The 72,089-nt window shown below is 34.4% G+C and overlaps 2 protein-coding genes across 6 annotated transcripts; both read left to right on the top strand.

Moving 5' to 3' along the window:
* Positions 1 to 25,651: 25,651 nt before the first annotated feature.
* LOC100794305 (uncharacterized) lies at positions 25,652 to 36,839 on the top strand. 4 transcript variants are annotated; one of them, XR_005891381.1, is made up of 14 exons: positions 25,652 to 26,083; positions 26,279 to 26,380; positions 26,462 to 26,542; positions 29,738 to 29,847; positions 29,994 to 30,129; positions 30,766 to 30,864; positions 32,492 to 32,579; positions 32,861 to 33,309; positions 33,379 to 33,555; positions 33,686 to 33,883; positions 34,640 to 34,966; positions 36,086 to 36,331; positions 36,521 to 36,632; positions 36,723 to 36,760. XR_005891381.1 is itself a non-coding variant. In XM_041015332.1 (13 exons), exons 1-12 carry the CDS (start codon positions 25,826 to 25,828, stop codon positions 36,611 to 36,613), a joined length of 2,118 nt encoding a protein of 705 aa, XP_040871266.1. In that variant the 5' UTR covers positions 25,652 to 25,825; the 3' UTR covers positions 36,614 to 36,632; positions 36,723 to 36,839. The 4 variants fall into 4 exon arrangements, 2 of the variants coding, with proteins under 2 accessions (XP_040871266.1, XP_003525773.1); XR_001388335.3 differs by lacking the exon at positions 36,723 to 36,760 and having other exon boundaries at positions 36,521 to 36,687; XM_041015332.1 differs by lacking the exon at positions 36,086 to 36,331 and having other exon boundaries at positions 36,723 to 36,839.
* Positions 36,840 to 60,826: 23,987 nt separating this feature from the next.
* On the top strand, positions 60,827 to 64,994 carry LOC100795357 (uncharacterized). 2 transcript variants are annotated; one of them, XM_006579817.4, is made up of 6 exons: positions 60,827 to 61,083; positions 61,224 to 61,474; positions 61,556 to 61,814; positions 63,709 to 63,888; positions 64,040 to 64,132; positions 64,592 to 64,994. In XM_006579817.4, the coding sequence occupies exons 1-6, from the start codon at positions 60,832 to 60,834 to the stop codon at positions 64,763 to 64,765; spliced, it is 1,209 nt and encodes a 402-aa protein (XP_006579880.1). In that variant the 5' UTR covers positions 60,827 to 60,831; the 3' UTR covers positions 64,766 to 64,994. The 2 variants fall into 2 exon arrangements, with proteins under 2 accessions (XP_006579880.1, XP_006579879.1); XM_006579816.4 differs by having other exon boundaries at positions 60,830 to 61,083; positions 63,977 to 64,132.
* The last annotated feature ends 7,095 nt before the right edge of the window (positions 64,995 to 72,089 follow it).

Genomic DNA, 72,089 nt, shown 5'->3' with positions numbered 1-72,089 from the left:
TGCTCCATCATCTGGCTGATTCCTCCCAGTAGAAGAAAATTGATCGTTTGTATCCGAATTTCGGTAAAGAAGCAAGAAATCTTAGGCTTGGACTTGCCACTGATCGAATGAACCCATTTGGCAATTTAAACACTCAACACAGCTCGTGGCCAAATTTGCTAGTTATTTACAACTTGCCTCCATGGTTGTGCATGAAGCAAAAGTACATGATGTTGCCTATGATGATATCGGGCTCAAGATAGCCATTGAATGACATCGATGTTTATCTCAGTCCCTTGATTGATGACTTGAGAAAGTTGTGGGACGAGGGGGTTTCAGTGTTTAATGGGTTTCGAAATGAGACTTTTAATTTGCATGCAATGCGATTTTGTACCATTAATGACTTCCCAACATACGAGAATTTGAGTGGATACAGTGTTAAGGGCCATTGTGCATGCCCCATCTGTGAAGAAGACACAAGTTACATACAACTGAAACATGGTAGAAAAGCAGTATACACTAGGCATCAACATTTTCTGACATTTTATCACCCTTACCAGCGATTAAAAAAAGCTTTCAATGGAAGTCAAGAGCATGAAAGTACGCCGATACTGTTAACTAGTCGGCAGGTTTTTTAGCAGGTTGAACACTTGAATACTATTTTTGGAAAGACTCAAAAGAAGGATAAAAGTAAGAGTTGCATATGGAAGAAAAGGTTTATTTTATTTTATCTTCCTTACTGGTTCGATCTAGATGTTAGACATTGTATTGATGTTATGCATGTAGAGAAAAATGTATGTGATAGTGTCATTGGGACGCTCCTTAACATTCAAGGCAAGACAAAAGATGGTTTGAATACTCGTCAAGATCTAGCTAAGATGGGTGTACAAGCCTAGTTACATCCAAGGTCTGATGGTAAGAAAATATATTAGCCTCCAGCTTGTCATACTTTGTCTAGAAAGGAGAATATGAGTTTTTGTTAGTGTTTACGTCGTGTCAAAGTCCCACAAGGATACTCTTCAAATATTAAGAGCCTTGTTCAATTGAAAGATCTAAAGTTAGTAGACTTAAAGTCTCACGATTGCCACGTCTTGATGCAACAATTGTTATTCGTGACCATACGAGACATTTTACCTAACAAAGTCAAGCTTGCCATAACTCGGTTGTGCCTTATTCTTCAATGCCATATGTAGCAAAGTCCTTGATCTTGTCAAGTTAGATGAGCTAGAAAATGAGGCTGCCATTATATTGTGTCAGTTGGAGATGTATTTTCCTTCTGCTTTCTTCGACATCATAGTTCACTTAATTGTTCATCTGGTCAGAGAAATCAAATGTTATGGTCTTGTTTATTTGTGGTGGATGTACCCAGTTGAGCGATACATAAATATCTTAAAAGGGTATACAAAAAATCTACATCATTCGGAAGTATCTATTGTCGAAAGGTACATTGCAGAATAAGCTATTGAGTTATGTTCATAGTACATTGAAAAGGCAAAACCTGTTGGGCTTCCTGAGTCTTAGCATGACAAAAGAGTAGGAGGTAAGGGTTCAAGAGGATTGCATGTTATCACTCCAACTGTAGAAGATTTGCAACAAGCTCATTTGTATGTATTGAATAACAATAATGAAGTTTTGTCATACATACTTCTCCATGAAGGTTTAGTAAAGGAAAGTAATCCAAAAATGTCGAAGAATAGGGTGTTGAAAGAGCATAACAAGACTTTCCTAAATTGGTTTAAAGATACAATCTTCGGTGATGATAATACATATGAAACATTAAGAAAGCTAGCAAATGGACCTAAAAGAAATGTTACAACTTGGCAAGGATATGATATAAACAAGTATTCCTTCTACACAAAAGCACAAGACGAGAAAAGTACAATGCAAAACAGTGGGTTTAGTCTAAGGGCTGAATCTTAACACTTTGCAAGTGTACATGATGACAATCCCCAGGTAGCTTCCATCCCTTACTTTGATCTCGTTGATGAAATCTGGGAGCTTATTTATGTAAAATTCATTGTCTGTGTTTTCAAATGTAAGTGGGTTAACAACAATATTGTAACACCCTGAAATGTTATTAATTATAAATCAATGTTTGATTGTGTTTAGCTTGTTGTTTGAATAAATGTTTCACTTGAATGATTTGAAATATGACTTGAATTAGTCATGTGTGAATTTCTTGATGTGGATGTTGAGTTATGTGGAGTTTTGTTGAGCAAAGTTGAAATTATGAGATTTTAGATTTTTGCTTAAACCTAGTTCAGTAAAATCGCGATCCCAGATTCATTAACCGTTGGATCTTCTTCAAATATTTTCTGGATCTTCCTAAGACATTTTTGCACAGTCTGACCGTTGGGATTTTGAAAATAACAACTTTTGATATTTTCGCTAAGCGTGAATGGCGCGCTAAGCGCAATTCCAACCGAGAGGAAGTTGCGCTGAGCGCCCAGAGGTGCGCTAAGCCTAATTCCAACCAAGAGGAAGTTGCGATGAGCACCTAGATGTGTACTAAGCCCAATTCCAACCGAGAGGAAGTTGCACTAAGCACCCAAGGGTGAGCTAAGCCCACCCTAGTGCAAAGGGGGCTGCGCTACGCCTAAATTCTTGCGCTAAGCGTAAGAAGTGGACTTCGGCTTAGCGTGACAGTCTCGCTAAGCAAAATTTGCAGGTTATAAATACGTCATCAGCATGAAAAACATGATTTTTCACTCTCCTCTTCTCCAAAAACGCCACCCAAACCCTAAAACCTCATTTTTCACCACCCAAGACCACCGGTGGCCACCGTTGCTTGCCGTTAGACCCCCACACCAAGAGGAACACTTTAATTAGAGCGAAATCCTCAGAATCCTCCTCAAACATTCGGTGGAGAAAATCCCTCAATCCTCCATTTCAAAGTTTCTCTGAGGTAATCTTGACTTCTAAACCTTCTCCTAGCTAGTTTGAGTTCCTCTTAATGTCTCTTATGTGTTGGGTACTGTAATAGGGTGTTTTTACACTTCCTTTAAAAGCCTAGAGAATGAGACATTGAAAAAGTTATCTTTTTATAACATTGAGGTTATCTTTGCAGCATTCACTGAACCCCGATCACACTGGTGTGATCGGAATGTCAAAATGATGTTTCCATTTGTAGAATCCAAAACACCCCTCAGCCCTTTATGTTTTGATAGGGGTATTTGACCCCAAATGTTGCCTTTGACCTTGTTTTTGAAATCCATACTAAATTCCTTTCGTTTTGGTGTAATAGAGACTTGCGTTGGACTGACAAGCGTGAACGAGAGAGAGACCTCTAAGTGACGCAAAGAGGAACCAACGGGGAGCTCACGATAGGTGAAGGGAGTTTATTATAAATTTACCGTTTCTACACCATGGTTAGGGTCAGGGAACCTAGCTATGAGAATATATGTTTGTCCCTGTTGCATGCTAAATTTTTTTTCTAGAAAACCATGTTTTCGATGAATTGGATGCGATATATATATATATATAGTTGATGAATAAAATTATTGTCCTTATTTGACTTGTGTTGTTTGAAGACCTGGGGAGTGTGAATCTCAAGCATGAAAGATATATGTACATGCAGAATGTGACTTACTGTTGATGTTGTTATTGATGACTTTAAATTGATATGTGATGATGTTGATATGGAATGAGGTTGTTGTTGTTGATAACGTCAGTGAGACGAGATGATGTTTATGTTGAGAATGATATTGAAATGAAATGTTGATGATGTTAGAAATGCATTGAGATGATGCATGTTGTGTATGTTCGTGGGGGGTGCATTGACCTTGTCGGATGTCCCTGGTGGGGGAAAATAGAGTGGTTAAAGAGTTTAAACATCTCTGAGGGGATGTTTAGGATCTTTAATTCATTCATGGTCTTTGTACTTGATGGTGCTCACATTCATACGTTGTATGTTGTGTATGTTCATGGGGGGTGCATTGACCTTGTTGGATGTCCCTGGTGGGAGAAAATAGAGTGGTTAAAGAGTTTAAGTATCTCTGAGGGGATGACTTAGGATCTTTAACTCATCCATGGTCATTGTACTAGATGATGCCCATGTTTCATGCCTCATATGACACAGGAAATGGTATAAACTATGGCAGTATGTACTTTGCACTAGGGAGTTACGGTGCACGGCTGGGTGGCCTCGACAATTACTGCATAGTTTCCCTAAGTGAGGTGTCGTGTGGACACGCTTAGGCTATTTCCTTGGTTGATGGTACGTACCACATTGCATCTGAGAGTTGAGGTTAGGTGCATGCATCATTCTGAGCAGTATTGATTGGATCTATGGATGGATGATGAATAATTGTTGAATGTGAGTGTTGAATAATGAATGTTGTGTAAGCTCATGATGTTTGCCTATGTTTTCTTGCTAATTGTGATTATTTGGATTTAGCATTGGTTCTTTTTATAATGAACTCACCCTTGCAATTTTGTATCATGTGGTTGATACCTGTGATGATCGCGAACCTTGTTCGTGGGAGCAAAATGACAGCAGTAAGGTGCAGGAAGTGAGATTCTATTGAGGAGTCGCCGAGCCAACTTGATGACGTTGGGATTATTTTGGGAGAGAGTTGTGCTTTGTTAATCAACTCCTCCATAGTTGGTTCCATGTTCTTTTGTTGAATTAAAGATGTAAATCACAGATTTGAATTATATGTATGAACAAGTTTAATTTCCATTATGTGAATGATGTGTACTGAGTTACTATACTAATATATATGTATCCACTTAAGTAATGTGTGTTTGTTTGGTGAATGTATGTCGAGACAAAAATTACTTTCATTTTTTTATACAAGCAAATTAACGGAGTTTTCATTTAAAATTTGAAATAATCGCGATTTAGAATGGTGATATTATAGCGACGAGGTGGGTTGTTAAAAATATCGGTGTATGGACCAATGATTTAGGATTTACTTTGGTTGATCTTAAGAAAATCGCTTACCAGAATGACCCTTTCATCATGGCAGAACAAGCTAAACAAGTATTTTATGTTCAAGACCCTTTTGATGAAAGGTGGTCAGTGGTTCTACATGGGAAAACAAATGTTGTTAATGTTGAAGATGATGATTTACTCATTGATACTTATGTTAGTCCTTTGTCCACACAAATCTCGCCTAATGTCGTCAAAGAAGAAGTTGATGACGTTCTTGCAAATCGTAATGATCATGATGAAGGAGAATTAATTCACATCGTCTAATGTAATTTTTTTTATTATGTACTTCATTTCAGTCCATTTAGTTACATAACATAATATAGTCTTGTGATCATCTTTATAATTAATGTTTTTCTCTTTATAGGCAAATGGCTACACCACCTAGCTCTCCTCCTCCTCCTCCTCATCCTCCTCTTCCTACTGATGCAGCATCACATTCCCCTTCTATCTTGAAGCGAAAAATAAAATCCAAACGCATGAGATCATTGTTTATTGGACCAATTGGGGCAGAGAGACCCCTGGTCCATGTGGATCCTGCAACCGGGAAAGCCGACAGTCCCAACAGAAAAAAGTTAAGGACATATTTGGGGATTGTCGCTCGAGATAAGGTGGATGTGACATACGAGAATGGGAAACAAGTCCTTGCTACCCAAAAGGATTTGATATGGGAGGATATTCAAGTATTTTAGTTAAATGCTACATGTTGTTGACTAACAATAAAATCGTAATTTACTAACAATAAATTGTAATTTTTGTTTGTCAGGCTGAATTTGATATCCCTGAAGCATCTAATTTGAGGACCAAAAAGAAAATACTTCAGACCGTGGGCGAGCGGTGGAGATAGTTTAAGCCTAATTTGATGTTGAAATGGGAACTTACAACCAACAAGGACGGTGTTGATGACATTGTATGTGAAAAGAACGACATCAGCAAAGAGAAGTGGACTCAATTTTGTCAGAGTTGTAGAGACCCTTCTTGGGAGGTGAGTTTGTGATTTTGATTTAAACTTTAAATTGACCTATTACTGTCAAACATAATAATTTTGGATAATGTATAATTTTTAAAGGATGCGTGAAAGAAGGCACAGGTCATTCAGAAACAAAACACTACCCCTCATGTGTTGTCTCGTGGGGGTTATGAATATCTAGAAAACAAATTGATGGAGGAGAAGAAAAAGAAACAACTAGAGGAAGCAGCTCAATCCAGAAGTACTGACACCATCATTGATCTTCCATCTCCTATCAGACGACACGTGAAGTGGAAGAAGGCCTGCACCAAGAAATTTGGTCAAATGACGTCTGAGGCAGCAAAGAAAATTGATGAAAAGATTGTAAGTCACTTACACTTGTCATTGTCGTTATTTATATTTATTTTTTGATTGAGTAAATAAATAAATGTGTTTGGTACAAAATTCCTTGGAGGAGCATGCCTCACAAGGAAGCTTTATTGCCCACAGACGTCAAGATGTACTGACTGTGGCCATTGGGCAACCAGAACACCCTGGTCATGTCTGTGCTGCTAGAGTCGGTGTCACGATTAAACAATACTTTGGACCGGCTCCAAGGATCTCCCACACATCTTCGTCCATGGCTCCCGAAGACTTGGAGCAGCTGACGCAAAAACTCAAGGACCAGGTGGAGTAGTTGATTATAGAAAAAGCAACTCAACAGCTAATGTTGTCCTTCAGTCAGATGTAGTCCCAGTTTCAATCGCAGATGCAATCATAGGGACTCGCAATGCCTCCTAAGCCTAAGGTTGGTCCTTCAGCTACTCATGTCAGCACAAAGGAGAGTTGTGTTGATCCCTCAGGGAACGACTTAGACACGGGTGAGTCAGAGAAATATGGATTATACATCGAAGAAAATCCTCCTCGTTTGGTTGCCATTGGAAGACTTTATGAGGGGTCGACCACCGTTCACAACATCCCTTTGGCCAACGATCAAGTCAAGGTTGGTGTTGAGGAAGTTCGAGATGCAGATGCTCACATTCCTGTACCCACTTAACAGGATCAGTTAGTGGGGCAAACACTTAACACCTTCGTTGCTTGGCTAACACATCTTGTCAAGCGTTTCTCAGAATAGGTATTTCACATTAAATGATTTTTTTCCAATTAAAGTGTTCACTGTCATTAAATTATGTTAATTAACTATGTTGGATAAACAGGGAGCTGTGGGACCAGGGAAACCTACAGATAGGTCAGATCATGATGTCGATGATCCCTTATATCTGATGACATTGATCATCCCACAACTTTTTCTAAAGCCGATGCAGGTTATGTGGGATGCTACCATGTTTGGGGTGTATAATGACAACTTTCCCTTGTACATAAAGCATGAAGGTTTGTTTGAAATAGCACACGGTGGTCAATGTGTTGCGTCCCCAAAATAATGACTGGTTTAATAGTAATGATTTAATTAACAAAAACCATGGTAAAAATTTTTTTTTTTTTCTTTTCCTTTTCATTTCTTTCTCTTTTCACTAAAACAAGTTTTCGAAGGAAAATCCTCACTACAGAGTCCTGAATGGCCAGTTCACAACTCTGTTCGGAGTCATTTCTTTCTCACTGCTCATAATCTCTAAACTATTTTGCTTTTTCAAAAGAAAGAACGTACCAGCCATTACTTTAGGTCGTCACGTGAAAATAAAAGAATAAAATACGGTCGATAAACTCTTTTACAAATAAAGTTACTAACGCTTTCTTTTCAAAGAACAAGATCGATCATAAATGCATTCATCATTTAAAGCTGTCCAAAATATGGGAGTTTTACAAAATATATAGTGTCATCCAGAGCAAAGGTGTCCATAGTGGTGGCTTCAGCCACATGTATACAATCATCAAATGCCTATACATCAGGTCTACCCATACAAAAACAAAAGAGTAAACCTAACAGTTAGTCCTAGATACACCCACCCTCAAAAAGTATACAAAACTAATCCAAAAAGCTGTCCACTAGGATGAAGAGCCTCCGCTGATCGCCATCTCCCTCGGGCCGCTATCCTCCGTAGAGTCTGCCTCAGATGCCGACATGACTTCCTCGGGAGAATCCACCTCAAGAAGTGGATCCTCATCACCCTCTAGAAAGTCAAGGGCATCCACAGCAGGCTCAGGAGGTAGCTCCTCCAGGTCCTCCTCAGGGTCTTCCTCGGATGACGTTACCTCGATCACTTGAACGGGCTCCACTAGACGATATGGTGTAGGCGTGGGTAGTATCCACTCCACAGTGCGCTGAAGCGTCCGTGCAGGTTCATCTGGATGCACCAAAGAAGTAGCCGTGAATCGAATGGTGCCCCGAAATCGGCACCTCGTGTTGCCTTCGAGGGTCTCCCAAGCTCCCTCTAGGCACTCCATCTCTACTCGATCACGGATTAGCTGCGCCGCCATCACGATCTACAAGAAAGAAGAGAAAGGGGTAGACTCTTTCACAAGGATCTAACTGTGCTGCACACGATGCGTCTCATAAACACTACATGCAATAAAAGGGGTATTTTAAGGCTTTCCATCTCTGGTAATCGATTACACAGCCTTGGTAATCGATTACCAGAGGCTAAACTTGAATTACACAGCCTCAGGACATGAAATATGCAATAATACACTGTGTAATCGATTACACATGCCTGGTAATCGATTACCAGTGATCCATTCCTCTGTGTAATCGATTACACAGGATGGTAATCGATTACCAGAGGCTTCCATCAACTCCCAGTTCCCTTTTTAAGCCTGGTAATCGATTACACCCCTTGGTAATCGATTACCAGAGGCTTCCTTAGCTTCCTGACCTCGTTTTCAAGCCTGGTAATCGATTACCAGAGACCATCTTAGCCCCCTGTCTTCATTTTTAAGCCTTGTAATCGATTACCCCCCCTTGGTAATCGATTACCAGAGGCCACAATCCACATATTACACAAAATTCACAGCTGGCCAGCCACCACAAGCCTCCTTGCTTTGTGGTCTTGTTTTCCTTTTATCTGTTGACTGCCAGGAGCTCGCCTGCTTAGGTACATCACAGGTTCTCACTGACCGACTATGCCCGGGTTGGGTCGGGATTGGTCAAGCTTGGTTTTGGGCAATAGCACCCCACCTGACGTCCCCAAGGTCTCCTGACCCCCGCGACATATCTCCAGGTACCACTCTGTGGTCAACAATAAAAGCAGGAAGTTTCACCCTTCAACACTTCCTCATCTCAAGCTTGTAGGATTATGGGGTACCCATCACATGTGGTACTAGGTGGCGGTCGGGCGATGGTGCACAACAAGTTTTTCCACATCCACAATGCGCGCATAAACCCACCATCCCCTGTTGCCCACCTCCAACTGAGCTCACGTACTCCCACGTAGCCCATATCCTCGTTTCTCTCAACACCGGGTCCCCATCAATCCTCCCAAGCTTCCACAATATCCAAGCAAAACAACATTCACACAGCACAAGCTATCACAGCCAAGCAAAACAGAGCAAAGGCAGAAAACTCTGCCAAAACACCAACCAAAAATCACAGCTTTTCCCACTCAAAGACCCCAGTAACAATTCCTTCGATCCAATTCGTAAACCGTTGGATCGACTCCAAAATTTTACTGGAAGTCTATAGTGCATAAGCCTACATTTTGACCGTTGGGATCTACTAGCAAACATCCATAACTCATTCTACATTACTCTTTCCACAACCAGCAAATACATGGATTTTTCTGCACTTGTGCAGAATTCTGCTGCACAATTTTACAGCAAAATCTGCACAAAGAGCATATTTCGAAAACCACACTTCCCCTCATCCAATTTTGCCCAAATCAATTCCTACAAGTCCCAATTCATGTATCAATCATGTCTAACCCAAAATCAAGCTTCAAAACACAGCAACACAGAATCTAGGTGTCCAAAACCCCTCAATTCAATGGGTTTTCTAGGTTTGAAAAGTGAAATTTAGAATGAGGTAAATTTGAGGCAAACTCTCACCTCACACCAGTCCATAACATCCATTTAGACTTGTTCAAACTGGATTTACACCTAAAATCTCACCGAATCAAAATTTGACTCTTCAACACCCAAATTTGCCCTAGCAATGGCTCTTTGTTCACTTTGGTCATTTGTTTTTCTCTCTAGCTCAGCCTAACCTTTCTCACATGTTCTAAATGACATTTCAAGCTAGTATTAACTCACTCTAACCTCCATTTACCACAAAATTCAGACTTAGCCTTCCAACTCTCAAAGTCTCACTCTTTTTCCACTCATAACATCACATTCTCACTTTCTAACCCTAGGTTAGTTCTACCCTTCATCTCTAACAGTTTTCCATCAGCAATTTCAGCATATAAACATCACAAACATCATCTCAAAAACCCTAAAACAGAATGGGTATGTTTAACTCATCCAAACATGGCAATTTCAACAAGTTTTCAGCAAATGCCTTCACAAATAATCATCACACAGCAGAAAACTAACATAACCACCCATCATATCTCCCAAAACCCCATACCCACGAAATTTAAGAGAGAAAGAAGTCCACCCAAACCTGGATTTTCGAAGTCCCACTCGTAGCCACGCACTTCACGACCCCGAAAATGCCCTCCTTTCGCGATTTGGAGCAGAAATGATGGCCAAAGGTTGAAGCTTTGTGTGGAGCTTCAATGGAGAATGAGGGAGGAAGAAAAGCAACGTGAGGGAGAGAGAAAGCTGTCTGAAAATAATGAGGGCTGAGTGAAGAGAGAGAAAAGCTTTTTGGTTTTAAATAAAAGGTTTTCCTCTTTTTCTATTATTTTATTCAAGCTCTGCCACATGTCCCTATTTGATTGGAGCAAAAAGGGCCCACTTTCTCTTTTTGACTGTGACCCATACTCAGTCACAAAAGTGAGAAAAATCTGACCTTTGAAACGCTAAAATCCTGCCTCGGTTTGCGTGCCGTTTCTCTGATTCCAGTTTCTCGCGTTTCTCTGCGTCCGCCGGGGCCAGTTTTCGAAAGCAAGCAATATATATATCAAAACGCACAGAATAAAACCCCGAGCGTGGTTTAGAGGTTGGTTTCGTTAACTTTTAAGTCGCACGCAAAACGATGATTTTTAAACTAATTAATTAGGAATTAACCCATAACCTCCCAGTTATGGATTTCTCTTCCTTAATTAGTCTAACCCGCGTATCTTGCCCCTACTATTCCTACCCTTACCAAGAACATATAGGCATAGACACTGAATAATACTTATATATATAATCATTCAAAATACATCGTTTCCAAAAATTCCGGGTAGAAATTTCCAGGGTGTTACACAATGTCTCTGCATCTCTGTTATACAATTGTGGATTTTGTAAGTCACTTTAGATTATTGTTTATTAGCTAAGTTATTATTTTAAATTCATACATAATTTATGTAATTTTAACAATAAGCATATGACTGAGACAAGTATGCGAGCGGGAAATGCCGATGTCTATGGATTCCTTGAGCCACAGTCCATACAGAGATTTGGGCAATCACAATTTGAATCAGAAAGTTATATTAAGAACTGGATGCAAAATTCAAATAGGGATGTGTACCTAGGAGCTTACTTGAATGAGTAAGTTAAACTAAACTAATGAATTTAAATAATCTATGTAGTATAATAACTTATTGTTCTCCACTGCAGTTCACATTGACAAATGGTCGTCATTTTGCCTAAGAAAAATGTTATCATATGATTTTGTTCCTTGCACAATAGGCCAGACAACTACCTGAAAGGAAATATTGACAGGTCAGTTATATTTTCCAATACATTTACATTACCATTAGTCGGAAACATCAATATTTTAATTGTACAATACGCATGCATGTTTGTATTGAATAGTGCTTTGAAAGGATTTGACGATAGTCCACAAACTAAATCCAAGGATGCTGCTAGGTGGATTGTTGTTATATTTAAATAATGTTTCTAATTATATTTTATTACTGTGTACACGAATTTGTACTTAACATTGAATATCTAAATTTCATAATGTATTTAGTGTAATAGACAAAAAGGAAGCACTGAGTGCGGGTACTACGTCATGCACTGGATGTCAACTATAATCTTAGGAAGTTTCAAGAATAATTGGGAAACAATAATTGTTTAATTCAAACGTAATTCATTTGTTATTGCATATTATTAACTTATGTTTTATTATATCATGCAGTATTTCAATGATGCTAAACCATTGGAACAAGAGAAAATGAAGGCGCTTCATATCCAATGGGCAACATACTATTTGAAAGTTAAAAATGAAACAATTAGCTAGTGTTTTAAGTCATTTTAGAATTGTAGTTTAGTTAATTTAAATTTTTTACAATTCATTTCATATGTATGGACATTAAATGTTATTTTAATTCATAGTAAATATTAATTTTTTATGAAATTTTTGCTAAAAATTGTTTAAAAACAGACTGAAAACTATATGTTGTGAGTTTCAAATTTGCAAGTTAAACTGGGGTAATTAAAAAAAAAACAAATAAAATATTAAAAAAATTCAATAAACAACATCGATTATTCCAAAAATTGATGTTAAGTTGTACTCATAACATCAGTTTTTATGAAAATCGATGTTGATACATTGGTTTTCACTAAAAATCGATGTTGGTTAGCATGAAACAACATCGGATTTTAGTGTTGATTACCATAACATAAAATCGATGTTGATTACCATAACATAAAATTGGTTTTTAGCAACAATCGATGTTGGGTAGTACAAATCAACATCGATTCTTACTGAAAACTGATGTTGTATATATATATATATATATATTTGTAAAAATCGATGTTGATTTGTACAAATTTCACTCATTTTTTGTTATTTCTTTCTATAAAACATTAATTTTTTAAAAATTGATGTTGTCATTTTTATGTTAACATTGGTTTTGTAAAACTGATATTAACATTATTACTTTCAACGTTAATACTTTTAACATCGATTAATAATTGATGTTGAAAGTACTTAATAATCGATGTTAAAACTCTATTTTCTAGTAGTGTTTTTTTAAATATTTTCCTTTTATATTTAATTCTTCTCCATTATGTTGATGTATATATAACATTTGTATTGAGTTGAAAAAAATATCATATTTGTTTTGTAGAAAAATGTTCATATTTATTTTTAGTTGATTCTTGAATTTGTAGTTGGTTTTTAATGTCTATCGTTGAAGATTTTAAATATCTAGCAAAAAAAATATTAAAAGTTTTAGATTTTACACTTTTATTGTTACTTCTCTTTGTAGTTTGTATCCATAATAATCTATTATATATAATATATCTATAATCTATAATATATAAAAGATGTTACTTTTGCAATCTACATCTTTTTGCTAAAATTCTCGCCATTCCTGCTATTATTAATATACCACATCAGCAAAATTGTTTTTTTATGAAATTTAATACTTTAATTAAATTAGTCATAATTAATCATTATTTACTAACATTTTTTAGCCATAATTTAATTGAACATTTCAAAAACTTAACTAAACATTTCTACCAACAATTTTCATGGAATTACATTATTTTAATTAAATTAGTCATAACTAGTCATGATTTACTAACGTTTTTTTAGCCATAATTTAATCAAATATTTCTGCTTATTCTTTTTCCTCTTTTCATTTTAATTAAACTTTTCTTATTTGTCATTTATTTTGGCAATCTAATTAGGCCTTATTTAATGATATTTGATTTGTACAATTTTTGTTTAATTAATATGCAAATATTAAAATAGGAGTAAATGTCTTTTCGATTTTTATGCAATTTAAAAGTGTAATATTGTCTTCTTATTTTCTAAGTCATTTCTAATGTCAAATCAACAAAAACTCAATTTATGTTAGTTTCAAAATTTACCTCAAAATTCCTTAACTAATATAATAAACTACATCACTACATATAAAAAAATTATTCCACCAACTATAAATAAAGTTCAATTTCAAAATAATTATACACTCTCATTCATCATCAATTGTTATTTTATTTTATTTTTAAAAAAATATAGAAAGAGTGAATGCCTCTTTTACCCTGTTTACAAAGAGACAATAATTAAACATAGACTTTCATAGCCATGTAAAATCTTAGCAAACAATTGTACACATACATATACTTTATCTTTTATCTCATGTTTATGAAATTTTTTTGCCAAACTGTTTTTGGATAGATTATTTTATTCAAATTAATGCTAAGTATGTCTAAGTTCACTCCTCCAAAATAACATGTTTAATATCCTCCCAACTTTTTCTTTATTTGATCGCGAGTCATGCTAATTCATTCAGGGAAAGGAAGTTGAACATATAGAAATGATCAACGAATGCTTTCCTTAACTACCTAATTGTCCCTTAAAAAAACTATCAAATTGTACATATTAACATAATTGTGAAAATAACGATACAAATATAGATGGGAAAATAATTAATAGAATACAAGGTTATTCTATTTAAATCATAAAATGTTTAGATTGATTAAAACTTATTTATGATACTTTTTAGGTCTTTTTGATATCTCCTCTAAAAAATGTATTTTGAAATTTTACATAATAATCTCATGTAAAAGTTGTATCTAATAAGAAAGATTTTATCAAAATTTATATATTTGTAATCTATAATATATAATTTTTAATTATTATAATAACGGTACCCATTTTTCATCTCCATATTTTTAAAACTATTTTATTCCTTAACTAATATAATAAACTACATCACTACATATAAAAAATTATTCGGCCAACTATAAATAAAGTTCAATTTCAAAATAATTATACTCTCATTCATCATCAATTGTTATTTTATTTTATTTTATTTTTATAAAAATATAGAGAGAGTGAATGCCTCTTTTACCCTGTAATTAAACATAAACTTTTATAATATAGCCATGTAAAATCTTAGCAAACAATTGTATACATACATATAATTTATCTTTTATTTCATGTTTTTTTCCTTTTTTTATCACAATATTTATGACTTTCTCTTTTCATCTTTCCTTTCTAGTTGCAATCCATCTTTCTGTGCTCCCATTATATTTTTTCCAATCCAAGCAAGGGTAATTTACAGTAAAACAACAAGTCGTTTAGATTGAAAAGGAAACGAATGAATGCAATAAGGTCCATTCATATGTGACGTAAGAGAGAGAAAAAAATAAACAGTAAAATAAAATAAATTTTATACTTTTATACTTTATTTTCATTTTCATTTTAATTTTAATTTTTTTAAATTTTATTTCTTTCTATTCTATCGACAAACTCTTAAGTAAAGAAGAACAATCAACCATGGTAAGATGAGTTTAATCCAATGGTTATCACAATGGTATTAAACCATACTAAATTTGGTAAATTTTCCCATTTGGGGTAGTTTTAAAAACTTTTTTCCCAGATGGGGTGCTTTTAAAACAATTTACCCAAGGGGGCTCTTTTGGACGTAAAATGCATGCATGGTGCAAGCAAACCGCCAGTGAGACTGGCGGGTTTGCTACTGGTGAAGGACTCGCCACTCACAGTGGTGATATGCACATGGCAAGGTGAGCACTGGTGAAGGACTCGCCACTCACAGTGGCAATATGCACATGCAGTGGGAACCGCCAGTCAAACTGGCGAGTTCCTGGTTGGTTCGTAGGGTTGCTTTTTCAGGTGGCAAGTGGTGTTTTAGCTTTTTCAGGCCAAAAGGCAAGTTGCAACTGCCATTGGCGAGTTAAGGGCAAGTTGCAACTGCCATTGGCGATTTAGGGCCAAAGAAATAGCCATTGGAGATAGCGATTCAGTGCCTTTATAAACTCGAAAAAAAACCTCTGTCATGCTGTGTGTTGAAAACTGCATTTTAGTTGTGTTCAAAACTGCAAGTTCTCAGTGTTGGTGCTATGTGTTCAAAACTGCAAGTTCTTAGTGTTGGTGCTGTGCGTTCAAAGTTACATTTCAATTTTCAAAAATTGTAAGCGTTTCTTGAGATTTAAATTTGTGCGCATAAGGTTTGAAATTTATTTGTTGAGGCATAAATTTCTGAATCAGGTTAGTAATTTTGAGTCAAATAATTTGTATTATAAAATATTTTTTAAGTAATTTTTTAGAGCAGTTTGAATGTATAGTTTTTAATAAATTTTTAATTGAATTAGTCTTATATTTGATATGCTTGTTTGTGTGTATAAAATAGAAAAAAATTGTGATGATATTTATCTAAAGAAAATATTTGAGTCCCGAAAAAATTTGGTAAATATGAAATTTTTAGTATATTTTTAATTAGATTAGGTTGGTGTTAATACTTTGTTAGTGTTAAAAATTGACCAAGCGTGTATTGTCAAAAGTGTCTGAAAGTAAAAAAATTTGTAACATCATAATTATTCGAAATAAGTATTTTTAGTGTGGAAATTTATTTTAATATAAAGTTATAGTAAATTTATTTTATGAGCATTTAACTTGAACGGTATTTAAAATTAATTTTTTTTCCATTATATTTATTTGAAGTACATAAGTTGAAGTTATTATTGTGAAAATGAATTATTTATAAATAATACTAACTTTATTTATGGTTTATTTGGGCTTTAAAATTACTACCTAGGAATCGTTTATTTTTTTAAGTTTTTACCATGAAAAATATTTAAAGTTAATAATTTTTTTATAGAATAAAGTTTTAATGTAAAATTGTGTTAAAGTGACTTTTTGTGATTACATTTTACTATTTTGAATTTATTATGATTAATTAATTAAAATATTTGTTTTGTAGGTACACGATGAATTCGGTTATAACAGTGTTGTATTTCAATGGAAGGGTATATGAAGATAATGATGGTGTAATATTTGAAGGCAGTAAAAAAGCGATTCAGATTAAACGTGAAATTAGTTTCAGTGCTTTGAAGAAAAAAATTGGAGACAAGGTATAGTTACAAAATAATGAAATTATTTCTACTATCAGTTGTAGATTTTTAGTGTCAGAAAAATATATTGCCTTGCAAATTTGCGATGACGAAGACATTGAAACGATGCTGGAAAGTTTTAAACAACAACAAGAAATGTCAGTTCTAGAATTGTACATAGAAAAGGATGTGGCTGGTGGTTCAATGTTTCATTCTGCAAATTCGCTTACATCATGTGGAAATTATTTATCTAATGATGAGACACAACCGCCAACAAATATGAGCAATTTACATCTTCACGAAGATGATGATGATGATTATGTTGTGTCTAACTCATACGTTGAAAAGTCTTTAGACGAAGATGACAGTGTTGACGGTATATCTGATACAGACAATGAAGTCACCGAGATGATTCCACCAGTAAGAATTGTTCACCCAGCAGAAGGTATAATTTCCTCTTAAAAAATACGTCAATACATTTATTATTTCACGACAATTGTATTTAATGTCAAATAAGTATGATTTGAATTTATTTTGGACTATAAGGTGTACAAGGAATTCAGAATCCATTTTGGAATGATGCTTTGCATTATAATAATATCAACTGGAGTCATCCTGATGAGGAGGACATTTACGGTTTGGAGATGCCATCCAGTTTTAATGTTGGCCAAGAATTATATGTTGGCATGGATTTTGATAGTAAAGATGCGGTGAAGAATGCAGTCAAACAATATGTTATGAAGGTGCATCAAAGTTTCAAAGTGGTTGAAAGCAAATGGGACAAGTATGTCGTTTGTTGCTTGAATAAAAATGCAGATTGTCCTTGCCCTTTCTATATGAGGGCAATTCTATCTAAAAAAACTGATTCATGGAAAGTCACTCAATGGGGTGGACCACACACATGTCTCAATATGACCATGACCCAAGATCACGAAAAACTTGATTCAAATTTAATTGCCACTTGTGTAGTAGGTACGTATTTTATGTTCATATTATGTTATTGTTTAGCCTTAATTGTGATTTAAATTTTCTTATTCTATTGACAGGCATGATCAGAGAAGATCCATCTATAAAAATTTCATTGATTCAAGAGAGGATTAACAGTCAATTTGCGTACAAGGTGTTGTACAAAAAAGCTTGGTTGGCGAAACAAAAAGCCATTGCTATTGAATATGGAAATTGGGATGAGTCATATGCGAAACTTTCGTCGTGGCTAACACACATGCAAAATCATTCTCCTGGATCGTGTTTTCAAATACTACATGACGATTTTATCGTTGGGAATACGGTTAGTCGCGAACACCGCCAATTTCATAGAGTTTTTTGGACTTTTGGCCATTGTAAAGAGGCTTTCAAGTACTGTAAGCCATCATACAAGTTGACGGCACACATTTGTACGGCAAATACCGTGGGACCCTCTTAATGGCCACATCACAAGATGGAAATGGTGGTGTCCTTCCTCTAACATTCGCGGTGGTCGAAGGTGAGACGTTGACAGCGTGGTCATGGTTTTTGGCACACTTGCGTGAACACGTCACAGATAAAAATGGTATTTGTCTGATATCTGATCGACACGCAAGTATAAAGTACGCTGTCGCTAACGAAGCACTTGGTTGGCAACCTCCCCACGGTTATCATGTGTACTGCGTGCGACACATAGCAAACAACTTCAATCGAAAATTCAATAATGCCAAACAAAAAGAAATGTTGAAGAAATTGGGTAAGATTTCATATTTGATGGTCACGTTTATTTAACTTTCATATATACTTAAAATTGTTATTCATAACTACTTTTATGCAGCCTACACTCCTTGCAAGCACATTTTTTATCAAAATTTAGAAAAATTTCGTCAACTGAGTCCAGCCATAGCAACATGGATTGATCGCATTTCAAAGGAAAAATGGACGATGGCTTATGATAGAGAAGGACGTCGATATGACCACATGACAACCAACCTCTCATAATGTATCAATAAGGTTTTAAAGGATTGTCGCAACATTCCCATAACAGCATTGGTGAAATCAACGTACAGTAGGTGTCAAAAGTACTTTGTTGAGCGTGGTCGCCAAGCCCAAAGACAATTAAATGAAGGACAAGTATATTGTTCAAAGCTTGTTAAAGAACTGAGGAAAAATCAAGAACAAGCTTGTACGCACATCGTTCGCGTGTATGATATCCACTCCACAAGGTTTGAAGTAGAGGAGAGCTCCAACCCTATAACGCAACGTGGCAGACAAAAGTGGGCAGTTAACTTGAATGGTCATCATTGTCAATGCGGAAGGTATTCAGCGCTTCACTATCCATGTTCACACATTATTGCAGCTTGTGGTTACGTGAGCATGAACTACTACCAATATATAGATGTTGTTTATACAAACGAGCACATCTTAAAAGCTTACTCCGCACAATGGTGGCCTCTTGGGAATGAAGCGGCTATTCCTCCTTCTGATGACGCATGGACACTTATCTCTGACCCAACTACAATTCGTTCGAAAGGTCGACCAAAATCAACAAGGATAAGAAATGAGATGGATTGGGTCAAACCATCTGAGCACCGACAAAAATGTAGTAGATGTGGAGCCGAAGGGCATAACAGGCGTCGCTGTCCAATGCAATCTGAGTGTGGGAGTTGTTCAACTCGTTGATTTATGTATGTTAGTCGAGTGACTTGTATTTGTTTACGTTCTGTTTAATGTATTGAATTTCTTGGGTTCAATGAATTCGGTAGTTAAAACCATTTTGGCTTCTGTACATTACTTATTTCTGGGGTTCAATGAAATCGTTAGTTAAAAACATAAACATAAACCCTAAACCCAAACCGTACCCACTAACCCTAAACCTCAACCTTAACCAAATCCCTACCCACTAACCCTAAACCTAAACCATGAAACCGAAGCCCCAAACTAACTCGTAATCCTAAGACCTAAACCTAAACCCTAAACCCAACCCTAAACCATAGGACCTAAACCCTCAAGTCTAAACCCTAAACCTAACTCATACACCTAACCCTAACTCGTAAATCTAACCCCTAAACCCTAAACACTAAGCCCTAAACTAAATCTTAACCATAAGGCCTAAACCCTAAACCCCAACCCTAAACCCTCAAGTCTAAACCCTAAACCTTACTCATAAGCCTAACCCTAACCCCTAAACCGTAAACCCTAAGCCCTAAACTAACTCATAACCATAAGGCCTAAACTGTAAACCCTAACCCTAAACCGTAGGCCCTAAACCCTCAAGTCTAAACCATAAACCTAACTCATAAGCCTACCCCAAACCCCTAAACATTGAACACTAAACCCTAAACCCTAAGGCAATTAATGAACTAACAGGTATTCAAATGATGTCCAATGCTGTAGTTAAGGGTATTCAAATTGATACTAAAGGAGAACTATCTACAATGATGAACTATGGACTTAGTTAAAAACATAAACATCAACCCAAACCCTAAACCCTAACCATTATCACTAAACTCTAACCCCTAACTCCTAAACCCCAAACCATAAACCCTAGGCCCTAAACCAAACTCATAAGCCCTAAACCTTAACCACTAACCCTACACGTAAACCATAAGCCCTAAACCCTAACCATTATCCCTAAACTCTAACCCCTAAATCCCAAACCATAAACCCTAGGCCCTAAACCAAACTCATAAGCCCTAAACCCTAACCACTAACCCTAGACCTAAACCATAAGCCTTAAACCCTACCCACTAACCCTAAACCTAACCCATAAACATTAAACCCTAACAACTAACCCTAAACCCTAACCACTAACCATAACCCTTAAACCCTAACCACTAACCCTAAACCATAACCACTAACCCTAAACCTAACCCATGAACCATAACCAATAACCCTAAACCTAAACTAGTAAACCCTAAACCTAAACCATTAGTTAGTTTGATGTGCGACATAAAAATAGTCATTATGATTAGTACCATTACTTATTTTGATTTGTCTACTTTAATTTTTCTTTATGACTTTATTTATTATTCTAGTTTGATGTGCGACATAAAAATAGTCATTATGGTGTCCGCGATGGTGATTCCATAACAAATAGTCATTGAAAACGCAATTCCATAACAAATTCCATAACAAGTAGTATGAGATACCATAAATTAAGTCTGAAATTCAAATTACAAACATACAACACAAATTTCAAATAGAGACATCTAAATCAGTCATTATGGTGTCCGTGATGGTGTGAGGATGTGCCACATGGTCGATCCCACCTTCGGGCTTCACGATCTGGATTTCTTCTTGCGTGCTATCTCCGCCCTTGTTGCTCAGCCTCTGCAGAAAACTCGTGACGCAAATCAACACCTAATAAGTCACCCATATCAGGTATTGCTTCGGGTACATCCCAATGCGGAGCTAATGGGGCATTAGGTGTTGCCATTGGGGCATCATGTTGCTGCGAAGGGGTCATGGTCGGCCATGAAAAATGAGGATGTGTTTCCGCAACACCACCAAACGAATGTTCGCTTGCAGACATATCAATGTCATGACCTTCGAAAGGATACTGATACATCTGCGAAGGATACTGAGAAAATGTTGGTGGCGTGTAATACATTCCATGGCCACGCTGCTCCATTTGTTGGGAAAAATCTTCCGCTTGAACAATCTCCCTTCGTCTGTCAAAACCTCGAGTTTCAACACTTGACTGAAGCATGTGAAACTGTTGTGGGGGAAATCGACGCTCTGACGCTGGACCATGTGCCACAAGCTCAGTGATCCTCTCTTACTCTTGGGATAAAATCGCTAACTTTTCCACATAAGGCACGAGATCATCAACTGTCCATGTGTTTCGCCCTTGTGGTGACACCATATACTGCAATGTCTCTGCAACTTCACCCTGCAATTATTAGGGTAAACAAATTAATGTTGATGCTTTAAAAAATAAATCAAAGTTAAATAATTAAAAAAAAATAAATACCAATGTAGCTGTGTTTGCATTGTTTGAGTCCCGAGTTAAAACTTAATAGGCCCTCCTGTCGAGGATAAACATCGACCCTAAACTCAGCTCGATTATTCCACTGACTGATCATTGGGGCCAACAGCTGGAACCAATTTTCATCTTTTTTGCCTTTCAGCGTTAGCCCATGGGTATTCTGTGGTTGCGAAGGAGACTTCAGAATAGGTTGTTGCATTCCAAATTGTCGCAACACTCTATCGGGTTGGTGCCACTCTACAACATGGAAACAAATGAGTGGCACCACTGTGCACCACGCCACACTGCCAACCAAACAAATGAGAGGCAACATCGACATAACAGTTGTTGTGTAAGGCTCCCACAGAAACTGCATACAATAACACAATTGTTAATTTATCCTAAACCATGACATTTTATTTAATATTTAACGAATACATAATGATCTTCTTACCTCATGTCGTTTCATGATATCCAATTTACGACGGAAAACTATTAGATCATCATTGTCAATATGTTGGTTTCCACGTCGCAACCACCTACAAAAAAAATATGAAATAATTAGTGGCGACGCGTTACATTATCAAATGATTTTTTTTAAAACAACTAACTTGTGTCCGAGTGGTTTGTTTTCTATTACAGGAGGAGTTCTCTTTGGAGCCAAAGTCGTGCAACGTTTCCATGCCCACATTTGGATTAAGATGCACATATCTCCGATTGATTTTATTTTGTAATCGATGGCGCTGCACATCTCTCTGTATAAATAAGCAAGCACGGCAGGTCCCCATGCATACGTGCTGCACTGTTCAAAGTCCCGTAAAAATTGGAGGTACCTTAGGGAAACTTTACTGCTGCTTTTGTCAACAAATAGAACACCTCCTATGAATCTGAGGATCCATGCACGGGTAAACCTTTGTAATTGTTCTACGTTACCGTCATGGATATTTATTTCTGAAAAATGGTGAGCCAGCCAACTTAATTTGACCACACTGCCTTGAAGTTCACCTTCCTGTGATCTGACTCCCAATAATTCTTCACACAATTCAGCCCAATCAAGATTAGTCTAACCAATTAATGGTGCCCCCTCAGTACGAAGACCTAACAAGATTGACACATCTTGAAGAGTAATCGTAGCCTCTCTGCATCTCAAGTGAAACGTGTGTGTCTCGGGTCTCTATTTTTCAATCAAGGCTGTAATTAATGAAGAATTAATTTTTAGGTATCCCATCTTCATTATCCAATAAAATCCAGATTGGCGAAGCAGAGGAATAATTTCCTCTGGAATTTCTTCTTGTCCTTGATAGATGGGGACAACTCGTCTGATATGTAGTTTTCTATCTGGTTCACCATTCCAAACATGTTCTGAAACATGTTTAGGTTGCATCCATAAAACGTCTCCATCTATTGGACTTGACTTAATGTGTATAGTAGATGAAGATGACGACGAAGATGCCATTGAAACTGTAAAATAAAATATAATACAAAAAATTGACAACAAAAAATTTACATTAAAATAATGAACTACAGTTACAAAAAATGAATTAAATATACATACCACATAATTAAAATCTAAATAAATAACAAAATACATCAATTTCAACAAATAACAAAATTAAAATTAATAATACGTACACAAATTTAAATAAATGCTCTAAATGATAAATAACAAAATTTAAAATTAAATAGCTACAAAAATTTAAATAAATGACCAAATTAAAATACATAACAAAATTTAAAATTTATACACGTACAAAAATTTAACACAAAAAAACTTAAAATAGTACCTAAAATACTCTACAAATAACAAAATTAAAAATTAAATAGCTAACAAAATTTAAATAAATGACCAAATTAAAATACACAACAAAATTTAAAATTTAAACACGTACATAAATTTAACACAAAAAAACTTAAAATACTACCTAAAATACTCTACAAATAACAAAATTAAAAATTAAATACCTACATAAATTTAAATAAATTACCAAACTAAAATACATAACACATTTAAAAATTTAAACACGTACATAAATTTAACACAAAAAAACTTAAAATACTACCAAAAATACTCTACAAATAACAAAATTAAAAATTAAATAGCTACAAAAATTATAATAAATGACCAAATTAAAATACATAAAAAATTAAAAATTTAAACACGTACATAAATTTAACACAAAAAAACTTAAAATACTCTACAAATAACAAAATTAAAAATTAAATACCTACACAAATTCAAATAAATGACCAAATTAAAATACATAACAAAATAAAAAATTTAAACACGTACATAAATTTGACACAAAAAAATTTAAAATACTACCAAAAATACTCTACAAATAACAAAATTAAAAATTAAAATACCAACATAAATTTAAATAAATGACCAAATTAAAATACGTACATAACAAAATTATAAAATAAAACACGTACATAAATTTAACACAACAAAACTTAATTTACTAACTAAAACACTCTACAAATAACAATATTAAATATTAAAATACCTACATAAATTTAAAAAAATGACCATATTTTTTTCCAATTATTAAAATTTAAATTAAATAACATATATTATACACAAAAAAATGGTAATAAATAAAAAATTTACTATGGAATAAAAAATTTAAACAATGTATATATAAAATTAATAAAGTATCATATATTTCAATAAAAACTATAATTCAATAAACTAAATAATATTCACATTCTAACTAAACCTAAAATACCATATATATAATACAAATAATATCATACAAACCTAATAAATCTAAACCAAATAATAATAACATAACAACTAAAATTAACGTACAAATAATTTTATCACAAATAATAACATACAAATTTTAAAAATCTTAAAAAAATCATATTAATAAATCAACTATAACTAACGTACAAATAATAATATACCAACTAAATCATATTTAAACGTACTACTTAAAATTTAAAAGTTTCACCTAAAATCAACAAACTTAGCATATCTATATATAAAACAATTAATACTATACTAATTTACAAAATTTTAAAAAAATAATATTATCAAATTAACTAAAACTAACCTAACATATATATATATATATATATATATATATAACACAACTAATAATATATAATTTAAAAAACCTAACTTAAATAATATTAAAATATTAACTAAAATTACCAAGCCAAGTTAAGAAACACTTACCAACTAGAAAAACCACGTAATAGCTCGCAAGAGGAGAAACCACGTAATAGTAACAGGAACAAGCATTGTCCTATAATTTTCACTAAAATTAAGTTTAAAAATATATATATATATATAATACATCAAATATTTACCAGTATAAAATACTTACTAGAAAGAAAACAAGAAGAACTGCAATGTACTGGAGTAATATGAAGAACTGGAGTAATATGAAGAAGAAGAAGAAGAAAGCAATGCAAGCGTAGCTGAGTTCCATATACACCTTCTGCTTTTATAATGGAGAAATTTGAAACAAAGAAAATTGCCAGCCAGCTTGACGATTCCCGTGAAGCGCATCCCGCCAATGAGGATGGCGATTCTAGCCTGCTGCTTCTGCAAAACCTGCATGGCCTGCTGCATGGCCTATGCCCCTGACGCCTAGCTCTGAGGCCTACGTGGTGGAAACTCGCCAGACGGTTCCCCTTGCTGTGGCATGTCGCCACTTCGAATGGCGAATTGAAGCTTGCATGTGCATATCGTCACTGTGAATGACGAGTCTTTCACTAGCAGCAAACCCGCCAATCCCACTGGCAGTTTGTTTGCACCATGCATGTATTTTACGTCCAAAAGAGCCCCCTTAGATAAATTGTTTTAAAAGCACCCCATCTAAGAAAAAGATTTTTAAAAATACCCCAAATAAGGAAATTTGCCTACTAAATTCACATGGAAAACAATGTATGTTTGATTCGAAAAAATGATCTGACATAGTAGATGGAAGACCCATGTGGTCTGAGAAAAAAAAAAAGAGTTTAGAAGAGACAGGTGGCAAGCAGCTATAAAGCTGAGAACTGCAGTCCATACTTACCTCACGCATCGCCTCCTTTCTTGCCCAGATAGAACGAACCCAACCCACAAATCAAATCAATCTCATTTATTCCAATTTCCAAACTACCCTTCTTCCACACCACACTCCACTCAGATTTCTTAATATTCTCACAAAATTATTCTCTCCCTCCCGTAATGGAGTCCACGCCGGTGAATTGGGAAGCCCTCGACGCTCTGCTCATCGATTTCGCCAAATCGGAAAACCTAATCGAGGACTCCTCCGCGCTCTCTCCGTCGTCGCCGTCGTCATCTTCGTATCACTCCCGCCTCGTCATCCGTCAGATCAGACGCGCCGTCGAGACCGGAGCCATTGACGCCGCCGTCGCTCTCCTCCGCCTCCACGCTCCCTCCATCCTCACTGACCTCAAGATTCTCTTCCGCTTGCGCAAACAGGTCCCTCTCTCTATCCAATTTATTTTCTCACTTTTTTTCTGTTACAACTAAAAAGTCTCACATCGCATAGGAATTGAGGCAAAGGTAATTTAAGGTCAAAATTGCGAGCCAAAGCGACAATACCTCGGATGCAGTATTAGGTCGGAACAATTACTGTGATTATTGTTCTGATTTTTTTTTTAAATTGTTTTGCAGAAATTTATTGAGCTTCTACGGAAGGGGACTGCGGAGGATCGAGACTCAGCTATCGAGTGTCTGAGGACGGCTCTCGCTCCTTGCGCGCTCGATGCTTATCCGGTATCTGAATTTGTGAATTCAAATTGGCTTTTGTTTGTTGTTTTTTCTTTTCCGGTTCTGACGGTTGGTTTTGTATTTAAGGAAGCATACGAGGAATTCAAGCATGTTCTGCTCGCATTTATATATGACAAGGATGACAAAACTTCTCCCGTGGCGAATGAGGTATCGGTTTTGATTCTGCTTTAGCTAGCTCTTGGCGCTGTTTTTTGTGGCTAGTTTTTGTCGAGAAGATAGTGTTGAATGAGATGCTCGTTGATGTGTTAAGCAAAACACGTTGATTAGCCCTTATTGCACTCCGTGGTATAAATGGTTGAGTTACCCGTTAAGTATGTTGATTCTACTTATAAATGTTCAATTAAATGCAATTATTTTAGCTGACAAATCCTTCCGTTGATTAACTCTGTAACAGTGAGTTTAATAATTCAATTATACTAAATCTGGATCGTATCTATCATAAAAAATATTCTTCAGTTTTTTAAGCATGCTAATGCTATGTTGCTAACCCATTAGGGTCTGCCTAGGTCTTAGGTTTAAACCATATTGTTACCATTGTACACACCCACAAAAAAAAAACACAACAATTGAATCGGATTCATTGGAAAAAACATGGTTTGCTTGTCATCCATGCATTCCATGCTAAGCAGGTCTTAGAATACTGGGAGGCGACAATGACACCACACAATTATTGGCTTGCAATGCTAGGAGTGGATCTGCAGTTCAAATTTGAATGTCAGAAGGAGGAAATGAAATAACTATAGAGAAGTTATGAGTGAAGTGGATGGATGTGCTTTATAGTCTTCCATGTAGTCATTGCAAAGCTGCAGAACCCTTTTGTGACCCATGACTACAACTCAAGAGGGAGAGAATGACTGTATACAGATCACCCCCTTTTATCGTTTCTTGCATAGTGCATTATAGTGACTGCAACTCAAGGAGAGATTGTGAGAGAATGACTCACAACCAAAATAGTGTCTGAAATCATGGCAATAATATGCTATAATGGTGCAATGCCCACGGCAAGCAACCCCCCTTGGTTACCCCTGTGCCGGTGCCATTTTGGGGTAAATGTAAAAAGTAGATTCCATCCCCTTTTCAAACTTCAATTTCCCCCTCTCTGTTTCAAAACATGGTCATTCTATCTGAACTCTGAAGTCCAGCCACTATTATCGCCAAACACCTTCTGTTCTCAAGCAGTCTTCTGGGAACTTCAACCCTTTTCCAGTCACTAGAACATTCTTTTCTGTCTCTGGCTACATTTTGTTTCTGGCTCCAGCCACCTTGTTTGTTTTCTTAACTTTTGATGTTAGTTACTTGTAAGTTTTACTTAAGATCTATTACTTCTTATTGTTAATTATGAAAATGTCATAAACTCAGTAATGTTCTTTTCAAAAAAAATTGGTCATGTATATGTATATACTAGAAACTATTTTTTACAATTGTGAGTTATCTGTGTTTTGGATTTCAACAAGTTTTATGTTGACTGCTGAGGCCATAACACAATCCTTCTCCTTTATCCATGCTTGGGATCTAGATGGAGTCAATAGAAATTATTTATATGGATATAAAATTTTAGAATAGGTGCCATAGTCTATCAAGTTTTTGTGGTTGGCTGCTACACACCACTGTACGAGATTTATAACTATGGTTCCTAGGTGAATATGTATGACATAGGTCTTACAGCAGAGAAGCAAAGTACTGCACAGAGAAGCAAAATATTCAATTTTTTTTCTTTATTTAGCATATTTGTGAAAATAAATCTATCAAGGGTCTGTCTAGATTTAGTATAGAATATTGATGGACAATTAAGATCAACTCCCGGTAGTGCATTAATGGTGTCTTGATGTAAGAATCTAAAATGACATATTGATGAAAGAATATATGGGACATTAGTTAAAGTTTAGGGATTAATTGGCACAACTTTAGACTTGAGAGTTGAGACAAAAGGCCTAGTGCTACTTTCCCTTCATATAGATAGTAAAATTTCATTTAAAAGAAATGAAAATGTTGCATACAAAAGGTATAGGCTTAATTACTTCTTTTACTTTTAAAATTGTAATTCTATTTTGACGTTATTCTAGTGTAAAAATACCAAATTATTAAACTTAAAAAATACTTTGAGAGATTTGATAAAGGGAATGAAAATAATCAAGCTATATACATACTAAACAAGTTGAACTCAAGCTTCATATATTTAAGCAAGTCATACACAAGCTTTAAATTTGACTCTATTAAACGAATGAACCAAGCTTGAGTGGTGTGTTTTTTTTTCCACAAGCCAAGCTTGAGCTTTAAGGACCAACTTGGTTCAACTTGTTTTACACCCCTATTCTACACCCTTCTTTGTTCAAAAAATAAACATACGCATCTTACTTTTTGTACTGTTCCTTCACCATTTCTCTTTGTAAATACCAAGGTGTAATATTCCAAAAATAGAGCATTATATGTAATAGGAATTTACCTTGGGGGATGTCAATACCCTTACATTTTTTCAAAAAAATAATGAATTATGTGCTCCACCCCAGACATGGTGTTCTGGGTAGGTATCTATTTGTGGCTTTTGCAAGTAAATAAATGTTGCAATGGTTTTCTATGGAAAGCTTAAACCATTAAGTATGCAAAATGTTCTCTCAGTAGTGGTGTTGCAAATGGACCATAGGCTAATAAAATTGTCATGCCTGGAATAAATCCTTAAGTTTTTCTAATGTGTAAACATGAACACATGTTAAGAAGTTATAAATATACTATGCTACATAAATACTTCTAATTGCTTAAAAAATAAACATAGAATGACTTTTATGTTTGATATATTAGATGTTTTATTTTTCAATAACTTTGTATTTTTGTCTTCTTAACATGTGCCCTTGGACACACTTTTGAAAAACCATTAATCATTTATCTATTTTGTACGATAATTAGTAGAAGTCTGACTTTCGTGGTAAGGTATGTTATGTTATGTCCTTAACTTACTGTTAATGGTAGAAAGTAGAAACACTTGTTGGATGGTTTTTATTTGATATTTAGGGCACCATTATAGGTGTCAGAGAGGCATCTTCACCTGGTAGCTTCTTGGCAACTGTTTTCTAAGGATATGTCCATTCTCTTGCAAAAACTCATTTTTTCTTGGGAAAATAATATTGTAGAAGACAGAACATGTTATCTCCCATCAGTTTTTCATTTTTAAAAGTTTTTCTGATGGACTGATTTTCATTTGATAATAATGATGGAAATTGTATTGACCCTTTTTTGAATTCTGTTATTGAGGTTTGTGTTTGATGTTATACTTTTGTTCGTAATTTTCTATGAATAATGAATTTGTTAAGCTCATGATCATGCTTGCTTAATGCTTATCTTATGCAGTGGTCAGAACAGAGGAGGCTTGACTTGGCCGGATTTATGTCCTCTATGTTAAGGGCTCATTTAAATGCCTATGACCCAATTTTTTCAATGGCTCTGAGATATTTAATAAGGTTATCTATCAGCTTCTTCTCATTCAGTTTGTAGTAATTGGTCAAACTATGCTGTTTTTATTGCAATGCATTATGCAATTTATTGGAAATTCTTTTGCCAAATTTGACATTTTTTTATTCTTTTGTATTTCATGTCTTTTTTACAGCATACACAGGGTATATTGTTTACGTCAAGGTATTACATCACCCATCTCTGATCTGACTGAAAGATTGCTCCTTGAAGAGCGTGACCCTTCTGCAACACCACAAGACATTTTATATGAAGTACCACCTTTTGATGAGGTGAGATATCTATGTTGATAATTCTAGAAATCCTTGTGAAAGTTGTTAGAAACTGAATCAGTTAAATGAAAGAAAATGGTATGTATCACTCAAGTTATTATGATACGATATCAGTGCCATATGAGCACCACTACACCAGTACATGGTTTTACTGGGGAAATGCTGAACAGAAATTAAGTTAAAAAATAAAGAAAGGCTGTAGTCATTCAAAAGGCCTTGATCTTGTGCTCTGAATCTCTTAGATTTTTTCATACCCTGTTCTCTGTCTTTTTCTTACCTTGTTCTCTCATTTCATTTCCATTACCCAATTTTGCACTTGATCTACACTTCCATCTGCCACATAAGCAGGTTGTTACTATGAAACCAACAACGTACTGATCACACACCTTTCAGGCATGCTCTTGTGGGTCTTAATCCTCTGCTATTATTCCTTCTCCACTGTTGTATATCTTATGGAAGGGTGTGTTATCAGAAGTCAAGTGTATGTTAATGGTGAATGTTATATTCTGTGAGAAGAAATTGATGAATCTGCATTCACATATTTGTATAAATGACACATCTTCCTTCCATTTTTTATTTTTATTTGTATATGCATCACTTTTCTGCTGAAGCTATATGTTTTACTCTGCAATCCAGGTTGACATACAGGCTCTTGCACATGCTGTAGAGCTTACCAGACAAGGGGCGATCGATAGCTTGAGATTCACTAAGGGCGATGTGGTCCTGGCATTTCAGGTTACATATAATCTACAAAATTCATCTGCTTTTGCTTCAATTTAAATATTAGCAATGAATTGCTCCTGTTATATGTAAATTACTTTTAGGATTACTTTTTTAGATATAATCTGGTCAAGTGTAGATTACCGTGGGTTTTTTTTTTTTCATCTTTTGATAATAAAAGACTTTAAAATCTCAATTTCTAGCTTATTATCTTTTAACTCTACTTTGAGTATTCCTTTCTTCAGGTTAACAAATTTTCTTGCACTATTACCCAAAAACCAATCCACTGTTGACTTACTATTACATAACATATTCAACTAACATAGACATATTAAATCACATATTAATGATGAATAACTAAAAAACATAACTCTTGGAACTTTAGATGCATGAGTTCTGCTAAAATTTGTTATAATAGAATAATATTAAAATTTATAATAAATATTCTATTATTAAATTTATTATATATTAAATTTAATGAATATTCTGCTATTAAATCTATTATATATTAATTAAATATTTGTATTTGAAAATTTATAATAGATTATGATAAAAAGATATTTAACAGTCATTGAAATAAAAAATTATTACATCAATTAATTATTTTAATTTGATGCCATACAAATATCACATCAATTGTTAAAAGTTAAACCACAGATTCTCAAAACAAAAAAAAGTTAACACATGGGCCAAAGTTAAAACACGGTGCAACTGAAACCAAAAGTAGTTAAAGTTAAAAATAAAATAAAAAATTCTTTCAGGACTAGGGTTGTGAATGGTCATCTCTCTTCTCTGACCCAAGATGCAAGCGCAGCCATGAACGGAAGTTAAAGGAGCAATGAAGTTAGAGGGTTGTGAATCATATCACAAATCAGCCAATACTAACTACCGTGGTTCTAACTTCTGCTCTGCTGATGGCTGCACGTTTGCATCTAGCGGGACAGAGAAAAGAAATGACCGGATTCACAACCCTAATGGGCCTAACCCTAAAAGGCAGTGTATTGTATTTTTTTTTTTACTTCAGCAACTTGTGTTTTAGTTACAAGACAGACCGTGTTTTGACTATTGACTTTGGACCATCAGTTTTAAACTTTAACTATTGACTTTGGACCTTCAGCAACTTTGGCCTAACCTTTAACTAGTATCAAATAAAAAATATTTTAATTACTGAAAAATAAAATATATTTAATTGATATGATAATTGCTTTTATTTCAATTACTGCTTGTTATCTTTTTATTATAAAACTCAGTGAAATCTGTTATAGTTTTTCAAATACAAATATTTAACAAATATATAATAAATTTAGTAGCAGAATCTTTATTATAATTTGTAATATATAATAATTTTAATAGCTGAATATTTAAGATAAATTTTAATATTATTCTATTATAACAAATTTTAACTGACCTTATGCATCTCATGCTTATAGTTATTTTTTTAGTTATTGATTATAAATATATATGCTTTAATATGTCTTTGTTAGTTTACATATGCTATGTTTTATTATTGATTGTGAATCTTGCAATTCACCTACCTTGATTTCAATCTTTCATTATTAACTTTTGGCTGTATTGATGACGTATTTTTATTTTTCTCCAATCATGCCTTCATAGCTTTATTATTGTGTTCTTTTTGTCGCAGAATGAATTATGCCGGATGAGGTTGGATGTTCCACTTCTCGATCAGCTTGTTAGAGAGTATTGTGTTTATAGAGGCATTGTTGACTCTGGTATGACATCTTTGTTGAATCCTTGTTCTTTGTGTGTGTGATATCTGTAGGAATACTTGCACGCTACTTCTTTTATTTTTCATGGCGGCATTTTCTCACATCATTAATCTTCATTGGATTTTTAGTATCACCAAAACTTTTAAATTCAAATTTAAAGTTGGTTGTTTCATCAATCCACTGTAATCTAATAATATGGCATTGTTCAGTATTGAGTTCTATTCTATGTTACAATATATCTTATCCTATTGTGATTGTTTCTTGTCAATATATGATGAACTTAGCATCTGGGAAGCAACCTATCCCAGAACCTGTGAAAATCAACCAACAAGACCCTGGGTATTGCTCATCAAGGGATTGTTCTCTCGAGCTAGATTGTAATGCCAGCAAGCATTCTGATGGTGAAACTTCTGTTACCAATGCTCAGATGGATGGTTCCCCTGAAAATAACTCTGATGTGACAAGCATGAGACGAATTGATTTTGAAGTGCGATATGCTTCTGAACTTGCAAGCATTCATGAAGACTGTAGTACCAGTGGATCACAGCAACATGAAGATGCAAGTGTTTTGCAACGATGCAGATTGTCTGGGAATGGAGAAAGGAGCAAGCGCAAGCGGTGGAGAGGACGATATGATGGCAATAGTTACATGTCCGATGCTTCTTTGGAAGAGAACAGCAAACAAGAGCATAGCATTGGTACTGTTGTTTCAACTATATTGAAGGAGAAACAGGTATCTGTTTGATAATTTTGATGGTAATCTGTCTAGGAGATTAATTATTGACAAAATATTGTTTTGCAGGGCTCTGAAAAGCTTTCTGTACATGATATTAATAATGTGGAAGATAGATATGAGATTCTGTTGGGAATGAAGGAATTAGCTAGCAAAGGAATGGCTGCTGAAGCAGTTGAGGAAGTCAATGCTATCGATTCCAATTTCTTTGCCCAGAACTCAATTTTGCTCTTCCAACTCAAGCAGGCTAGTGGCTTCTATTTATTGATATTCTTTTCTTTATTAAATTTATAAGAGAGTGCCAGGGAATGTCATAGGGCTCTGCATAGTGTTAGGAATGTTATCTTTTAATGAGGATTCCTGGTCCTGGCTATAGGTTGAATTCCTCAAGTTGGTCAGCTCTGGTGATTATAATGCTGCTTTAAAGGTTGCTTGCACCCATTTGGGTCCTTTAGCTGCCAGTGATCCTGCTTTATTAAAGCCATTGAAGGAAACTCTTTTGGCTTTACTACGACCTAATGAAGATGCTCTTGGAAATGCATTACCTCTACATGCTCTAGCTGCTTCTCTCCAGGTGTTGTACATTTTTGCTAATCTAATATATCATCTATTATTGTCATTGCTATACTTTGTTTTCTTCATATTTTTTTGATAATGGGATTTTCTTGTTCATGGTGCTTGTCTTGAAATGTCATGATAAAATTATAGGTAAGTCTGATCCTTCATTCTATATATTATGAGTAAGGATTACAAAGAAAAAGATGGGAAGGAATTACAATAGGTGAAATGATAAGTGATTGATACATGTTGAAAGCTGTTAGAGATATGAGCTTTTTACTTGAATTTTGAATTTAGAATAAGTTTTAGATAGTGATTTTGTTATTGTTGCAGATACTATCTTTTATGTTTTGTTTCAGTTAGTTAATTTAAATTTCAAATAAATCTGATAGAAGTCTATACATATGCATTCTCATCTTATGAATTTCAATGTCTATTTTCCTTCGTTTTTAATCTCTATTTTCTCTACAAATTCCACTATTTCTATATTTTATTTTACAAAATTATTTCCAACAAAAAAAACTTTCCATAAACCAACTTAGTATTGATAGCTTAGCATCCTCAATAATATTGACTTCCTAGTAATTTACTATCATATGAGTTCTTTATGAGTTAATGTGGTTTCATGTATTATTTTGCACCTGAATGCTTTCCCATTGCTATCTATGGTGAAGGACTTTGTTGGATTATTTTCTAATTTCTTTAATACAATATGAATATTCTTACTTCGTTATCTTATTTTGAATGTGAAATGCTGTTTTATACTGAATAGGTTGCAGTTGGTCGTAGGCTTGGTGTTGAAGAACCTCAACTCATGAAAATAATGCGAGCTACTCTTTATACTCATAATGAGTGGTTTAAACTTCAAATGTGGAAAGATCGTTTTGAAGGTCTTTTGAGGCTTGATTCCTTGAAGGAAGCCAACACTCCCTTCCTTGCACCAGTCACTACATCCAAATCGTATGCTGATAGCTGCACAAATGGATCTTCTCAGGCCACAGTATCTTCAGGGACCAGGATGTCAGAAGATGGTAGTAGTCCAACTCAAGCATCTTCAAGGGATGTCATCTGTGACGAAGGTGCAATACTTAAAGTAATGGTAAGTTATGGATTCTTTCCATAAATTTTTTTCCAAAATAAAAATAAAAGTTCAGTTAGTGTCATGATGCTCTGACCTCTGAAGCTTTCCATTGGTTTTGATATCTCCCAATTGTGTCTTGCTTTGCAACTTGTAATGAACAATTTTCATTAAATATATTGGGAAAATGTTGTAGTTTTCACTTTCATGATTTTTTAATGTAAATTTGCATTTGTCAAAGCAATACATTGGTGAAGTCCTTTTGCAATTGCAGAGGCATTATGTTCAACAGCTCTACCCATAGTTATCAAACTTTCGAGTTAACTCGCTAACTCTTACGAGTTTACGAGTTCACTTGTCCTCTGCGAGTTGACTCTTGAGTAAACTCTTTTTTTAGTAGACTCTGGGTAAACTCTAAGTAAGCTCGATAAATTCTCGAGATTATCACCAATCAACGAGTTAGTAAGTTAAAAAGATTAGACTAAAATGTAAGTCATTTTAGATTGTTTTTTGTCTGTTTAGCATTCAACATACCTTCATTTACAGTGTTATTCTCAAATACAAAATTCTCACCTTTAATAATAACAAACTCTTGTTCTCTAATAACATCAAACCCTCGATGAGAATGATCTATCACTACTATAACCTCTACAAGTTATTGTCTAGTAGTGATGTATTATTACTAGACTTGGTTATTTAAATATTTTGAACTTTATGATTTACTGTTTTGTTTTATTATATTGTTGAAATGTTTAATTAATATGTTATTTATAGATATTTTGTTATTATTTTTATACAAAGTAGACTCTTACGAGTCGAGTTTATGGAACTCTCATGAGTCTGCGTAAACTCTCGAGTTTGATAACCTTGGCTCTATCATTTTCTCAATGGGTTTCTATACGGATTATTGTGTTTCTTCGGTTTTCTTAGTATCCTGTCCCATTTTATTTCAGTTTGTTTGTCTTTGACTTCATTCATAGCTATGTCATCAAATATTATTTATTTAATATGGTAGATTAAAAAAATGCACAACTATGCATTTTTGTGGTTTCTAATGTGCTGAAGTCTTCCCCAATGTGTTATGTATTGTTTTTTATACTTTAAACCTTTCATTTTACTTGTAAGTTAACTTGAATGCAGTGTTGTTAAATGGCGGCGCTATGGTGGAATGGCACTTTTTTTTTTGCCTACGCCATAGGCAATTTGTCAAGGGAGACCTGCTATGGCAGCACCATAGGCCACAATTGCGTGTTTATATGGCCTGAATTTTGGTCTTCCGACATGTTCCGCCATCGGCCATTGATAACACTGCTTGAATGTCTATTTGGTGCTAGTATCTTTATGTTTTTCCCCTTGGTTGGTACCTCCACAGTAATTCTATGATAAGTAATTTTCTTCTTGTGGCTACTAAATAATTTTAATTTTTTTAAATATTGTTTGATGTTGTTTTAGTTTTGCTCATTATCATGACTCATACTATGGGGGTGTTTCAGCTTAGAAACTCATTGTACACTCCATACAACTTATTTTGCATAATAGGGTTTCTTCTAAAGTCTCTGTTTTTGGTGAGTGCAGGAGTTTTTGGCTTTGCCTAGGGCTGATGCCATACATCTGCTTGCACAGTACAACGGAAATGCGGAGACAGTCATTCAGCAGATATTTGCGTAGGCGTTGTGCAGGAAATCGGGTTTGTTATTTAGAAGAAAGGTCAAATTATTTTTTTCAATATTATTTGATTCAAATTTGTGAATTTTTTTTATACCCCTTGTACATATAGCTGCAAAGAGGAAATCACTGCAACGTTTGAAACCCGAATTGACGGAAACTACTCTCTGTAAAGAATCTCTTAATTATTGCCTCAGTTTTAATGAGAAATTTGTAATTAATAAAATAATTATTGGCGTGATTCAATGGGAGATATTGATATTTGCGTATACTTTATTTTAGGGCGTTTTTTTTTTTTAAAAAAAAACAAGCTGAACTAAGCTGGTGTTTAATTGAACTGAACTCCACTAAAAAAAATTGATCTGTTGAAAATTGAAGAGCTTGTCTTTAGTTTACTTTTTAAAAATTGAATTGTTTATATACCGAAAAGTTTAAACCGAATTGAAGTGTAACTTGTGAGATTGAAAAAGTTTCAAAATAAGATGTCTATTCAATTCAAATAGTTTGCAGCAATTTGGTCTGAATTATTATGCAGTTCAGTTTGGTTCACTTGATAGATATCTTATGCAGTTCAGTTTGGTTCACTTGAATTATTATGCAGTTCAGTTTGGTTCACTTTTTGAATTGTTCATAGGGTTGTGCTATTCAATTCAAATAGTTCGAAGCAATTTGGTCTGCTTTTACAGTTCAATTTTACGGCTGTTTGGTTCAGTTTATCTATTTTGTTCACCCCTACTTTTTAAATGAGTTGTGCTATTCACGGATGAATGGATAATTCGTGAAGGTGAAATTATTTTGTGCTTTTGTTTTGGTGAAAAGAAATGGAAGAGAAAAAAATAGAAATAAATTTGGTCGGTTGTTTGGTTTGAATGAAAAGAAATCAAATTATTAATAAATTACCGTTTTACCCATACATTCAAAATATTTATTTTTTGTTTTTTTCTTCATATCTCCACACATAATTAAACTGAAATGTATAATCGATTATGTTAGAAAAAAAATTATGATCGTATAATCAATTTTGACTTCTAACTAAATGGATTTGTTCGTCATACACCCAATAATCAATTTTGGTCTCCAAAGTAATCACTTTGATTTGGTCACCACAACACAATCATTTATGGATTTGAGCAAAATTGATTTGTTCACCACACAAATAAAAAAACGATGATAGGGTTGAGGTAACTGATTTGGTCATGACCATAAACACAAAATAGATAGATTAGAGCTAGAAATGATCACGACTAGAGGATTACTTGTGTCAAATGACCCAATGAAAATTTCTTAGCAAATTTTTGCATGTGAGGGGGGATGTTTTTAGCTATGAGATCCACCTTTTTTAAATCACTCTTTCATATTTTGTGCTACCAAACAAGCATGATTTTTGTAGTTATTGGTTCTTCTTTCTTCTCCTATTTTTCCATGTTATTTCAAACATAACAAATAAGTGTTAAGGAAGAAAGTAATTAAATTTTTACTTCAGTGGAAACATTTTAATAGATAAATTAATGGTGAGATACTTGTAAAAACATTTTAACTCTCAAATTAACACAAAATTTTAAACAAGAGGCTAATGTTAATAAATACACATTCTATAACACAACACTATAGCTATTCATATTTGTAAGAATGAGAAAGCAGATTTAGCTCACTTAATTGAATAATGTACATGAGTTATTGTAAATTCTTTGACACCATCTTTGATTCCTATGATAAAAAAAATATTTGTAAGAATTAAGATGGGCTAGATTTGTAAGAATTATATGTTATTCTTGGAGAAGTGTGAGGTGATTTAAATGTTAGGAATAGTTAGTTATGGCCAACATGATAAAAAAGCTTAGCTTGAATTCAGGTTAGATGTTAAACCTGGTCCAAAACATATATTTTAAAGGATTTAATTTCACTAATAAAATATGCAATTCTATCATATTATTATTTTTAAATAAACAAAAACTAAGGGGATTTAGTTCAATAATTGTTATAGATATCTTGATATCAGAGTTTGATTTCTATCGATAAAAAGATGATATTTTTTTAATTGGCAGTAAAAAAAATGATATAATTAGATTAAAGAAATATTAAACATTTTCAATTTAAAAACTTTATAACGTGACATTCTTTCATTTATTAATAACAGAAAAAATCTGTATAATCATCATTGGCTCTGATTAATTTAAATACAATAACTCTCGTTACTTAAACTTTTGTTAAACAAGAAAAGATAACAAATTAAGTAAGAGTTATATTTAAAAAGACAAAAAGAAATGTTAATAAAATTAAATTATTGATCAAGGAGCTTGGTTTATCATCATGATGTCTTTTTCTTTGTATAAACAAGTAGCAGTCTCTGTTAGGTACACTTACAACCTATTCAAAAAAACGCTCTTGTGGTCCGTCTTTGGCGTCTGCCTATGCTGGTCAAACAATAACATGTTTGAGTCAGTTTTTTTTTTTTTTCCGGATTATTATATTGGTAAGAAGGATTCAAATAGAGACACAAATTACTATCATTATGTTAGTCGTTATTGATTTTGAGCCAACTTTTAAGAGTGTCTAGGAGGGGAATGACAGGTAAATATTAAAGTAATTCGGTATTGACTAAATTAAATTAACTAAGATTATCATAAGCAAAAAATATTTTTTTTCTTCTTAATAAAATAAAAATCTTTTAATTTATTTTTTTTACCAAATATAATTTTATTTCTTTAAGACCCAAATATAACTTTTAACTTTGTAGCATGAGAAAATAAAATATGTATTAACAATTTAGTTTTATATAGTTATCTAATCATAAATAACAAATAATTATATATGATGAAGTTATTAACTTTTATAATAAAAGTTAAATGATTATTTATATTGTTAGTGTATAATTTATTTTCTCTATAATAAATATGTCATATCAATAAGAATTTATAATTAAATGATAATATAAAGTTATTTTATATCACTTTACCATTAAATTTTTTAACATAACTATATTTTCAAATTCTCAAATGCAAAAACTCAACAATTTGCGTTTGGTGGTACAAAGACATATCTTTCTTCAAATCATAACAAAGTTAATACATTATTATTGTTTTTAAAATTTAAATTATAATTTATTTTATCTTATATAAGTAAATAGAAAGAATTTAATTTTTTTAGATTATAAGTATAAAGATTTTTACGCTATCAACGAATTAAAAATTACTTTAAATATCACTTTTAACAATATTACAAAAGCTAAAAAACTTTCAATTGTATATCAATTTATTAATGGAAGATAGTACAATTTTGAGTTTAATTTGGAAATTGTGGTAAAAGGATAAAGACTAAATTTGGGCAAGGAAAATAAGAGAATTTTGCATTGATTATGGTCATTGACTTGATTTACATCGTGTTTTCTCCTATGGGGAGTGCTAGCAATACTCTTTTTGATATTTTTTTTAACTCTCTCCATGATTGACTAAAATTTATTGAAAATTATCAATTTTCATGATTTTTACTTCTAAATAAAAAAATAATCATAAAATGAAAAGTAGGTTCAACAAAAAAAATGTAAAATAACTTATGCATAAGAAACATTTTATGTTTTTCTTTTCAATTCTAACAGAGACCTCCTACAAAGATTGGTCTTGAAGGAAGCCCACATGAAGAAAATGAAAGATACTCAACTCAAACATGTTCAAACCAACTTTGGACCAATTCACGTTAGTGGGACAAATTAGATTATCCGCAATCTTAATAGTAGATACTCTTGATGAGAATTCTCTCCAATTACAAGTATAATAAAACTTATATATCAATATTTAATTTTATTTTTTAAATTTTATAAAATTAATAAAATATAAGGAAGAAAAATTCAACCACTAGATCATAACTACAAAATTAATTTTGTCAAAACTGATTGCAATCAATTCAAATCTGGTACTTTCATTGGGAAAACATTGGGTTGAACGTAAATCACATTTTTTTTTCAATCCACTGGTATACTTCCTCCTTTGTTTGTAGCCTTGGAAAGCCTGAAAAAAAAAAATCTTTGGTGTCTTGCAAACGACAAACCAAATATGCTATAAGAGTGCTTTTCCTTTGTGATTGCTCTTTTTCTGCTTCTTTTCTTTATTCCCACTGTACTAAAAAAAATGTTAAGTCTAGTTTTAGCCAACTTTTTTTTTAACTTTACGATGATATTAACATTAAACATGTCTATTTGAAAGCTTTTATATAAAGAATGATCTAAACTTTTCAATGAGCCAAATTTTGTGCATACGAACATCAATCAAAACCTATGACATTGAAAAATAACAAGAAAAAAGCAATAGAATACTACTATAAAGTAAATAAGAAAAAACATCTTTATCATTATCATTATTATTAATTTGGCATCACTGAGCGTTTATTTAACAACACAATAGAAACTTCATTATTTTCTCCCTTACTCACATTTATTCCCCTTATTAACTCCCTAGCCATGTCTGCTTGCTCCTTCCAATCCATTGTTGCCAACACAATGATTATCACAATGACACAATGACACACTATCTGAGTTGACAATAAGCCCAACAAGGCCAAATCAAACACAACCCATCAAAAAATCAACAAGTAAACCCACAACATAAAATGAGACCAAGTTTATGTTAGCGCCTAAAATAGGCCTAGCACTCCCACTTAGCACCCCAAAAATTATGGTATGAAGACAATTCCCAATCTCACAAAGGCCCACTACAGGCAATGTTGTTACAATAATGATGAGAATCCTAAAACTGCCCAAATACAAGGACCTATGACGAGGAGTAAGACCAAACAGTCAATGGATGCCCTCCAACAAATGGTAGCAGACATACTTAGCAAGGCCCAAGTGGAGAAGGACGAAGCCCCCGAGTAGAGAAGGATGAAGGCCCAAGTGGAGAAGGATGAAGGCCCAGAGGCAGAGACACTACCAAGACTATTAATTGTTGCTGAAGGCCCAGATTAATTTGAAGGCCCATACCAAATATGTTCTATTTTTATTAATAATTTTTATTTATTGTAATTTTGGCCCAAACTGTTTAGAAGACCCATGTCTATTTTTATCTTTTTGTTCAGATACACTATAAGTATTGGTTTTTGTTTTCAATAAAAAAAACTTTTGGCATTTGATAAAATTTGGTGAGAGCTTCTCTCTAGGTTCCTTGTTGAACCAATCCTAGACTTATCAAGGTAATCCTTGTGGCGTCTACCCTGACTTATCTTCCTTCACCGAAAGTGGCATCTACCCTGACTTATCTTCCTTCATTGGAAGTGGTGTCATCCAAATCTCCGTAGCCTGTATCAAGCGATCTGCTCCTAGTCAGGATCATATCATCAAAAGCAATCCTCAAGAGACCGAGGAGATTAAGATGCCAGTGCAAGACCTCATGCAAAAGGGGTGGGTGCAAGAAAGCTTGAGTCCGTGTGCCGTCCCAGTTATTCTAGTGCCAAAGAAAGATGGAACTTGGAGGATGTGCACAGACTGCAGGGCCATCAACAACATCACGGTAAAGTATAGACATCCTATTCCTAGGCTAGACGATATGTTGGATGAATTGCATGGAGCTTGTGTTTTCTCTAAGATTGACTTGAAAAGTGGGTACCATCAAATTAGGATTAGAGAGGGGGATGAATGGAAAACAACTTTCAAAACTAAGTATGGGTTGTATGAATGGCTGGTTATGCCCTTTGGGTTGACCAATGCCCCTAGCACTTTCATGAGATTAATGAACCATGTGTTAAGGGAATTTCTAGGAAAATTTGTTGTGGTTTATTTTGATGATATCTTGATTTACAGAAAATTCCATGATGAACATCTTGTGCATCTGAGACAAGTTTTAGAGGCCCTTAGGCGTGAAAGCTTGTATGCTAACATGGATAAATGTGTGTTCTGTATGGACCGTGTAGTTTTCCTTGGTTTTGTTGTTAGTTCACAGGGAGTACAGGTTGATCAAGGAAAGGTGAAAGCCATTCAAGAATGGCCAACCCCCAAAACTGTTGGTGAGGTAAGAAGCTTTCATGGTTTGACAAGTTTCTATAGGAGATTTGTTAGGGATTTTAGTACTGTGGCAACACCTCTTACTGAGATTTCCAAGAAAAATGTAGCATTTAAATGGGGGGGAAAACAAGAACATGCATTCATTGCACTTAAGGAAAAATTGATGCATGCACCAATTCTTGCATTACCTAATTTTGACAAATCCTTTGAAATTGAGTGTGATGCATCTGGGGTTGGGATAAGGGCTGTTTTAATGTAAGAGGTATATCCCATTTCCTACTTTAGTGAAAAACTAAATGGGGCTATCCTTAATTATTCCACATATGATAAGGAGTTGTATGCGTTGGTAAGGGCATTACAAAATTGGCAACATTACCTTCTACCCAAACAATTTGTCATACATAGTGACCATGAATCCTTGAAGCATCTTAAGGGTCAAGGAAAATTGAGCAAGAGACATGCCAGGTGGGTGGAGTTTCTTGAACAATTCCAATATGTCATCAAGTACAAGAAAGGTAAGTCCAATGTTGTTGCTGATGCACTTTCAAGAAGGTATGCCTTATTCTCTACTCTTGAAACTAAATTCATTGGGTTTGAGCACATTAAAGAATTGTATGACCATGATCCAAATTTTTCTTCTCAATATTTTGCATGTGTGCATTCTGCTCAAAATGGGTTCTTTCGGCATAATGACTATTTCTTCAAAGAAAAACGATTATGTGTGCCTAAAGGGTCCATGAGGAGATTGCTTGTGAAAGAAGCCCATGCGGGGGGATTAATGGGGCATTTTGGGGTTCAAAAGACTTTAGACATGTTGCAAGAACATTTCTATTGGCCGCATATGAAACATGATGTGCATAAATTTTGTGAACAGTGCATTGTTTGTAAGCACTCAAAATCTAGGGTCATGCCTCACGGACTTTATTCTCCTTTTCATGTTCCTGAATCTCCTTAGACTGATTTATCTATGGATTTTGTTTTAGGTTTTCCTCGGACAAGGAATGGTAAGGACTCTATTTTTGTTGTGGTTGACAGGTTCTAAAAAATGGCACATTTCATACCCTGCAAGATGAATGATGATGCGAGCCATGTTTCTGATTTATTTTTCAAGGAAGTGATGCATCTTCACGGACTACCAAGAAGCATTGTTTCAGACCGAGACACCAAGTTCCTTAGTCACTTTTGAAGAACATTGTGGGGTAAGGTTGGGGCAAAGCTGCTCTTTTCCACCACATGCCATCCTCAAACCGATGGCCAAACGGAGGTAGTAAACCAAACTTTGTCTTCTCTTCTTAGTGTTGTGATTAAAAAGAATATAAAGAGTTGGGAACAATGTATGCCTCATGTTGAATTTGCATACAATAGGGCTGTACATAGCACTACACAACATTCTCCATTCGAAGTAGTGTATGGTTTTAATCCCTTGACTCCTCTTGATTTGTTACCATTGCCTAACATCTCTAATTTTAAGCATAAGGATGCACAGGCTAAAGTTGAGTATGTGAAAAGATTGCATGAGCAAGTGAAGGCTCAAATTGCAAAGAAGAATGAAAGTTATGCCAAGCAAGCCAACAAGAATAGGAAGGAAGTGGTACTTGAACCAGGTGATTGGGTTTGGGTACACATATGGAAGGAGAGGTTCCCTAAACAAAGAAAGTCCAAACTTCAACCTAGAGCAGATGGACCTTTCCAAGTACTAGAGAGGATCAATGACAATGCTTACAAGAATGATATTCCAGGTGAGTATGGAGTAAGTTCTTCATTTAATGTTGCTGACTTGACTCTATTTGTTGCAGGTGATGATTCTGAACATTTGAGGGCAAATGCTTTCCAAGAAGGAGGGAATGATAAGAATCCTGAAACTGCTCAAATACAGTGACCTATGACGAGGAGTAAGACCAAACAGTCAATGGATACCCTCCAACAAATGGTAGCAGACATACTTAGCAAGGCCCAAGTGGAGAAGGATGAAGGCCCAGAGGCAGAGGCACTACCAAGACTATTAATTATTGTTGAAGGTCCAGATTAATTTGAAGGCCCATACCAAATATGTTCTATTTTTATTAATAATTTTTTATTTATTGTTATTTTGGCCCAAACTTTTTAGAAGGCCCATGTCTACTTTTATCTTTTTGTTTAGATACATTATAAGTATTGGTTTTTGTTTTCAATAAAAAAAACTTTTGGCATTTGATAAAATTTGGTGAGAGCTTCTCTCTAGGTTCCTTGTTGAACCAATCTTAGACTTATCAAGGTAATCCTTGTGGCATCTACCCTGACTTATCTTCCTTCACCGGAAGTGGCGTCTACCCTGACTTATCTTCCTTCACTGGAAGTGGCGTCATCCAAATCTCCGTAGCCTGTATCAAGCGATCCACTCCTAGTCAGGATCACATCATCTGGTATCAGAGCTTTGGCTCTTGATACAGGTTCTATCCTATCCAATTCTTTTTTTTCTTTGTAATTTGTCCAGATTCGTGTTTTGTCCTTGTTCTATTATTTGTTTTCTTGTTTGCATTCTTGTTTGTGTCTTTGTTTCATTCTTGTTCCTGTTCTTGTCATGTTTTTGTTCTTGTTCTTGTTTCTTGTTTCTTTCAGACTTTGTGTAAAAAAAAAAATCTGTTTGAACTCTGTTTCAAGTTAAAAAAAAAGTTGCAGAAATTTTGAAAAAAAAAGGGAGGAAAAGAAGAAAGAAAAAGAAAAAAAGAAAGAAAGTGGGTGTTTGATCTTTGAACACGAAATTGAGGCAATTAGAGGCATTTTTTTGGCAAATATGTTATTCAAATATTTTTTTATTCTATCTATTATCTTATTTGTCATCTTCCTTGTTTATTCTATTTGTTATCAAATCAAATTTGTTATCCAAATCAAATCTGTTATCCAAACAAATCAAATCTGCTATCCAAATCAAATATAATTTGTTATCCAAATCAAATCCAATCTGCTATCCAAATCAAGTCTAATCTGTTATCCAAATCAAATCCAATCTGTTATCCAAATCAAGTCTAATATGTTATCCAAATCAAATCTAAATCCAAATCAAGTCTAATCTGTTATCCAAATCAAATCTGCTACACAGGCTGTGATAATTAAATTGTCTTTCATGTTATATACCTTGTGTGTCTAATTTGATTCATCCAGGAACTTAAGAGGGAGTGAGTTGTAAAAGGCAAGAGTGAAAACATCACACAAAAGCCTATATTGAGAGCATCAAACACGAGTGAACTACCATCAAAGAGAGAAACACATGAGTAGAGTGTGGTGAGGTCTTGAATCTTTTTTTTTTAAATTACTGTAAAATTATTTGTTCCTTAATCATGGCAGGAGCTGGTGACAATGGTGGTGTATATCATCAACTGGACGGATCTCAGCGCTTATTACTGGACGCGATGACTACACAAATGCAACGTTTGTTGAACCATAACAATGAAGAGGTCTACAGGCGAATAGAAGGACTAGAGCACCAAATGAATCCAAATGTTGGGAGACATTATGGTGGCAACAGAAGGGTCAATGATGGATCGAACCGAATAGAGGGGCAAGACAGAATTGAGGGAGTAAAACTCAATGTACCCTCTTTTAAAGGCAGGAGTGACCCAGACGCCTACCTTGACTGGGAGATGAAGTTTCAACATGCATTCTCCTATAATGATTATCCTGAAGAGCAGAAGGTGAAGTTAGCAGTGGTTACATTCTCAGACTATGCCTTTGTTTGGTGGAAGAAAAATCAAAGAGAGATGAAGAGAGAAGAAGGGTGGGGGATAGATACATGGACTGAGATGAGAAGGGTTATGCGAAAGAGGTATGTTCCAACTAGCTACAGTAAAACCATGCGACAGAAACCCCAAAGGTTGTCCCAAGGAAGTTTGATTGTGGAGGAGTACTACAAGGAGATGGAGATGGCACTAGTGAGGGTCAACATTGAAGAGGACACCAAAGCAGTGCATGATGGCTTCACCAACAAGATTTCTCTCTAGCACCAAGACCAGAGAATCAGTCTTAAACCTCTATCCCCTATAGATGTGTGTGATGACCACATCAGAATGAGAGAAAAAAGAGAACAAGAGAAAGAAAATAGTGAGGCACCACAGAGGAATAGGAAAAAGAAAATTTCTACTGATAATTCTAATGAGTTAACTGTTTCTGTTTCTCCTAGTGTTGAACCCTTATTGTAGGAATTTAAAGATGTCTTTCTCAATGACATTCCTCATGGACTGCCACTTTCAAGAGGCATAGAACATCAAGTTGATCTCCTTTCAGGAGCTTCATTGCCTAACAGGACAGGTTACAAAAGCAATCCCCAAGAGACTCAACATAAGGATGCACATGCCAAAGTTGAGTATGTGAAAAGATTGTATGACCAAGTGAAGGTGCAATTTGCAAAGAAGAATGAAAGTTATGCCAAACAAGCCAAAAGGAACAGGAAGGAAGAGGTACTTGAACCCGGTGAAGATCCTGGACATTTGAGGGCAAATGTTTTCCAAGAAGTAGGGAATGATAAGAATCCTAAAACTGCCCAAATACAGGGACCTATGACCAGGAGTAAGACCAAACAGTCAATGGATACCCTCCAACAAATGGTAGCAGACATACTTAGCAAGGCCCAAGTGGAGAAGGACGAAGCCCCCGAGTAGAGAAGGATGAAGGCCTAAGTGGAGAAGGATGAAGGCCCAGAGGCAAAGGCACTACCAAGACTATTAATTGTTGCTGAAGGTCCAGATTAATTCGAAGGCCCATACCAAATATGTTCTATTTTTATTAATAATTTTTATTTATTGTAATTTTGGTCCAAACTATTTAGAAGGTTCATGTTTATTTTTATCTTTTTGTTCAGATACACTATAAGTATTGATTTTTGTTTTCAATAAAAAAAACTTTTGGCATTTGATAAAATTTGGTGAAAGCTTCTCTCTGGGTTCCTTGTTGAACCAATCTTAGACTTATCAAGGTAATCCTTGTGGCGTCTACCCTGACTTATCTTCCTTCACCGGAAGTGGCGTCTACCCTGACTTATCTTCCTTCACTGGAAGTGGCGTCATCCAAATCTCCGTAGCCTGTATCAAGCGATCCGCTCCTAGGCAGGATCACATCAAATAAGAGAAAGAATAACTTCATCTTTAGTAAATATTTTCCCCCATGCATGGTTCATAGTCACCATTAATAGTGTAGCCACAATGGCTAGTTGGCTATGATGAAAGCACATAGTAATGCAATGAATTATGATTCCTTTGCCTTGTGTCATGCCTATTAGCTCATATTAGCTCCAAGTTCATTCCCTACCTTATTTGAAACAACCGAACTCAATGCATAAGGAAAATTGTAGATAAGTGAAGTGGCCTAAATTATTATCCCATAAGTGGTTATTGTCTGATATACATTAGGTAGGAGCTTGAAAAGGGTACTAATAACTCATACCACCACCACTTTAAGCAAACAAAAACACAACTTTAGCTTCCTTGACAAAGAATAGGCCACCATTGTTTGTAGCATTGATGTGAGCAACCTTGTCAAGAGTTAGAACAAGCCGCATAGAACCATAGGTAAAATAAAAAGGATAATAAGAAGGTTTAGATTGGTGAAGAATCCAACCAAGGCAACCCCTTAAATTCCCATGCCAAAAGTGAAGAATGACTATATAATTGATAATGGCATGTAGAAATAATGTCAAACCTACACTAAACATGAGATGTATGGGTGAGATGATGGGGGTTTGGCCACAAAAGAGAGGTATGGGTTCAAAGTTAGGCCATAAGATTGAAATGGAAATACAGGTTAGGATTAGAATAATGATGGTGCATTGGAGGAGGGTTTGACCAACATGGGCCCACTGTTGTGCCCTACAAGCTAATGCAATCCAAGCCATGGACGCTTGGTTCGGATCGTTCTGGATGCAAATTCAAGAACCGCCATTGTCGACCTTCCAAGAACTCAAGAACAGAAAAATGGAAAATATGGATAAGATGAAGAAGATGAACAAAATGATGCCACGATCCACGGAGAATCGATAAGCCGAAAGAGGATTCGCCACAAAGGAATAGCTTCCATGATAAGAATCAATTTGGTTTTCAGTCAAAAACCAAAGAAAAGGCTAAGCTCTCTCTAAGCACAAGCTTAATTTCAATTATGTCAAAAGTTTTCATAATTAAGAGCTTTTGAGTATTTATAGAACTAGGCTTAAGAAGATAACCAAGCCTCTAATAAGGCTTATTTACATCAAGCTCAAGCCCATTACACAAATAAACAAAAATTAGGAATTTTCATAAATTCACACTGAAGGTTGGCACTAAGCCTGATAGATCGTGCAAAGCCCAATTTCTCCTTGGGTTGGAATTGAGCTAAGCCAGATAGCTTGTGCTAAGCCCAAACGTGTTGTTCAATAATCTTCAATGTGCTCCAATTTAGCTCCTTGTGATTTTCTCCTTCCTTGCCTTTGATGAGTAGTCCATCCTTGATCCTCTTGGTCATATCTTCTTGTAGAAGCTTGGCTCTAGACCTTGTCATTGGCCCCTTCAACTTATGAAGTGTTTCTAGGTCCTTATGCTCTTTGGATAGCCTTCTATCATCCCCTCCTTCTTGAAAAAAATCCGTCCTCAGATGTGCATCCAAAACACCTACATCACAAGAAGAAAAATTAGTGAATTGAAAGTAGAAGTCACCCTATACTCACTTGGCAAGTCAATCTTGTAGGCATTATCATTAATCCTCTCAAGGACCTTGAAAGGTCCATCACCCCTAGGTTGGAGTTTAGATTTTTGTGAAGGAAACCTATCCTTCCTTAGATGTACCCAAACCCAATCTCTGGGTTCAAATACCATGGACCTTTTCCCTTTGCTTGCTTGATGTGCATGTTGCTCCATCTTCTTCTTAATTTGATTTCTCACCCTTTCATGAAGACCCTTAACAAAAGTGCCTCTAACAAGCCCATCCTTACTCAAAATAGAAGAATCATTAGGTAAGGGAGTTAAATCATTAGGAGATAAAGGATTAAAACCATAAACAACCTCAAAAGGAGAAAAAGAAGTGGTAGAGTTGGTTACCCTATTATAGGCAAATTCAACATGAGGTAATCACTCTTCCCAAGTTTTCAAATTACCTTTGATGAAACACCTTAGGAGTTGTGAGAGTGTTTGATTCACTACCTCTGTTTGCCCATTGGTTTGAGGATAACAAGTGGTGGATAAAAGAAGCTTGGTTCCATGTTTTCACCCATAATGTTTTCCAAAAATGGTTTAAAAACTTGGAATTCCTGTCCGACACAATGCTCCTAAGCAATCCATGAAGACGTACTACCTCTTGGAAGAAAATATCTGCCTCATGACAAGCATCGCCACCTTGTGACATGGAATGAAGTGTGTCATCTTGGAAAACCTATTAACAACCATAAAAATTGAATCCTTGCCCCTCTTGGACCTTGGAAGACCAAGCACAAAATCCATGGAAATGTCGATCTAAGGGGAGGTAGGAATTGGTAATGGAGTATACAAACCATGTTGCATGATTTTGGACTTTGCCTTATGACACACAATGCAATTAGAATAAAACTTGATAACATCATGTTTTATTTTAGGCCAAAATAAATGTTCATGCAAAATGTTAAAAGTCTTTTCAACTCCAAAATGTCCCATTAACCCCCTTTATGAGCTTCACAAATCATGAGTTCATGCAAGAAACACGCACCTCAATCTGTTATTTTTAAACAAGTATCCTTCATGCCTAAAGAAACCTTGATGAGACCTCTTTTCACACAACTCAAACAATTTAGAGAAGTCATGGTCTTGAGAATACAAATATTTTATGTGATCAAATCCAAACATCTTTGTTTCAAGCATCGAGATTAGAGCAAATCTCCTTGAAAGAGCATCGGCCACAACATTATCCTTGCCTTGCTTATGTTTAATCACATAAGGAAATTGTTACAAGAACTCTACCCATTTGGCATGTCTCTTATTAAGCTTTCCTTGGCTTTTCGAATGTTTTAGTGACTCATGGTCACTATGAACCACAAACTCCTTAGGAAGGAGGTAGTGTTGCCAAGTTTGCAAAGCTCTAATAAGTGCGTAGAGCTCCTTGTCATAGGTGGAATAGTTCAAGATGTCACCCTTAAGTTTTTCAATAAAATAAACAATTGGATAACCTTCTTGTAACAATACAACACCTATGCCAACATTGGATGCTTCACATTCAATTTCAAAAGATTTTGAAAAATTTGGTAAAGCAAGAATGGGTGCATTTGTCAACTTTTCCTTTAGTGTACTGAAGGCTTTCTCTTGTTGACTTTCCCACTTAAATTTCACATTTTTCTTAACAATGTCATTCAATGTGAAACTAGCCAATCCATGGAAACTCTTCACATTTTTAGGTATGGGCCAATCTCTAATAGCTTTAATTTTCTCATCATTCACTTGAACTCCCTTAGCACTCACAACAAATCTTAGAAACACTACTTGATTAGTACAAAATGTGCATTTAACCCTATTATTGAACAAATTTTCGTGTCTAAACACTTCCAAGACACTCCTAACATGGTATAAGTGGTCATCCATTGCTAAGCTATAAATCAAGATATCATCAAAGTAAACAACCACAAATTTGCCAATAAAGTGCCTCAAAACATGGTTCATGAGTCGCATGAAAGTGCTTGGTGCATTGGTTAAGCCAAAAGGCATGACCAACCACTCATAAAGTCCAAACTTAGTTTTGAAAGTGGTTTTCCATTCATCACCTTCCGTCATTCTAATTTGATGGTAACCACTTTTCAAATCTATTTTGGAGAAAACACAAGAAGCATGAAGTTCGTCCAACATATCATCAAGTCTAGGGATAGGATGTCTATACCTTACGGTGATGTTGTTGATGGGTCTACAATCCTTACACATCCTCCACGTGCCATCTTTCTTGGGGACTAGGATGACTGACATTGCACATGGGCTCAAGTTTTCTTTCACCCATCCTCTTTGCATCAACCTTTCAACTTGCTTTTGGATCTCCTTTGTCTCTTCCAAATTACTCCTATAGGCGGCCCTATTAGGAAGTGAAGCTCCTAGAACAAGATCTATTTGATGCTTAATTCCTCTTAAAGGAGGCAAGCCATGGGAAATGTCTTGTGGGAAGACATCCTCAAAATCCTTTAAGAGTGTATCAAAACCTTGAGGCAACTCAAGGGCACTAGAAGGCAAACATATGTAATTTGGAATGAGTAAATACATTGGTCGTCTAGCTAGCATAACTCTTTTTACCTCATGAGGTTTGATGAACAAACTCTCTTTTATCACTAACTGTTTTTCACTCTTTTTTTCTTTTTTCTTTTGTTCATTCTTGTCACTCTTTTTGCCTTTTTTTTTCCTTTTGGTTTTTCTCTCTCAAAGGACTGTTTCCTTCTTTGATTTTCTTTTCTCTTTCTCTTTTCAATCTCATTTGTTATTTGATCCTCACACACCTCACTGAGAGACAAAGGTGAGAGAACTACTTTTTTACCTTTATGCAAGAAAGAATAACAATTGGTGACCCCATTGTGGACAACATCTCTATCATATTGCCAAGGTCTCCTAAGCAACACATGTCTGGCTTCCATGGGAACCATATCACAAAGCACATCATCAACATACTTTCCAATGGAGAATGTAAGTAACACTTGCTTATCCACAACCAACTCACCATTGTCACTCAACCATTGCAACTTATAAGGCTTAGGGTGAGGGGTGGTCTTTAAACCAAGCTTCTCCACTAATCTAGTGCTTGCAACATTGGTATAACTTCCACCATCAATGATTAGAGAACAAACCTTTCCATTCACCAAACATCTAGAATGAAAAATGTTTTCATTTTGTGTATCATCTCTATCTTTGCACAAGCTTCCCATGAGTCTCCTTACCATCAAAAGATATCCCTCTTCCGGTGGAAGAAAACCATCATCCTCCGCTTCACTAGAGGAACTATGAGAACTCTTAGATCACTATCCACCTCTCCATTCTTCAACACAATCATGTTCCTTTTGTTAGAATATTGGGATGAAATATGATTATTTCCCAAACACTTAAAGCATTTAATGGAACTAGTTTTATTGGAAGGGGGTTGAGTAGCAGAAGTAGGATTACCTCTTGAAGACTTCCTTTTAAGATGTTGTGAAGAAGAACCCTCCTTCTTGGAAGTGTCTTTATCCTTCAAAGATGAATAAGTTCATCTTTTCGAAAACTAGGTTTGTTTCCTTTTCAATTGTTGCTCCACTTTCACGGCCATATGTATAAGTTCATCCATGTTGTTGTAGCTTTCAAGCTCTACAACATCTTGAATGTCTCTATTCAGGCCATTAAAAAATCTAGCCATTGTAGCCTCATTAGTTTCTTCAATGTTTGCTCTTATCAAAGAAATCTCCATCTCCTTGTAATAATCATCAACGCTTTTACTTCCTTGATAGAGCCTTTGTAATTTATTATGCATTTCCCTTACGTAGTGAGGTGGGACAAATCTCTCCCTCCTGATTCTTTTCATTACCATCCCAGTATCCACTCTATGTCTTCTCAATGTTTCTCTATCCACTTGGATTTGATTCCACACATATCCTTCAAATTTGACCCACTTTCATCTCCCAATCAAGGTAAGCCTTTGGATCATAAGTACCTAGGAACTTGGGAATTTTGACCTTCACATCATCCATTCCATCCCTATTCCTCCTATGCCTTCTACCTTCTTCATAGCCATCATGACTTCCTTGAGAAGAATAAGGTGACCTATGATGCCTCCTCCTCTATATGTCTTTCATTCTCCTACTCAACTCTTGAGTGCTTTTTTGTATCTCATCAAATCTCTCTCCCATCCTCCTCTTAACATTTCTTTGCAACTTATCCATTTGCTTAGCCAATGAAGCCATTAGCTTAGTGGATCTAGGGGAAGGTGGATCACTATCACTTTCGGAAACCATTGCTACAAGAAAAAAAGTTAGTAAAAACAAATATTGGACCTTATCACTCACTGAGTGTTTACACTCTTCAACACTCGTGTTTCACACTTATAAGACTTTTTCTATAATGTCCACTCTTGTCTTTTTCCATTCTCTAACTCTTCTTTATTCCTTGAGATCAACCAAAGATGAAAGAAATCTAAACTTGACTTAAGAGGTCAAAGAAGAAAGAAAAACTCTGACAAAACCTTGAAAGTTTAGAAGACAACTCAAAAAGGAATGCCAAAGAAAAACAAATAGAAAGATATAAGAATTAAAAAAAATTATTCTCTAATGTAAAACACTACAATTATGCAAAAAAAAAAATGAAAGTATTAAAAAGCAACAATAAGCACACACTAGGAGAGAGGGCTATTAAATTTTGATTGTAATTTCTTTTTAAAAAAAATTTACACTTGGGTCCTCGGATTTTTTTATATTTTCATTTTGAGCCTAAAATATTTTGCTTTTTGCACATTGGCCTCTTGTATTTTTCTCTTTAGGACCAATTTTTTTTTTTATTTCACAAGCATCCCAACACTTTCCAACAGAATTTTTTTTGGATAAAACTCACAATTTTTCCAACACTGCTATGAATTTCATGAAGAACAACCCAAACTCATATTATGACCAAATCAACTCCAAATTCAACAAAAGGATAGGAAAATTGAAGGCACATGCAAGATTAACTCAAAAACACACAATTAAACAAGAATCAAACGAAAACCAATTTCTCATTTTTCTGGAAAAACTCAAAAACGAAAATGATAAACTGCACCTAATTGATGGATATATTTTCGAACTACTCTCTGGATTCAAGCTCTGATTACCACGTGATGCAACCCAAGCCATGGATGCTTGGTTTGGATCGTTCCAAATACAAATTCAAGAATCACCATTGTTGACCTTCCAAGAACTCAAGAACCAAAAAAAAAAAAAATATGGATAAGATGAAGAAGATGAATAGAACAATGTCCCAATCCACGGAGAATTGATAAGTCAAAGGAGGGATTCGCCACAAAGGAATAACTTCCCTGATAAAAATCAATTTGGTTTTCAGTCAAAAACCAAAGAAAAGGCTAAGCTCTCTCTAAGCACAAGCTTAATTTCAATAATGTCAAAAGTTCTCACAATTAAGAGTTTCTGAGTATTTATAGAACTAGGCTTAAGAAGATAACTAAGTCTCTAATAAGCCCTATTTACATCAAGCTCCAGCCCATTACACAAATAAATAAAAATTAGAAATTTTTGTAAATTTACGTTGAAGGTTTGCGCTAATCCTGACAACTCGTGCTAAGCCCAATTTCTCCTCGGTTTGGAATTGGGCTAAGCCATACACTCACTCTAAGCCAGACAGCTCACGCTAAGCCCAAGTGTGCTGTTTGACGATCTTTAACGTGCTCCAATTCAGTTCCTTATGATTTTCTCCTTCCTTGCCTTTGGTGAGTAATCCATCGTTGATCCTCTTGGTCATCTCTTCTTGTGGAAGCTTGGCTCTAGACCTTGTCATTGGCCCTTTCAACTCATGAAGTGTTTCTTGGTCCTTATGCTCTTTGGATAGCCCTCTATCACCAGCTTAAGATGAAATTCCTTCCATGCTTGATGCAAGGTCAGAAAAGATAGAAAACCAGTTATGTTGGCCATGCTAATGGCTAGGCTCCCACCAACTAATGCTTCTTTTCTTAGTTTTCCAAAGAAATGCATGGATATTGCTGACTTTCCATACGTGAAAAACCCTGTGATAATTGTTAGGATAACAATGGTACACAAATCTCTTACTTCCTCCACCACCTGAGGAAGAAACTTATGATAAGAAGCTAATAATTGGCAAGGATGCATGGAAAAGGAGAAACAATACATACGCACACACACAAAAGTCAAGGTTAAACAAACCTATAAATCAGCTTACAGCATCTAGTGTTGTCACAATATTTATTACATTCTCCAAAATTTCCATTATATGTTGAAAGAAGAGGAGTTGAATCTGCATGATCCTCACAAATCTTGGAAGTTTTTAACAATTTGAATTTTAATCGTTAACAATTGCCTTCTTGTTTCTACAATTAATTCCTAATTTCCGTTTTTACCAAAATCAATTCTCAATATCAAATCTTATTCAATCTGTTTAATTCTATCTAAATTTGTGGTTTCACATAGCCAAATACATTGTCCTTTTGGAAAGAACGATATTATTACTTGACGATATCGCACACTTGCGATTTTTCCACATCAAAGAGCCAATTTTGTGCTTCAAGGAATGAGGATCTATAGACATGATCTCGCCACAAGGAAATATGGATCATTAATCAAGTGGAGATGGTGAAGATTTGCCACAGTGAAGTTGTATCTCGCCACAACGAGTATGCAAGCTGAAGACCTAGAATTAAGTAGAGTCTCACCACGACAAGTCAACCTCTTGCACAAGCGAGCAAGAGTCAGAAGCATGAAGATCAAGAAAGATATGCGTAGTGTATATTGTAATTTGGTTGTAGCAAATTGTACTCGCACTACCATAAAATTTCTTTGTGACAGACAAAAATAGTGTAATCTCAACTCTATATAAAGAGCATGTAACATTCTTGTATAAGACTTTTGGTTCATTTGTGATATTCAGAAATATAATGTCTCTCTCTCTCTCTCTCCCCCCTTCAAATGTGACTCTTCTCTCGAGGTTCTATTTGGATAGATGGAAGAATAATGGATTTTAATAGTGTTATTAATGAGTCATTATACATTTATTTATAATATTATGAATTTTAATTTTTAAAAATAAAAATAACTAGGTATTAATATGTAATAATTAATTTAAATTTGTAAAGGATGATAACCTCAATGAAAATCTTCAAAGATTTGATAATGTTTTTTGAAGATTGTGATAAGAGTAAAAGCTACCAAGAAATTCTAATTGAAAAAAATGATTTTGATAAGTGATAAGATTGTTCAAATGAAGTGAATTTGATGAAAAGTGATAGTCATATACAAAATAATTGATATATTAAATCTATTTTCTACTATGCATTTAAAGGAGCTTAAACAATCATTTTTATTTTTTTACTTCCTATATGATATAAAATACTATTTTTTATATAACCAGGTAAAATTATTTTGGCTTAATATTTTTAAATGAAAATGATAACATTATATATATATATATATATATATATATATATATATATATATATATCATAAAAACAATTTGATTAAAAATTATAATTTTTAGCTAAAAATAAAATATCATTCCACTCAATTAAAGATGCCGAATTCAAATAATCAAATATTTATAAGAATATAAAAAAATTTCTTTGAACTTTCATCAGTGATATTTAATTATAAAAGTCATTTTAAAAATATATACAAAATTTATAAATTATAATTTAAATTATTATTATTATAATTTACGTCCAATATAGAAAGTTATGTGCACTCTATTGAGTATACAAACTAGTACACCTTATAAATTAGGCGACATCTTTGATAAAGTATAAGTTAAATGATATAACTGTGCATGAAATGATGATTAAGAATAACTGATTAAGATACCGACATTAAAATTGAATTGTTTGATATTTGAGTTTAATTCTTTGATGAAAATAATTATTAATTTAACTTTACTTATTTTTTAAAATTAATTAAAATTTCTTTCTCATCAAGCGGAGGATTAAAAGAAAAAGGTATACCCGTAAAGTTAGGATTATTTTTGCAGCTTGATATATTTATTATTAATTAAACACCCCTATCACTGATTATTTTATATTATTATTATTAATTAAACACCCGTATCACCAATTAATGTATTTTATTTTTGGGTAAAACACCGAGTATTGATTTGCACCCCTTAAAAATATTTAGATTTTTTTTAGAAAAGTTATAGTAATTTATTAACAAAATAAAATAAAATTATCAACTTCTTGTAAGAAATTTATATTAGGAAAATATTTATCTAATAAGATACTCAAATTAATTATTGCAAAATCTATCTATTTATATCTATATAAAAGAATGCTTGATTTTATAAGGTGATATTAGGTGATAACCTCATATTCATTCCATTCAAAAATATTAAATAATATTATTTAATTCAATTATTAATTTAAATGAAAGGACTAAATTAAACCTTCTAAAATTAAAGGGATCAAATTGAACCTACAAAATAAATTAAAGGACCAAAATAATAATTAAATCTAAAAAATAAAAAGATAAAATAATAAAATCAATATCAATTTATTATCTCTTTTTTTATTTCTTATATATATATTTTAAAAATTATCTCATAGAGATAATACCTATTTTTTTATAGGAGTAACTTTTTCTTTTTATTATTACATATATATAAGTAAAATAAAAAATTCTAGTAGGGCCAATTGCCCCCACATAAAACTTTAATGTGATTTTTATAACATTTAATATTTTATTATATATTAATATAGTTAACTTTTTTGTATATGTATACTAATATATATTTTTGTTAATAATTTTTTTATTAACTAAAATATAATAAATAAATACATTAAAAAGTTATAATATATAAAATTTTATAAATTATAAAATTAATACACGTGTAGACGGGACACTAATCTAGTTTATGTTATTTGTATGAGTTGAAAATTGATTAGGTAACATTTCAATGTTAAGTTTTAGTGCAATTCATCTTGTATATTTTAGTTACAGTGTGAGGTAATGATTCACAAAGGAAAAAAATAAAAAAGAAGCAAAACATTTGGTCATGCTTTTGTATTTTTATTTTTTTTATTCTCGGTCATTGCTGCTTATTCAATCATAGGTAGAGATTTTCATTTGACATGTTAATCCTCTTCCAGGCACTGCCTCATCCCTCATCCTCATCCCTCATCCCGTTGGAGTTAATTTCAGGTCCACACTTGGATTTCTCTATATAATTTATTTACATGTTGTTAATTCATTTTTTTCCAAAAATATTTTATGATATTTTCACTATTTTTTAAAGTTAGTTTTTTAATGTGTTTAATATTAATATTTTTTTACTATAAAAGGAATAATTAATAATTATTACACATTTTTTAATTAAAATTTAAAAAAACTTCATTTAGAAGCTGATTATGTATTGCTTTACTCAGCTCAAATGCTGACTATTTTGTTTATTTCACTTATTAACGTAGTTAGCAAATGCTCCATCTTTTTCAGATTACCTAATTTCTTATGAGATTTTTTCAAATTATTTTATTGAATTAACGTCATGTTTTGAAAGAGAAAATTGGATTTTATTTAATCCCTACCCAGCCATTGAAGTAGACCAAGTCATTTTGAATATGACAACCTTCCAGATCTATTGACATTGGAGTTTTTGCTTTTCACGAAAAAAAAGAAAAACATTTCTGATGTAACATGTGTAAGAAAAGATATTGCCAAACTTAACTGGTCAAGAAACGATTTTCAATATCGCACGACAATGAAAAAAGCAATAGATTTTCAGCTTTATTATTATTATTATTATTATTATTATTATTATTATTATTATTATTATTATTATTATTATTATTCACTCACATTTTTTTTCTAAACTTAACTAACACCTAATATAAGAAGCATTCACTATTCAAAATCTTATTATTTAAGCTTTTGTAAGAATATACCAATGCTAATAATTTAACCTTAATATATAATATGCTTTTCCATCAATAATTCGGCCAAATCTCAATATTCAATATGTTTTCACCTTAAATCCTTGAACATCATGAAAGATATTTTATTTGAGTTATTACCTGCTTTAGTGTTTATGATCCGTTAGGATTTTATTGTGAAAAGATTCTTGAGTTATCCTTGGTCTCCTAAGCGATATTAATCTATGTTACATCCAAACAAAATTTCTAGTCAAGGTTAAGGGACAAGATTGACATAAACCCTCCTTTTAGTACCATTATTTTGACTTTTAATTCTCATATATGGTTAGGGTCATTGTTGACTTTAACACTTGGTGGTCCGTTATGATTTGTGTTGAAAAGGCGCTTTAGTGTTGAGGGATGAAAGTGTTTATAAATTAACCTTGATCTTAACTCCTAAGTTATCTGGGTCATTGTGGTTAACTGGAACAAAATTCTTTTTAAAAAAACAAAGGACCGAATGTATTTTATGAAGATGAAGAGGCTTATTTTAAACTAGTATTTCAGTCAATGTTTTACACAAAATAAATATCTTTTTTTTTTTTACTGCATGGGTTGGACAAAGCACCCCATACCCTATAGAAACTACTCCATTCGTCCTAAAATAATAGTGGTCTTAGTTTATTTTATGTAAATCAAGAAAAAAATAACAAATCATGAAAAAAAAATAATTTTATAAAATTAATCTATCATCGTTAATTTATTTATAGATTTTTATCTATAATTAATATTATAGGAGTTTTAAGTGAAAATAATAGTTAATGTTATATTAAAAAAAAAACTAAAATGATAGTTATTTTAGAATATTTTTTTTATACCATAATTATAATAAGAAAGAAAGATAAATTATTAATGAAAAGAGAAGAGTTTACGGAAGCATCCTCCATAAAGGAGTGTTCAGTAAATTTAGGAATAGGAAGAGAACAAAACAAGCAATAGTCTCTGCTTATAGATAAACCGTGCTTTGCAAAGGATTCAACTAACTTATGTTATTTTATATCACTTAAATTTATAATATATAAGTTATATTATAATTAAAAAATTTAATAGATAAAGATTTTTATCATATAAATTATATTTTTTTGAGGTCAATCTAAATTATATTTTATATATATGATAAACAATTTATATTGAAATACAATATTGTATTTAATTATTGATAATTTATTTTAAAAAGATATTAATATTTAAGTTAGAATCAAAGATATTAAAAATCACGGACCAAAAGAGATAAGGAATTATTAAAAATTCTTAAATCATTAAAGAAAAATCCTATAACCGTTCTTGTTAAAAAATGACATCTAAAAAGATTTCTTATTCAGAATAATTATTCTAATTTATATATATAGAAGGATTCATGTAAACTTATTAAAAAGAAATCACCTTTGACATCAGGTCAATATTAAAAAATATTTTTTCTCCAATATTTATCCTCCTTTAGAGGCTATTAAATATACTATCAAACATTAAATATCAGCATCTTTTTAGTATTTAAATCATAATTTTTTAATTAAAAATTAATCCTTTTCATTAGGAGAGTATCAATTTAAAGTATTTTCATTAATGTATTAAGCTTCTTTAATATATTACTATTTTTTATTGACTAAATTCATGTTCTTTTGAGTCTTTGCTAAGTATTTGTGAGAAGAGAAGGGGTTAGATGGTGGGCTTGACTTTTACAGGCCCTCAAGTCTCAACACAAACAAGGTCCAATGCTCAGTTTTTCCCTATTGTTCTCCACTTTCTGCCTCAAACACTGTTTCTTTTTCTCTGTGCTTTGCTATTTCAAACATCAAACTCCCAGTTCTTGTTCTCTCTCTTTCTCTCTCTCCTCCCTCTCCTCCCTCTTGTTTCTTTCTTCTGGAACAGAATAGCGATGGTACTAAAAGAAGACATATGTTTCTTCAACAAGGTTGCTAGAACAAGTGCTTCTAAAGTTTCTGTCTTTCATCCTTTGTTGCACCCAATTTGATGATACCCCATTTGTTCTTTCTAAAAAAATGTGGTTGGGTTTCACATGAATGTGATGTTTTTCTCTTTCTTGGGTTGCAGGACATTCTGGTTATGAAGCCTCAGAAGAAATCGCCACTGTTGTTAAGGATGTCGGTGTTGATCTTTTCAATGGTGTGTGGTGTTTTTATTTGTTCTGTGTGTCTAAAGCAGATAAGCACACACGCAAGGACTATGCTCATGGAGTTGCAAATTGAGAAGCCTTCTCGGAGTAGTATTAGTAGTATTAATAGATTGAACCTAACACATGATGTTCCTTTGTTGCATTACCCCGAGCCTGTGTCTTTCAACAGGTAATAATGTGAAGTTTTGTTGTGTTATGGTTATTTTGGCTTTGGGTTGGGTCTTGTTAATTAACCTTTTGGCTTTGGTAGGAGTGAGTGTGCTGGTAATCCTGTGCGGTTCTTTGCCATATTGTCGAATCAGAGATCTGGCAGTGGGTGGTTTGAGACCCTTTTGAATAGCCATATTAATGTGAGCTCCAACGGGGAGATTTTTTCAGTTAGAGAAAGAAGAGTAAATGTTTCTACCATTGTGCAGACTCTGGACAAAGTTTACAACCTGGACTGGCTCAGTAGTGCTTCCAAGAATGAATGCTCAGCTGCAATTGGATCCAAGTGGATGCTTAATCAGGTAAAAATGCTCACTGTTGAGTCCTTTTTTAAAGTGTAATGAACTTATTTATATTTGTTGTCTGATACATACTTAACCTTGAGTGTTTTAAGAAAAGACAATGCTATTTGTTTTGTAGGCATAAATGCCTTTGTATTAATGGCTTAGGTTGCAAACTAATTTGATGCCTCCCACCGCTTCCTTTATGTTTTTGATGTGAAGGATCTTAAGTGAAACTTGACCCATGTGCTTGACTTTGAGGACAAGTACTTTCTCTGAGACTCTGGAACATTGTTATCAATTTCTGTATACCAGTTATGATCATTGACTAGAGTAGGGCCACCTTGTTGAGTTGTTGCATATTAATATAATTTGATAGGGGCAAATTACGCTTGTACCCCCTGATGTTTAGTGATATTACACCTGATGCCCTTGTCATTTTTGAACCTATGTAATAACTAATAGTAATAACGTAATACTGTGTACCCTTCTGTTTGATACAGATCACCTGTGATTTCGTATGCTTTATATGAGTTGAGGGAAGTCGGTGCAATGTCCAAAAAACAAGGGTTGTTAAGTGTAATACCGTAAAATTTCAGGGTGTGAATGTATTTTACCCAATAATCTAATATGTGAGATAGGAACAGTGACAACTTTTATCAGAAGGAGATGACATGGAATAACATGAGCCTGATACGACTTTGGAGGCTAAATTGCATTGATTTGGAAACTACCGAAATAACACTATAGCTAGTAAGACTGGTAGAACCAAAGTCTAAGTTCAATAGAAGAAGGGATATTGAGTGTAATATCAATAAATCTTGGGTGTGAATGTATTTTAAAATATAATCTAGTATGTGAGATTTATGGAGTAGACATATTTGTTGTCTGATAGGAGTAGTGACAACTTTAACTAGGAGTGAAATAGAATAACATAAAGCTGATTGCAAAGATAAATTGCATCAATTTGGAGACTACTGGATTAACATTGTAGCAGGTAAAACTGGTAGAAACAAATTCTAAGTTTTGTGACACTATGGAACCAAAAAGTATGGCTAAAGCTTATTTCATTTACATAGGTAATTGGTTCCCCATCAGTCCATAAGAGAGCAATTGTCAATTGTCTTGAGATTCAGTATTTGGTGATACATTCATGTCACATAAGAAGGCAGATGATAAATGCTGATTTGCTTTGTGTGTGATTATTTTGCTTAACTAGGAGTGAAATAGAATAACATAAAGCTGATTGCAAAGATAAATTGCATCAATTTGGAGACTACTGGATTAACATTGTAGCAGGTAAAACTGGTAGAAACAAATTTTAAGTTTTGTGACACTATGGAACCAAAAAGTATGGCTAAAGCTTATTTCATTTACATAGGTAATTGGTTCCCCATCAGTCCATAAGAGAGCAATTGTCAATTGTCTTGAGATTCAGTATTTGGTGATACATTCATGTCACATAAGAAGGCAGATGATAAATGCTGATTTGCTTTGTGTGTGATTATTTTGCTTAACTAGGAGTGAAATAGAATAACATAAAGCTGATTGCAAAGATAAATTGCATCAATTTGGAGACTACTGGATTAACATTGTAGCAGGTAAAACTGGTAGAAACAAATTCTAAGTTTTGTGACACTATGGAACCAAAAAGTATGGCTAAAGCTTATTTCATTTACATAGGTAATTGGTTCCCCATCAGTCCATAAGAGAGCAATTGTCAATTGTCTTGAGATTCAGTATTTGGTGATACATTCATGTCACATTAGAAGGCAGATGATAAATGCTGATTTGCTTTGTGTGTGATTATTTTGCTGTTGGTTTTGCCCTTCTGGCTCAGGCTTTGCAGTTTGTTTTATTGATTAGTATTTGGTAATATTTCTTTTCCGAAATAAAGATATCTAATCTCATACAGGGTTTAATGGATCACCCTAAGGAAATTGCAGATTACTTCAACAGTAGAAGTGTTTCTGTAATATTTCTTTTCCGAAGAAACTTATTACGGAGAATGGTATCAATGCTTGCCAACTCCTATGATCGTTATGCTAAACTATTTAGTGGAACTCATAAATCTCATGTTCATTCTAAAGAAGAGGTCTCTCTCTCTCTCTCTCTCTCTCTCTCTCTCTTGTTTTTCCTTAATTTCTTTTAACATAAAATGAAAGTCATTTGGCTTGTTTTAGGCTGATACTCTTTCAAAGTACAAGCCTACCATTAATTCTACATCATTGCTGGCTGATTTGAAGGATATGGAAATGAGAACTGCAAAAGCGTTGGAATACTTCAACACCACTCGGCATATGATCCTGTACTATGAGGATCTTATACAAAATCGTACTGTAAGGGCTTCACCATAAACTCCTTCATTTTGTACTAAAAGCTGCAATAATTATCTTTCTCTATGCATAATACAAGCACTATTTGTGAGTAATAACTTCTACGAGTCACTGCCAGTGAATTTGAGTTTAGCTGCATAGTTGTCCCAAAGTACGATTAGTCTAGGAAGAAATTTCTATTTTATACACATTTTACCAAATTTTTTTCCTTCTCCTCCCAGTCCCTTTCAATTAAAAGCTGTTTTGCGTGAGGCACTGCCCTATTTAATAAAGTATATGTGAAATAATGAAGCTGTGAGTGGGTTATAGAGCACACTTTTCTTGAAAATGAACTGAACCTTACTGATTCTTGTTTTTTTGGTTGAATGGGAAGGGTGCTCTTCTGGCTAACTTTAGATATTCTATTTCATCTTCATTGCCAATAATTTGAAATTAACAAAATATATTTCATTCACGTTTCAGAAGCTAAAAGATGTTCAAGAGTTTTTAGGATTGCCACAGATGGAATTAACAAGCCGTCAGGTTAAGATACACAGAGGACCATTGTCAGATCACATTAAAAATTGGGATGATGTGAACAGGACACTAGCAGGAACTATTTATGAGAGTTTCCTCCATGCCGATTATTCATCTTAGCCTCTAACTCCTGGATAGGTGTAAATATCGACACTGATTTGGTCCCAGGAAACAGTTTTGGTTCTGGTTGCGGTAAGAACACTGTCTCTGCTTTCCAATATTTATTTCCGCTCCATTGATGAGATGTATGTTCCATTGTAATCTTTTATTTTTGTGTATTCTTGTATGACTTTGTATATTCCCAGCTAATTTATTAGTAAAAGTGAGCATTGGTTTTATTCAAATTCAACCGACTTTTCTATGTTCTATTCTTTTTTCCTTTTGTTACTTTATATATTGAACTGTATGTATGATTTGGAAGTCTAAGTGATTGCTTCTAAGAGATCTAGCAACAGAATAGGTCTGCTTGTTTTCACTTTGTTTTCAATAGTATCTTTCTGTTTCCCACATTATTGGATGGCAATGTAAACGTCCAAGTACTTGTTTGGTTGAAATTATTGCCGAATAAATAATTGTTTGTTTTTTAAAAGCTTTTTATAAAGGTTGGTAAAACAAGTGATTTCTCTAAAAGAAGCTGAATTGAGAATGCACTAGCAATGGTAGACATGTAAATTAGGATCTGTTCTGCACATAAGAATTGAGTTAATTCGTAAAGTTTGTTTGGTTTTTGTTAAGTGATGTGTAATTACCATTACATATAGCTTTCTCGGCCTTTTGGCTGAGATCAAGTGTAATTATCATACACAGTATGCTTGATTTAGCGTTAAAAATGCATGTATATGGATATTTTCGTGTCAAATTGGTTAAAATGACACAGATGCAACTTGGACTTGCTTCAAGTGACGCGTGTCACATTTTGCACAATGCTACACATATAAGTTCTTGTAAAGACTAGTAGTGTAAACTAGGCCTTGAAACGAGGCAGCTTCACTTGAACCATTTCTTTGGACAGAACCCCCCACCCCCCCTAAAAATAGATTAGGACATTAAATTTTGTCGCCTTGCATTTTTTGGTGTTAAGAAGTGGTTACTCCTTAAAATCATGGTTATGCTCTTCATAACAAACAGACGGAAGATTTAGAAATGAGGTTGTGGCAAGGAAACCATAAATTTCAGCTTATGAAACTAAATTACAACTTTGACTAATGAATGGCCCCAGCTCAATACCATCAAACCTAACAATCTGTAATAATAGGAGAGACATATGGTTTTGATACCTCCATCAACGGCAGCTGCTTCCTGTTTGTTGGCACCACGTAAAAGAATAGGTATTTTATTTTATTAGTTGGCTTTTCAAAAGAAAGTATTTATTTTTCAAAGCTAACCATTTGCCAAATCATGTAAGATGTTTTCTCACTCATCATTTGCGGCTTATGATTTTTGCCCATTGGTTTTATTTTTTGACATTTTTGCTACACAACATTGGTTCTTTTTTAATGATTTTTTTTACATTTTTTTTCCTTTCTTGATTATCAAACTCGAACTTCAAAATTTAATGTTTTATAGTCACCTGTGAAGGAATTTCAATATTTATGATAAAAGGTTTTAATTGCTTAAAATATAAATATTAATCTTTGCTAACCATCCCTAGATATAGTTAATTGTGTTTGACATTTAAGAATATGAAATTTTCGTTGAATCGATCGTTACCTTTTCGTTAAAGGTGTTTTAGTAATCATGCAACTTATTTACTTTACATCACTTAACCATCACATCATTTTGACTTTGTCCACCTTCCAATGCAAAATTTGCTCCATCTCATCAACATGTGTCATCATTTGGTTAATATTTTTATTTAAAAGATATTGCATGTTTTATTATATCAAATAACTAAAAATGTGAAATAAGCAATTAATTAGACAAAATGTGAAGTATCTTTTTCAATATTATGGAAACAAATAAAAAATGTAGGCAAACAACCCAGGATTGCTAAAATACAAGTGGTGAGGATGTCTCCTTCACCTCTAGGATCTCACAGTCACTCACAAACTCATCTCAAGCTCTCAACGGCTCCTGCTTCAAGCTCTGGTCTTTACAGATCTTCACACAACAAAATCTCTCAAAACTCTCTGGAACTTGGACCTTTCTCTGTCTAGAAACCCTAGACATGCAAAGCTCTGAATCCCAGTCCAAACTCCCTCTCTAAAATCTGATTTCAGGCTTAAATAGGTGGCCTTGTTCGTGCTCGTGCGCTTGGCGCACTTATGGACCGTTTAGCGCATATTAGTGAATTTTGGCTTAGCGCGTGCCTTTCTCGCTTAGCGGATGAACTTAAGCGGTGCACTTAGTGAGATGAAGCGTTATTAGCGTCCATTATTGAGGACAATAGCGTCCATTCTTGAGGACTATTCAAGTAGTTAGTGTCGCAATTCTTTACCAGCATTGCACGTGTTGAAGTGTAAGCTCATAACATAAACTACCCTCATTCCTTGATTCATTTAATACAGGGGAACTTATTCCAAGGATTACCAAATGAGGACCCCTATTGACATTTGGAAACATTCATTGAAATTTGTAACACTGTAAAGATTGCAGGCGTGCCAGATGAAGCTATTAGACTCAACCTATTCTCATTTTCCTTGGAAGGAGAAGCCAAAAGGTGGCTCCACTCATTTAAGGGTAACAGTCTGAAAACCTGGGAAGAAGTTGTTGAAAAGTTTCTGAAGAAATATTTCCCAGAGTCAAAGATTGCGGAAGGGAAAGCTGTAATCTTTTCATTTCATCAGTTCCTTGACGGGTCCTTCAGTGAAGCGTTGGAAAGATTTTGAGGTTTATTGAGAAAGACTCCCACCCATGGGTTCTTTGAGCCAATTCAATTGAATATGTTTATAGATGGGCTGAGACCACAAACCAAGCAACTGTTAGATGCTTCAGCAAGGGGAAAAAATAAAGTTGAAGACCCTTGAAGAGGCAACTGAGCTAATTGAGAATATGTTAGCCAGTGATCATGCTATTCTGCACGATAGAGTTCATCAACCCACAAAGAAAAGCTTGTTAGAACTATCATCACATGATGCTTTATTGGCACAGAATAAGTTGCTTTCTAAGAAAATTGAGATTTTAACAGAAACACTTGGTAAGTTGCCAACTAAACTGTCTATTGGTCAACCTACACATTCTTCTGTTTTGCAGGTTACAGGTTGTACCATCTGTGGTGAGGCTTAAGAAACAGGCCAATGTATTTCTATTGAAGAAAATACTAAAGAAGTTCACTATATGGGAAATCAAAAGAGACAAGGATATACTCAAGGAGGATTTTCAGGCTTCCAGCAAGGTCCTTATAATCAACAAGGATAGTGGAGATCACACCCTAGCAATCAATTCAACAAAGACCAGGGTGGACCTTTGAACAGGCCAATCCAACAAGGTCCTAACATCTTTCAGTGGACTACTAAGCTGGAGGAGACTTTGACTTAGTTTATGCAGGTAACGATGTCAAATCATAAAAGCACTGAGTCAACACTGAAAAACCTTGAGGTCCAGGTGGGACAATTGGCCAAGCAGATAGCTGACAAGTCATCCAACAGTTTTGTGGGGAATACAAAAAAGAATCCCAAGGAGGAATGCAATGCTGTGATGACAAGGAGTAAGAGGTTTATGAAGGCGGAGGATGAGAAAAGTGTTGTGCTCAAGAAGAAAGCAGCTGAAAAGAAAGGCACTGATGAAAAGAAAGATGATGTGATAGGTGAAAGTAATCAGGAAAAAGAAAAACAAATAATGGTCAAGAAAAAAGAATTAAATGATTAAAAAAAAGAAAAAGAAGTAGAAAAAGAAAAAGAAAATGAAAAAATTGAAAAAGATGAAAAAAATAAGAATGAAGAAAGGAGTAGAAGTGAACAGGCTAGAGAGAAGCAAGGAGAAAAAGCTGTGAATGAAGGTGCGGAAGTACCATATCCTGTGGTACCTTCCAAGAAGGAGAAGGACCGCCATTTGACGAGATTCTTAGATATTTTCAGGAAACTGGAAATAACCATGTCCTTCGGAGAAGCTTCACAGCAGATGCCACTCTACTCCAAGTTCTTAAAGGATATGTAAACATGGAAACACAAGTATATTCACTAGGAAAACATTATTGTGGAAGGAAATTATATTGTTGTGATTCAAAAGATCCTTCCACCGAAGCATAAAGACCCTGGGAGTGTAACCATTCCTTGTTCAATTGGAGAAGTCACTGTGGGAAAAGCTCTTATTGACCTGGGAGCCAGTATTAACTTAATGCCACTCTCCATGTGCAGAAGGTTGGGAGAGTTGGAGATCATGTCCACTAGGATGACTTTACAACTTGTTGAACGCTCTATTACCAGACCATATGGAGTAATTGAAGATGTGCTGGTCAGAGTAAAACATTTTATCTTCTCGGCAGACTTTGTGGTAATGGATATTTGTGAAGATACTGACATTCCTGTAATATTGGGAAGGTCATTCATGTTAACTGCAAGCTGCATAGTTGATATGGGGAGAAAGAAGCTGGAGCTGGGCTTTGAAGATCGGGAAATTGATTTTAATTTGTTTGCCGAAGACAAGCCTGCTCCAGAACAAAATGTTTGCTTACAGGTAATGGAAATGGGTGAGGAGGTTCTGGAAGTAAGAACCAAAACGTGATTACGCCATTGAGGTAAAAGCGTCAAGCTAATGATGTTAAAGAAGCGCTTCCTGGGATGCAACCCAGTTTTAATTTCTGTTATCTTTGTTTTTCATGCATTGTATCATGTGGAACTTGCTTTATAATTAGTACAATGGAGTATATCAGCTTGTTTTCAAATGATAGATATAAGGGTTTCAATTTCTTGAGGAAGGGACTGAAAAATAACTCAGAATTCATTTTTCTGAAAAACAGTCCTTTCGCTAAGCGCAAGCCTCGTGCTAAGCACATCTTTGGTCATGCACTGAGCTGAGAGTCTCAAGTGCTTACCACTCAACCCTTAGATCTCAGGCTGATTGGGTCCGAAAAGCTGGCCAAGGCTGAGCTAAGCTGATTTCAATTTGATCTGAATTTGGCTAAGCGGTGGCCTGATCGCTAAGCTCATCAAGTTCATTGAGCTAAGCGCCACTCATGGAAGCTAAGCTCATATCCTTGCGGCAATGTCAACACTAAGCGATCCCTTTTCCGCTAAGCGCATGCTCCTTTGTACTCAGGATGCATCATTTTAGCCAAGCTACCCCAGAGCCCGGCTAAGTGTTCGGCTTCTGGCAAGTGCATCAGATTGCACAAGTAGTATAAAATGGTAAGAACTGAGTGTCGAACTCTCAGGGAACTTGTGTTATTTGGTAAGCTATTTCAGCAAATAAGTGTCTGGTGTGTAAAGAAAAGTGTGAATATGAAAAGGTGTATAAACTATCTATGCAGAAAGAAAGAAAATCACGCGAGAGAAATGATGTGTAAAAACAAGTAGAAACACGTTGGTCTTCTTAATAGGTGCCTGATGCTGAAAATATATTCTCTATCCAACAATGCCCATGTGTTCTTATGGTGTCTCCTGAGATACTAAACCCCGATTCCTCATGATAGTTTAGCCTAATCCTGATCAAGCATCGTCCGTAGATTCCTCTTGTAAGACTAAACTCAACCAGGACAGCATTAAGACACACATACACAACTAACTTATCGCACCCCGATTCCTCGTGATAGTACGATAACTTAGCCCTGCACTATCATGGACTTAAGAGTCAGACCAGTTTCCTTTGTTGAATGATTCTAACAAAGCATGCATCTAGGTGATCAAGGTAAAGGCATACTGGAGTGAAAAGAAGATAGCACAGAGAACACACAAAACATAATTAAATAGATAAAGATATATTTACATCAGGTACCTACTGGGAAGATCCAATAGAGGATTTAGCTTTCCATACCAGGAAGCCTTCTTTACAACAAAGAGAAGAACAATATGAAGGATTGCAAAAATACAAGTGGTGAGGATGTCTCCTTCACCTCTAGGATCTCACAATCACTCCCAAACTCATCTCAAGCTCTCAAACTGGCTCCTGCTTCAAGCTCTGGTCTCTGTAGATCTTCACACAACAAAATCTCTCAAAACTCTCTGGAACTTAGACCTTTCTCTATGTAGAAACCCTAGACATGCAAAGCTTTGAATCCCAGCCCAGACTCCTTCACAAAATCTAAATTCAAGCTTAAATAGGTGGCCTTGTTCGTGCACGTGCGCTTAGCGCAATTCTGGACCGCTTAGCGCATATTAGTGAATTTCAGCTCATCTTCTTCCAGAGTCTTCCTCGCGCTTAGCCCATGAGTGTTGCGCTTAGCGGACGCTCGCTAAGCCAGCAGATTGGCTTAGCGAGATGGTGAAAAACATCACTTTTCGAAGCTTGCCTAATTAACCTGAAATTGAGAGAAAATGATTATTAAACACACAAAATGGAAGGACTAAGTATTTATTACCTATACTTAACAGAAAATACTTATAGCATTAAAAAATAACCATTAATTGGAAGAGTTTGATACAATTTACACAAGTTTTATACACAAAATTAATCGTATTCACCGTCTAACAATTCCCCCAAATTTACAGTTTTGCTTGTCCTCAAGCAAAAAGAGAACAATTCACTTGTCCTCAAGTGACAACAACATGCAGTGACTCTGTACAAAGGTGTATGCAACAAAAGTTATTGATTGCATGATAAAAGAATGAAGCATTATGTACTCATCACTTGTCTTTCACAAGGTATGCAATTATCCAGAGAGAAGAATAAAATGTAACCTGAACAATTAGATGGAGTTAGACATAAGACAAATATCAAGGAAAGTAGCTTAAACCACAGTCTCACGGCTACTGTTTCACTCAAGCACAAGTGTTTAAGTTATTCATTAATAACAATTGGCAAGAGGTCCAATCTTTGAATTTCATCTCATGCCATAAATCAGAAATGTATAAACAGAATCAGAAGGACTTTCTCAGGCTTGTAGTGAGGCTTGGCTACAAAAATTCATTGGTTTTTCTAGGATTCAAAGGTTTAGATTCTAAGAGAGCATAAATCCTAGACTTATCCCAATGGTATTTTTAATACAATTGGCTTTCTCACTATTTTATTTTCCTCTTAATTTGCTTTTAACCTTATTACATCAGCACACTTTTTTTTTTAACATACAACTTATTTGTTGTGTGTGCTGATGCTTTACCTTTTTCTTTGCATTCTAACTAACTTTACTCCCCCAAATTTGGGGTGAATTTTGTCTTGAGCCATATGCTCTCCTAGAATCTAAGCAAGGTATTAGGAGATAATTATTTAGGTTCAGGGTTCAATTTATGACAAAATCACTCAGCTCAAAAAGGGTGCAAAGGATATAATTATCATTCAAGGTAAGCTTTTTGGTCAAAAGGGTTGTGTATGTACAATCATGGCTTTCATCATGTTCTTGTTTATACATTTC

The sequence above is a fragment of the Glycine max genome, chromosome 5 (genome assembly GCF_000004515.6).
Source record: "Glycine max cultivar Williams 82 chromosome 5, Glycine_max_v4.0, whole genome shotgun sequence".
Lineage (NCBI taxonomy): Eukaryota > Viridiplantae > Streptophyta > Magnoliopsida > Fabales > Fabaceae > Glycine > Glycine max.
Note: the sequence above shows the minus strand (reverse complement) of the source record. Positions and strands in the feature narration are given on the sequence as shown.

Excerpts from the sequence above, each read along its gene's own strand:
- LOC100794305 (XM_041015332.1), top strand. The coding sequence starts at position 25,826 with ATGGAGTCCACGCCGGTGAATTGGGAAGCCCTCGACGCTCTGCTCATC. Across the intron at positions 26,381-26,461 it reads GCGCGCTCGATGCTTATCCG|GAAGCATACGAGGAATTCAA; the intron begins GTATCTGAATTT and ends TTTGTATTTAAG. Across the intron at positions 30,865-32,491 it reads ATGTGGTCCTGGCATTTCAG|AATGAATTATGCCGGATGAG; the intron begins GTTACATATAAT and ends TTTTTGTCGCAG.
- LOC100795357 (XM_006579816.4), top strand. The coding sequence starts at position 60,832 with ATGGTGGGCTTGACTTTTACAGGCCCTCAAGTCTCAACACAAACAAGG. Across the intron at positions 61,815-63,708 it reads CCAAGTGGATGCTTAATCAG|GGTTTAATGGATCACCCTAA; the intron begins GTAAAAATGCTC and ends AATCTCATACAG. Across the intron at positions 64,133-64,591 it reads ATCTTATACAAAATCGTACT|AAGCTAAAAGATGTTCAAGA; the intron begins GTAAGGGCTTCA and ends TTCACGTTTCAG.